Genomic DNA, 72,089 nt, shown 5'->3' with positions numbered 1-72,089 from the left:
CCATCAGTATACTGAGGTGACCAAGAAGGCCAACAGCATTCTGGCTTGTATGAGAAATAGCGTAGCCAAGTAGGACCAGAGAGGTGATAATCTCTCTATTTTGCACTGGTGCAGCCACTTCTCAAATACTGTTCGGCTTTGGGCTCATCACTTTAAGACACTGAGGACTTGGATTATGTCCAAAAAAGGGCAACTAAGTGGGTGAGGGATCTGGAGCAGATTTAGGAGAGCGACTGAAGGAATGGGGATTGTTTAGTCTGGAGGAGTCTCAGGGGAGGCCTTGTCACTCTCTACAACTACTTGAAAGGAGGTTGTAGAGAGGTGGAGTCAGCCTAGTGATAGGATAAGAGGTAATGGTCATTTTGAATATTGTATGAATTTGGTTTTGGTATGTGCCATTAGTCATTTGAAATACATAATCAAATGCAATCATATGTGATTAGCCATATAGCTTTTGATGGAGATCTAGAAAAACATAAACTCTGACATCTCTGGCAACAGATGTACAGTAATTTCCACAAAATATTTTCTACTATTTTGTGGGCTAGCTCATGAGTTGGAATCCATTTTATGAAAGATGTGCTTTCCAAAATATTTTTGGAGCCATTCTCATAGGTAAAAATATTTCCTTGAAAATTATTGTCAAAGAATTCTATCCAGAAAATAAGAAAAAAAATTAAACATAATGTTAAAATAAACATAATTAAACAAATAAATATAATTTCTTTCTTTTTAGTGTTTTGTTGTTGTTGTTGTTATTGTTGTTTTCCTTAATGTTGTGTTTGTGACTTGCAATACTTTGATTCTTTTGCATGCAGATATGAAAATGCTAAGTGTTTTTTTTACACTGGGAAACTGTTATTCAAAATATGCAAAATTAGGAAAATTCCAGCTATACTGAACTATACTTGATATGTACTTTATGTAAATTATGCATCGACTCTGACAAAAGTTTGCACATAAATTCATTACAAATGTGTAGCATTGAGTAAAAAGAAATAGAGATAATAGGTTTTAAAAACACTTAAGCATCCATAGAAAAAAATTTAGAACAATTTTTAGGAAAAAAAAATCAAGTTTGCTTACCTTTGAAAACCACATTCTGAATTAAAGCTTGAAAAAAAAGTTTTTGAAATCTATTTCATAAAATTCAGTGCTCTATTTTATATCATTAAAAAATCATATGAGAAAGTAATATGATAATCATTTTAAATTTTTAAATATTTTTAAAGGAGCACTGCAAGATGCAGTAAAAAATATGGAAGATAAAAACACATAAACACAAGTAAAAAGAGTAAAAAAGGAAAAAAGTAAAATGTCAGATTACCTCTGAAAAAAAAATCCATTATGAAACTATGCTTTTTTGAAAGAAATATTTACTAATACGCATAAAAAAGATACCAATGTGAACAATAAATGGCACACATTTAATCCAGAGCAAGCATCAGCAAAAAAAATCTGGAAGAAAAAAAAAAAAAAAGCTAGTGATGTTAATATAATTTATAGATGGCTGTAAATGCATCTTTTGTGATTCCATCTACACACAAAAAGATTTATCAAAAGGCTAAGTTCTAAAATATGCAAATGAATATTAGGTGAAGAGAGCTGTTCTATTTCCTTTTAATTTTCCATTTCATACTTCTGAGAAGCTTATTCCAGTCAAGAGACTAAAGTGAGACTAAATGCCACCCCTCTTAGTATTTGAGACATATATAACACATTTTCTGTTTAGAAAGAAAACATACAGTCAATTTCAATGAGACACAGATTCCATAAGGGAGAGGAACAGATACTTATTAAGATAGCTGCCAAAATAAAATATTAGAGGGCTAGAAGCAAAAGAAGGCATTCACAGCGCATGCAATATGTACTATTTTCCCTATGCACAGAATCATTCTTACAGTGTACAGTGACAGCACAGCCCTAACTTGTAAGTTAGAGGGAAAAGCAAAGTTACAAATCTAGGCAAATTTGTCAGTTGCATCTAATGGCTATGAATTATTGAAATGAATTATTAAAATACTTATGATTGTCTGTCTTTTGTGCTTTTCAGGGTAGATATGATTTTTTTTTTTTTTTTAATTATATGTTATAGTAGTAATAAATCAGTCTTCCCAAGCCTGGACTATAACCTACTTTTAAACATATGTAAAACAGCAGAGTAGCTGGATATCCATATTTGGACTTGTCATTTGCTTACAAAAATATAGTTCCACAGAAAATATAGCTTAATCTGTTTGCACTGTTAAAGATTTGCATAAACATGATTTCTATAAACATGTTCCTTTACTTCAGCAATGCTTTATACTGACTATTATCCCGTTTTAACCCTGCATCTTCACCTATGGAGTTTATGCCATTATAGTTTTATGACAAAAGTGCCCTATTGCTATTCAGAATAAAGCGTCTTATCTTTTTACTAAGGGATTTAATTGGGTACTTATATTGGCAGTTTCAGACAGGTTAGAATACATTGCAGAATAATCTACAACAGCAGGTGCCTAGGTTTTTGTGTTGCTGATAGCCTGTTTTGGCTACAAGCCAAGAAAAAGTCCTGCCCTTTTAATTTTCTGACTGATGGACCATAGTTAAATATTCAGTCCTGCACTAACAGAGATCAATGTAATAACTACCAGTAATTTCAGAGGCCAGTGAATCAGGGCCTAAATTCTCTCTTGCTCCCTTGGGACAAAGTGCCATATGGCAAGCTAGCTGCCCTTGCTTAAAGTCCTACCTCAGAGAAAGGAAAAAATCTCTGTGATCAAACACGAGTACTCTGCACCTGCTCTTTTCTTTTTCAGCATCACTTCAGAATGGACGCTACTTTCACAGTTGCTGAATATAGAATGGAATAGAGAGAAAGGGAAATAAGAACTAGCAGTATCTCTGTAGTGTCATCTCAATAATATGCATTTTATTCAGAGACACAGAAGGAAAAATGTATGCACAACATAATTTCCTGAAAATGCTAGTTCGTTTTTTCTTACTGTTGTACCTGAAATTATTATATTTTTAATGTTTTTCTATTGGTTTAACAGAATAGTTGTTAATTTATATTCATTCTAATGTTCATTTATTAGGCACTTTAATCCTGCAGTTAACAAAGCTGTCTTGCTTTGAAAAGCAAAGTATTTAATGACCTTGATAGTACAGCTAATTTAACTGGTTCAATAAAAAATATTTCATTCTTAGTTACACCTGATGCCTCATTTTCTTCTTTGTTTACAAGGAGAAAATATTGATTTGTCTTAGTTTAATGAAAAGAGCATTGATATAATATTTAAATGAAATCCATCTCTTCAAGATATATTGTGTGTAAAACAATCCAAATAAGTCTTATATTATTGTTTTATGAAGTGCTTTATTGAGACACCACACGTTAAACATTGTAAGTTTTGTTTTTGTATTATTCAGTTCATTGTGATTTTTTTGTTTGTTTTTTGCAAACTTTAATACTAAAAATTCTGTAAGCTGTAAATACATAAGTCACTCTGAGCATAATTCTTCCATTCAATGCATTCCTAGTATTTATTTCCATGGAAACATACAAAGAGCACAATAACACTATTTTATAGAGAAAATTTTCAGCTATAGAACAATATTTTTCAACACAGTCATTACCATTACCTACGATTTTTCACCAGTGATGAACAAGAGCCCAAATGGCATGCTACTAAAAATCTACACCAGAGGTGACCTGCTGTCACTGCCACCACTGTTGAAACACACTATCCACCACCTCAGTGCTAATATCCACAGTATAGTATCCACAAGATGGTCAGCAAACATTAATTAATGTCAATGAGTACAATTTTTTCCACAAAGAGTAATTCAGTTATACACATTCGCTTCATATGCACTTCTGTGTAAGATACCATTTTGTCAGAATGCCCCTTTGCTGCAATATGCTGCAAGGCAACAAAATTTAGTAGAATATCAGCAGGTAATTTCATCCTCTACTGCCAGATCAACAACAACAACGTCTGATGTTGTGGGCCATCATAATAAAACAGTAGGTATTTCTTCAGAAGCAGCCATCGTGATATGTGTGAAGCAAACATACAGTAAGCTAATCATAGAATCCTGTATTTTAGCTTTTTTTTTTTTTCCTCATTCTGAAAACTATTATTCTTCCTAAGTAAAAAAGCTAGAGCCAAAGCAATTTCAGCTTGCAAATTAAAAACAGCAAATACCACATAGACACAAAGAAAACAAAAGCACAGAAGTATAACAAAAAGCGTAATCTTGAAGGTGTTCATAATCATAAATTTAAGAAAGTGAAACAGAACTCCAAAGGCAATAAAATTCTGTGAAAATACTAAAGGCTAAACTGTTCTATTTAAGTATAGCCTGAGTTATGGGAGATACAGAACCTGCCTGCGACAGCTTTCAGGAAGGATTATCCTTCAAGCAAGTACAATCCTCCTTTTAACTTTGAGCTGAGAATAGGAACATGCCACTTTTTTACCATCTCGTTCCTGCCTTCATCTCAGTTCTTCTTCAGAGATCTTCCTACTTCAAAGCACTTTAGTACCTTATCTTTACTGTCCATCTGAGATATAAAATTCCTTGAACTTTGTCTAAGACAGTATATGAAGTTATCTCCCATATCTCTCAACTAAAAATTTTGAAAAAAGGAAAAAAAGTCAGTAGTAAGAGAGCAAAATGTTTACTGACTAATCTACCATAGCTCTGAATAACAGTGATATTAATCTGAAGAATTATTTAAAAGTGAATATTTTATAATAATCTAAGTTAAATTTAATAGACATAGAAATCAAAATAAAATTATTTTCTAATGCACAGCACCTTACTAATCTTCTAATCATCTAATCTACTAATCATTATTTTTGAGCAACCACATCCAAATATCAACATCTCAGAAGTCTCAGAGATGCCGAGTGTTTCAAGCCAAATAAATTTGCAGTGGGTATGGATTTCTGCAGTAAGTTATCATTTCAAAATTCAAACAAAAAATAATTATGTTTTCTAGTAATTTGTTTGTTTTTCTTTTTCTGTCAAAAATTGGAAAAAATAAATATTTTAAGAAATTGTTATTAGTAGGCTATTCAAAATTCAAGTTAGCTTTTGAAGCACCTTGTGTGTCTTTTGTCCAATTTACATATCAATGTGACTCTAGCATATCTTTCCTTTCTCTATCAGAGTATCTGTAGTGAAATTTAGGTCAGCTGTAACAAAAAGTTTCTGCTTTCCTGAGCCATAGGATCTGTTCCTTTTACTGTGAATAGTGTAATGCTCCAACACATTGCAGGAAAAAAAAATCTACACTTTCCTTCCTTCCTTCCTTCCTTCCTTCCTTCCTTCCTTCCTGCCTGCCTGCCTGCCTGCCTGCCTGCCTGCCTGCCTTCCTGCCTTCCTGCCTTCCTGCCTTCCTGCCTGCCTCCCTGCCTCCCTGCCTGCCTCCCTGCCTCCCTGCCTCCGTTTCCCTTCCTTCCTCCTTCCCTCCCTCCTTCCCCCTCTCCCTTCCTCCCTCCGTCTCTTCATCCCTCCCTTCTCTCCTCCCTTCCTCCCTTTCTCCCTTCCTTCTTTATTGTTTTCTAGAAGGCTTCCCCCCCTCCCACCCCCCACCCCCATGCTTTGTTCTGTATGATTGTATTTTTGGGGGCAAATTCTTCAACTTGTGCTCTGAAATATGAGTCAGAATCAGATGCACAGCTTGCATTCCTAATGCTACTTACAAGATGAATTTGAAGAATTTTGGGCTCTTGATCTACAACAAACTGAACATGAGCCAACAACCAGAAAGACAAGACATATCCTGGAGTGCATCAAACACAGCATTTCTAGCTTGCCAAGGGAAGTGATTGTCCTGCTCTATATTGGTAGTGCTCTATACTGCACTGGTATGGCTTCACCTTGAGTACTGTGTGCAGTTTTGAGCACCACAGTACTTAAAGGACATAAAACTATTAGAGAGTGTCCAAATGAGTGCTACAAAGATGGTGAGGATTATATGAGCAACAATGGAGGTCATGTTGTTTGTTCAGCCTAGAGAAGAGGAGACTGAGAAGAGACTTAATTGTAACCTATAGCTTCCTCTCAGTGGGAAACAGAGGAGAAGGTACTGATTTATTCTCTCTGATGACTAGCAATAGAACATTTGGGAGTTTCATGAAGCTGTGACAGGGGAAATTCAGTTTGAATATCTGGAAAAGTTCTTCACCGAGAATGTGCTCAGGTACTGGAACAAGTTCTTCATTGAACTGCTCACAGCACCAAGCTTGCAAGAGTTCAAGAAGCATCTGGACAATGCTTTCAGACAATGGTCTGATTTTTGGATGGTCCTGTGTAGAGCCAGGAGCTGGACTTGATGATTCTTATGAGCTCCTTCAAATTTGGGCTATTCTATGATTATATGATTCTATTATAATGAAAATTACACTTCTCACCCAATCCATCTATTACTATAATTATTTTTAATGAAATAGTAATTACTGGAATAGTACCTCAGTTATGTTAGTATACACATATAGATACACACATACAAAATGGATCTGGGTAAATAAATTATCCAGTAAATATTGATTTACTTTTCTAGAGTAGTAACACATATATGATGTGTTAATGCTAACACACATGTCAGGAGATCAGAATTTATGAACTATAATAAAAGGCTTAGTTGGAACTTGAGGCCAGAAAGAAAAGTGAAAATACGCACACACACACAAAAAAGAAAAGGAAAGGAAAGGAAAGGAAAGGAAAGGAAAGGAAAGGAAAGGAAAGGAAAGGAAAGGAAAGGAAAGGAAAGGAAAGGAAAGGAAAGGAAAGGAAAGGAAAGGAAAGGAAAGGAAAGGAAAGGAAAGGAAAGGAAAGGAAAGGAAAGGAAAGGAAAGGAAAGGAAAGGAAAGGAAAGGAAAGGAAAAAAAGCACATGGATGCAGTTACAGCTTAAAATTAGTAAGATACTTCATTTATTATTTTTGTTTTTGATTTACATCATCAGAATGAATTATTATAAATGAATTTTTGAATGCATTCATGAGATGAGTAAGTAAATACAATCTCTTTTTAGGGAAACTTGGTTTTTAAAGGATCCAACCTTCCAGTTAATTATGTTGATAAAAAAATTATGTTGATTTAAACCAAAGTCTTATGCAAATTTATGATATTAAGGCACAAAATAAAGTCTACCATTGTTTCCTCATTCTACATAAATTTTATTTTCTCTATAAAACCACATATATGTGCAACAGTTAGGCAGCTCAGTGAATATATGAAGTAAAAAAATATATAATTTTTAAAGGCCTTAGGATATAAATAAAATGAAAGTATTTTATAATTTCCAAATTTTATGTTCAAAAAAAATTTGCTTTAGAGCTGTTTCCAAAAAATCTATTTATTTGATGAGCATGATTCATTTTATTGTCACACCAATGCATTATCTCCATTATTAAAAATCCCTCCTTGTCATTACTTAAAATAATTTATAGTAGGTACAAAGCACCACACATTTATTTACTCTAAAAAAAAAAATTATATAGTGCTTCCAAGTCAAATAATCAAAGATCTCTACTTGATTTGTTTGACTTTTCAAGAACTCTATACAATGAAAGAAATGGCCTTCCTTCTTCCGAGTTAATTCTGCACACCAAATAGAACTGGTAGAACAATTAATTTTTATGAATCATGGAATTGGTGATTTATGCTGGAAATTTCTTCTAGAAGTCATATGGTTCAGTCCCCCTGCTCAACAAGGGTCACCTACAACCAGTTACTAAAGATCATATCCAGACAGTTTCTAAAGATTTCTGAGAATCTGGAAACTCCTTGGGCAACCTATGTCCCTCACACAGTAAAATATGTTTCCTAATAGTAAAAGGAAACCTCTTGTGTTCTAATTTGTTTCCTCTACATCTTGTCCTGACTCTAGGCCCCACAGAAAAGAGCCTAGCTACATTCTTTCTGCATCTTCTATTCCTATATTTATAGATCCCTTCTGAGCTTTCCCTGCAGCTTCACCAGTGCTGAGTAGAGGGAAAAGATCACCTCCTTCAACTTCCTTACATTTTGCCTAATACAGCCCCGGATACAATTAGCCTTCTTTGCAACAAGGATAAACTGCTGGGTCATGTTTAGTTTGGTGTAAAAAGGGCACCCCAAATATTTTTCTGAAAAATTTCTTTCCAACTGCATGTACACGTGCATGGTGTTTTCTTCCCTAGTTGCAGGTCTTTACACTTCTTGTTGAACATCAAGCCTGCATTAGAAATGGTGTGGCCAGCAGGAGCAGGGAGGTGATCATCCCCCTCTACTTAGCACTGGTGAGGCTGCACCTCGAGTACTGTGTTCAGTTTTGGGCCCTTCACTACAGGAAAGATGTTGAGGCCCCGGAACGTGTTCAGGGAAGGGCAACAAAATTGGTGAGGAGTCTGGAGCACAAGTCTTATGAGGAGCGGCTGAGGAAGCTGGGATTGTTCAGTCTGGAGAAGAGGAGGCTCAGAGTAGACCTCACTCTACACTTCCTGAAGGGAGGTTGTGGTGAAGAGGGATTTGGCCTCTTCTCCCAGGCAACGAACCCAGGACCTGGGGAAATGGCCGCAAGTTGTACCAGAAGAGGTTTAGGTTAGACATGAGGAAAAACTTTTTCTCTCAGAGAGTGGTCAGGCACTGGAATGGCTGCCCAGAGAGGTGGTGGAGTCACCGTCCCTGGCAGTGTTCAAGAGGCGTCTGGATGAGGAGCTGTGAGATATGGTTTAGTGCTTGTGGTAGCAGTGGTAATGAGAAGACGGTAGGACTAGATGAACTTGCAGGTTGTTTCCAACCTTGTGATTCTACAATTCTATGATAAGATTCTATCCTTCAATCTCCTCAGCCTGTCAAGGCCTATTTGTATGACAACAAAATTCCCTGGTATATATGCCTCTACTTCCAGTTTGATGTAATTAGCTCTAGTTTATAATCAAAAATTACTAACCTTGTTTGAGGAAAAGAAAAGAAAAAAAAAAAAAGACACTGAAATGGATATTCAACAATAAATTCAGTGATTCCGTTCAGATATTTGTGAGACTTTTCTTCTTACCTTTGACTTCATATCGTTATTAAGTATTTGCGAGGCTGGGATACTTTTTACAATTCATTATATTTGTATTTTTGAGAAGTGGCATGTTCCTATGAGATATTTTTGTAATTAAGCAATTGAATCTCCTATTTATCTCTGTTTGCATACTGAGTGTCTGTGCTTTGTTCAATGTTTGATAGATTTTTGTTTGTTTAAAAAAGATTTGAAAAGCTCTTAATAGTGGTATTTCTCACTTTCTAAATCAGTCAGTTGACTCACATGTTTGAGATACATAACTGCTGATTGTTTGTTTGTTTGTTTGTTTACCGAAGGAAAAAAATGGAAACAAAGATTTGAAGGAATGAGATTCTATACAGAGTTGATGCATAACACCATGCATTCCAAAATCAAGCAGAACATGTTATTTTCAGTTAGACTAAAACCTTGATGTTAAATCTTGGCACTTCGGTTCTTCATAAAAAATAGAGTGACATTATTTTTCTTATAACAATTTATTAGCTAGTTAATGCTTCCAGATTATATAGTAGTATGTAATATTGGTGTGTTGGTTCATAATTCTGTTTTCACATCAGTGTTCACATAATATACAGTGAATGAATTATGAGATTTTAAGTTGAACAATGAGGAAAACAGAAATCCATAGTAAACAGTGGTCATTAAATCACTATCTGATATTTATACTTAACTAGATAGAACCATAGAAGTATAAACATGTGTCATGGTTTTGTGCTTTTTATTGTCAGTATTTCACATCATAACGTCATGTAAAGTACTGGGAGTTAAAGAATTAAAGCTCCAGTTCTGTGGACTGCCAGTTTCTGGGTGCCTGGTTCTTGGAGGCAGGGGGGAGGACATGCATTCCCCAGAAGACTGTGTGCTCAGAGAGAAAAGCTGGAGCTCCTCGCAGATCATGAGACCCTCTCTTTGTTCGCTGCCCAGATGTCCATGCTGCCCTTTTTTTTTTTTCACCTGCAGTTTTAGAGTAAGGCCTTCAAACACTCTCTCATTTTGCTTGATTTGTTGGCCTCAATTTCAGTTGTATTGTGTTGTGTTATCTTGCACTGCAATATTGTATTTAGTACAATTCCTCCTCAGATCATTGTCACTGTTCTGTTTTTAGACCCATCTACTATCTCCCTACCTTTCTACATTTTCCCCTTTCCTGGGGTGCAGGTCCACAGGTCCCCTGCCCCATTAGTCATGGAACCAGGCCAAATCAGCCCATGAACTGCTGATGGCCTTTTTTTTTTTTTTCCTCTCTCTCTCTTTCCTTCATTTCTGGGCCAATGGGCCTGTGGGTCTGCTGTCTCCCTGTCACGGATACAGACAGATCTCGAGATAATTCCCTGACAACAAGTCAAAAAAGTCTATGTGCACAAACAAGTCTGTCAGCACTATGGCTTCTAAATGACTGAAAATCTGTAACATTATACTAGACTAGTATCACATGGGTGGAGACTGACTTTGTGAAAGGAATTCAAACTATGTTTGGAATTCAGCTCATGTTTAGACAACTAAACATGACATTCCTGGACTTCTGAAAAGCCTTTGACATGGTCCCTCACCACATCCTTGTCTCTAAATTGGAGAAGTATGGATTTGAAGGACGAACTGTTTGGTGAATTTAGAATTGGTCCGCTGGGTGCAGCCAAAGGGTTGTGATTAATGGTTCTGTGTCAGGGTGGAGGCTGGTTACAAGTGGTTTCTCCCAAGGGCTGGTCTTGGGATCAATGCTCTTCAACATCTTAATCAATGACATAGATTATGGCATTCAGTGCACTGTCAGCCAGCTTGCAGACTACACCAAGCTGAGTGGTGTGGTCAATACAACAGGGGCAAGGGAAGCCATCTAGGGGGAATATAGGTAGGCTGGAGAAGTGGGGCCATGTGAAACTACTGAGGTTCAACAAGGTCAATTGCAAGGTGCTGCACTTGGGCCGGGACAAACCCAGGTGTTTATACAGACTGTGGGAAGATCTCCTTGAGAGCAGCCCTGCAGAGAAGTACTTTGGGACGAGAAGCTGGACATGAGGCAGCGGTGTGTGCATGGAGTCCAGAAGACCAATTATATCTTGGGCTGCATTAAAAGAGGAGTGGCCAGCAGGGAGTGGGAAGGGATTGTCCCCTTCTACTCAGCTCTTGTGAGGCCCCATCTGGAGTACTGCACCCAGACCTGAGGCCCCCAGTACAGGAAGGATGTGGAGCTCTTGGAGTGAGTTCAGAGGAGGACCATTAAGATGATCAGAGGGCTGGAGCACCTCTCCTATGAAGAAAGCTTGAAAGAACTGGGATTGTTTAGCTTGCAGAAAAGAAGGCTCCAGGGAGACCTCATTGTGGCCTTCCAATACTTGGAGGGAGTGTATAAACAGGAGGAGGAAACACTGTTTACGAAGGTGGATAGTGATAGGACAAGGGGGAATGGTCTTAAACTGAGACAGGGGAGGTTTAAGTTAGAAATTAGGAGGAGGTTTTTCACATAGAGGGTGGTGACACACTGGAACAGATTGCCCAGAGAGATTGTGGATGATCCATCCCTGGAGGCACTGAAGGCCAGGCTGGATGTGGCTCTGTGCAGCCTGGTCTAGTGGTTGGTGAGCCTGCACATAGCAGGGGGATTGAAATTACATGATCATTGTGGTCCTTTTCAACCCAGACCATTCAATGATTCCACGATTCTATGATCTAAGTGTGCCTACATGCAAATGTATATGAGAGTTAGATATTTGAATTCTCAGTATAGTCAATAAAGATCAGAAGCTTACTTCATCTACCTAAGCATGGAGGTAGTTGAGACTCTGACAGATATGACTACAATTCTGATGGAGACTGTTGGAGAAATCATTGGTGTGGCAGCAGGATGAGATGGCCGGTATGCCCTAAGGCATCCTAGATGGTAGGAAAGAGCTGTGAGTGGGCTAGCTGTATCACAGTGGGCAGTGATTGCATCAGACATATTTTGTACAGTTACTGAAGGTTATTCCAGCTTCCCAATTAATCTAAATTAAAAAATAAAACTTGTTCAGCTGGGCTTGAGTATAGTAAGCAATAAATCTGTTTACACATTGCATATCCTTTTTATAGTCTTGGCCTGAGAGTTGGTATAAATAAAGACATCCTATTTTGGGAAATAAAGATAAGTAAATGTATTGACATGATACTCTAGGCTATTTTATTTACTGATACATAATCTTACCTGTTCTGTTCAGTTTCTTTGTGGTTCTTCAGTGAGGATAATTTGTGAGGAACTGATGAATATTTTTGAATCATTAATTGTTTCTATGAGCAATAGAAATTAAAAAAAAAAAAAAACCCGAACGTGGACGTTAGATTCCATTCTCTACTTTCAAACTTAAGTTCCTCCTAGTTACTCTGTCACAGTTGAAAAGATGTAAATAAGCAAGTACAGTCTCATTAGAAGTATGTTTGTACTGGTCTTGCCAGGTGAGTTGAGATTAATGCTATTCATATTCCCCTGGCAAATATTTACCTAAGAAAAAATTATTTGAATTCCTCCATGACTAATAACTAACAAACCAGGTGCATTGTAAAACAAATCCAAAAAACAAACAAACAAAAAAAAAAAAAACCACCATCTGTAATAATAAGAGAGGAGAAAGTCTATTGACTCACATCACAATTTCTTCTAGCTTTTGGCTGAACATAGTATAATGATTTAAATTCTCAGAGCATGAGAATTTACACATCAGATCACAGTCACATACACAATCACATCAGAGCTTCTGCATGAGGAAACTGCAAGTGCTTAAAAATGTAATTCTTGTGAGAGATTTGTATGCTTATGTATGAAGCTGCTTGAAACTTGTTACATTTCTAGCATTTCTATCTCACAGTACATAGTGTTGGTGTTAGGATAAGTAAAGGGAATAGTATTTGTTGTTTGTTTGTTTTGTCTGCATATACCTGTGTATGTCAATTTCATGGGAAAAAATCCCACTATTTAGCTGACAAGCTCGTGCCTAGCCAGGGTGTGTTGGAAGTCAGAATTTGAGCTCTGTCAAATGATCTATGTGGAATTTTGTAAAGTTTACCATTGCAATTTCATGTCCTAGAGGAGAGGAACAGTATGTAGCTATCATGAGGAAAATTAATGTGTGTACACCACAAGTGATCCACATTGCCCAACAGCTTTGAACAATTATGATTTAACACTGGCAGGCAACTAAGCACCACACAGTTGCTTACTAATTCCCCCTATACCTAATGGGAAAGAGAAATGGAAAGATAAAAGTGAGGTAACTCATGAGTTGAGATAAAGACAGTTTATTAGGTAAAGAAAAAGGTGTAAGTACAAGTAAAACAAGTTAAGAAATGTATCCACTACTTCCAATCAACAGACAGATATTTAACCATTTTCATTAAATCAAAGCTTCATAACCTATTATGGGTACTTGGGAAAACAAACATCATAACACAGAATGTCCCCTCTCTTCACTGTTTTCCACAGCTTTCATTGCTGAGCAGGATGTCATATGGTACAAAATATCCCTCTGGTTAGTTTTGTTCATCTGCTCTGGCTGTATCCCCTCCCAGCTTCTTGTGCACTTGTTGGTAGGTCACTGTGAGAAACAGATGAGGTCGTGACCCTGTGTAACCATTTTTCTTTTCTGATAGATGAACTGGACACTGAGACAATAAGACATATTTTCTTTCCTCTCTTGTTTTCTTTTTCTAAGACAATAAAGGAGAATCATCTGGAGGGGAAAAACTTTAGAAATTGAAGATGTTTCTTTGTAGCACTCACAGAACTGAGGTAAGAAAGCTAGCAACCAGAGATCAGCAGTTAATTCCTAAGGCTTAGTAGGTGTGTTACACTGAATTTCCCAGGAGAGTATGACACTACTGGGGCGTGCTTCTTGCCCATGGTTCCACTTTTCTTCACTTCACAGAGCTTTATTCAGCTTTCAAGTTTAGATTTATCTAATGACAAGTAACCAAGTAATTGAATTGGCCATGAGTTTATAGACCTGGGACCTTTTATCAAGACATACTTTCAAGCTTTATGCTGTCATACAATCTCAAGTCTGCACTGCTCTTGTTTTTTTTTTTTTTTATTTTTTATATATTTTTTTATTCTAAGTTTATGGTAAGTTCATTTTACACAGAATAAATGTTTGTGTGCTGCTTCTATACTATATATACACTGTTAGTATATATTGGATAGCTACCTATTAAAAAAATGTAGCAATTAGAAAATCATCACACACAAGAAGCTATACTAAAATACTTCGGTTTTACTTAATTACTAATTACCTAATTACTTGGTCATTAGACAATGGCTGTTGCAGCCGAACAAGCTAGAATTAGTAATATTGCATTCAATGATCTACATAGACACAGCTCCGTCTGTTCATTCTTGTTATCCTAGCCCTTTCTCATTTAGTAGCACCAAATAGCAGAAGGTGCTTTTAGGTGCTCACTACAATTTGATTGCTTCTACTCACCTTGTTATTTTTTAGTAACTTGACTGCAGATTGTTCTTTAGATTTCTTTATTACATCCTTGTTAATGTGAGTATAAAATCACTTGGTTTCCTACTGAGAAAGGTAAGGCAGGCTGAGGGTCTTTGAAGCGCTCTTCCCATCTATTTTAACACATTTCTATTTCTTTTTATTTTATTTTTACAAATGTCCACAAGGATCTTTCATAACATATTAATATGAGAATATAACAGTTAGCTTTGATGTGTTAATAATGATTCTTCTTTTATTTTTCATTTTTTTTTTTTTTTTTTTTTTTTTTATGATGCTTAACCATTTGTTTTGCTTTTTTCTTCTTGATTTGATTTCCTACAATCTTACTGGACTTAGAATTTAGGAATTGTCCTTTCATTGTTTGCTGTTGTTGCTGTTTTTCTCTCTAATTGCTTAATTTCTTGGCTTCTCCGGTTCCTAATCCATATCAGTATCCAACTGTGAAAAATCCAGGTTGACTTATACTACCAGTTAGCGACTCATGTTTCAACGTGTTATCCAAACTTTATCACATCTTCTCCTATTTCCAACAGAGACTAAAATCTGATCCTGTTTAAACTGTGATTTTTCACCTTATCATTGTTTTCATTTATTTTTGTGTTGCTTCTTTACTGCTTTCGGCCTTATGTTCTGTCTGTTATGGCTTTAGTCTCAGTATGTCAGTACCAAAACCTTGCAACTGCTGATACATGCTGCTGAGCATACCTTAGCAATTTGGGTAAATGATGTGATTTTCAAACTGGTGCAGATATAAATAGCATGTGCTGCATTTTTTTTTAAATTCTGTTGTTGTCTTTTTATTTTATTTAGCCATCTGGAAGTTTAATTGTATAATGGGAAAGATTCTTGAAAACCAGGTTAAAATAATCAAGAACAGTCCTCTGAATTAGTGTGCATTGTTTTAAATATTGATACCTCTCAGAGTTTAGATTGGTTAAACTTTGGAACTAAGAGTTATCAAACTGGCATTTACATACTTCTTTTGCCCCTGATGGAATATACTGCTGTATAATTGCCATTTTCACAGATATTGTCCATATGAATTACTAATAAGAACTGACAAAAGTTTAGACAAAATTCAGTCCAGGTAAACCTCTGGCTGCAAATGACTTAGAGTAGAACAGAGTGAATCCAGAGCAATACAATAGAGGAATATTTTTCCAGTATCAAGCACTTTGAAAAACAGTAATCTCCTAAATGAGAAATCATCTTTGTGCCTATCCTACTGGGGCTACCTTGCAAATAATAAAGGATATTATCAAGATAAAATTAATATAATTTTGGTTATTCTCGTCTTTTGGAATATCTTATTAAGTTTGCAGATGTAATGATTCTCTCAGTATATTTCTCTGCTTTTCAGATGATTTAGAATTCCTATGATTTAAGGTTCCTCTTCTCTATCCCAGGTACCTTGACATCTAATTTATGTATCCTAATAACAGACAAATGGTTTGTATAAACATTAAAATTAACATGCATAATAGTGCTTATGTTTATAATAAAAGTGACTGTAGAAGTCCAGAATAAAATAGATTTACTTTACTGAGTAAACAGTCTTCTAAGTATTCTTGTTTTTGTGATTAAAAAGAAAAAAAAGAAAAAAAGAAAAAAAAAAGCCAACGTAATTTATAATAGACAAATATAAATCTCCCTTTACAAATGTAATCAAGAAAAGACATGATAAATACAACATTAGCACTACTGTTGTAGAAAAGAATGAATTAAATATTACTTCTAGAAAAATAGAAAAATATATATTTCATAAATAAAATCAGACTTTCACTTTATCTTGAATATTGATATCCACAGTGCTCTGCTGAATAGTATATCTCTTCACAATACCTTCTATTCATAATCAAGTCATTTGAGTGACTTACTATTCCATTTGTATGTACAACTCTCACCAGAAATCAATACATTTTCTTGTAGAATATGAAATTGTTTTTTATGTTTGCATTTTTTTCATATTGGGCTTACCACTTTAGGCATGAAACTTCTGGTATATGCTACATCATCTTACTTTAGTGCCCCATTACTATAATCAAACAAATGAAAGGAGGCAACAACAACCAAAACCACAGTAGCTTCATCATAGTTATTATTTAGAGAAACTGAAAAATAATTTTATCAAAAGTTAGCATTAGTTTTGTATTTTATTAAACAAGATTATGTGAATAAAAATAAAAGATAATTTGTTCATCTTAACCTGCAATGTGTTTACATGAGTCCAAAAATTAAGAGTTTCAAAATAAAGAATTCAAAATAAAAAAGTGAGAAGACAGAAATGCATTGACAGCAGAGACCTATCAATCATAGCTCTGCTTGTATTCAAGGTTTGGTATCTCTATGTTGTAGCAGTAGAGAGCAGTTAACTATTTCTGCAGTTTCTAACACATTTTATTTACCTATCAGTTACCTGCTCAAGGTCTCTAATATTCAAGCCTTTGGGAACAAGAAATATTTTACATTTTGCTGCCCTGATCACATACAGGGCATATACTTATCCTACCCCTATAAACTGTATGATACATTAAGGATGATTGCAGAAGGTAAAAGCCCTTGGTAGCAGGTATTTTTATGATCAAAACTGTTGTAAGGACGTCTGGTTTCATAAAGGAAGCTGTTGAACATGTATGCAATTCAGCAAAACAATTCAAGTGGCAAAAGTGCATTTTAAAGCAAGAAATTTAATCTACCATAACAAGTCAAGTATTAGCTATTATTTATTTCTGAAATCGCCAATGTTGTCACAAAAAGAAGCCATACACCCACGTTTTCAGATTAATATTTCATCTGATGGTGGCAGGATTGATGGTTGTGCATCTGAAGCCCCTTTGCTGCTGTCACAAAAGGATTTTTGGGTTTTGATGAGTACACTAAGGCAGAAAAAAAAATAATTAGGAGAACTCATAACTGCCTCAGACAGCAACAAACATTATGAATGGAAAACATTGTGTGTTTGTTCTACCTTGAAGAATAGGCATTAAAACATCAGTAGCAACTTCTTTGTAGGATCTCATCTGCTCTTGTTGTCATGCTGTAGAAACAACTGGACCTTAGCTACCCAATCAAAAAGATAAGTGACTACAGCTGACAGATCACAAGAAGCATATCTGAGACCTATCCAGGGGAACCTGGGGCCTATATGCAAAAAACTCTGCAGGCATATCCTAAATGCTCTTAGGACCTTTCAGTAAATTATGCTGTATATAGAGGTGTATATATACCTCACATAGACACCTGATAGACTAGGAGAACAAATCCTTGAGAGTAACCCTGCCAAGAAGGACTTACAGGTCTTTGGTAGATAAAAGACTTGCCATGAGACAGTAGTGTGCACTTGCAGCCCAGAAGGCCAACTATACCCTGGGCTGCATCAAACTCATCAGCAGGGACAGTGAGGTGATTGTCATTCTCTACTGTTCCCTCATGAGGCCCGGTCTGTTTCCAGGCCTGGGACCCTCAGCATAGGACAGATGTAAAGCTTTTGGAGAAGGTCCAAAGAAAGACCACCAAGATGATGAGAGGATTGGAACACCTTTCCTATGAAGACAGACAGAGAGAGTTTGGCTTGTTCTGTTTGGAGATGAGAAGGACCTCAGGAGACCTCATTACTTACTTCCTGTATTTAAAGATAGATTATAAGCAGGAAGGTAATCAATGTTTTAAATGGGTGAATAGCGATAGGAAAAGTGGGAAGGGCTTTAAACTAAGGGAAGGTAAATTTAGATTAGATTAGATTAGGGGGAAGTTTTTCACAGGTAAGGTGATGAGATGAGGCATGGGAACTGGCTGCCCAAAGAGGCCGTAGATGCCCAGTCTCGGGGGGAGTTCAAGGCCAGGTTGAATGGGACCATGGGCAAGCTGTTGTAGTAGTGCTTGACCTAGCAGTTTGCAACCTTGCTTGCCATGTCACAGGGGTCAGAGCTAGGTAATCCTTGAAGTTCCTTCCAACCTAAGTCATTCTGTAATTCTATTCTTCAATTAGAAGTACATGAAGAAAATGTACTTTTGAAGATTTTGTGATAATTTTAACCTAGAAATCCCTGAGTATATCAATGTCTTAGACTAATGTGGGGGAAGATGTAACTGTGAGTGAGTCACCAAAATGCTTACCAGACTTCTTGATAGACCTTATCACTGTGAAACTTTGGGAGACTGGAATGTAAGACAAAGAGCAAAGGGAATCTAAAGATAAACAGGAGATCTTTCTGTATGCACTGTTAATCTTGTCACAAGTGAGAAACCTTTATCACTGCTTGGGAGTAGCTAGGGCCAATTAACTTATTAGAAGAACTGCTGGAGGAACAGGAACTTCTTGTAAGTGAATGATATATAAAATGTATGTTGAACACAATAAAGAAGAACTATTCTGATGCTGTAAGAAACTAAGAAAGCTCTGTAACTCGACTGAGCGTGGACAGACTAGAACAAAGAAAATTGCGCCATGGAAGGTGGTAGATATAGGGAAAAATTTATTCCCTAAAATTGTGGTTAAGCATCAGAACAGGCTGCCAATAGATATGATGAAGTCACTGCTTTACTATAAGATAAAAGCATAATGAATAGTCTTTACTCGCTTTCAAATAAATTAAGAACTGTGTGAAATGAAAGGCTAAATACGTCTCCTGATACAACAAAACTTTTACTATCTGTTTTCAACTTGATGAACTTATCACTGAAACAGTAAAGGTCCAGACAATTTTTTTTTCTTTTTTTTTTTTTAGCAATCACATCCCTGTTCTTCATTTTATCCTAACCTAAATCTTCTAATTGTAATCCTAGAATTGAAAGGAGCAAAGGTGAGAGTGCTCTAACATGCTGGGATTTTGAGCTTCTGTGTTTCCTTGTACTGCTTTCAGCTGTAAACCAGAAATTCTGTTACTCTAGTGTGTCTTGTGAACATTGCAGCACCCGTCTAAAATATCTAAATTTGCTACCTCTCTGCAACATCTAATGTACAACTGCCTTTTGTACATATTAGGCTAACAGGGCTGCCTTACTATTGACAAATTCTTTGATATTTATATATATATATATATATATATATAAATTTCTGGTTATTTTTTTGTCTAGTCACTCTGGAGTATCAGAGGCAAAATTCAGTTGTTTCATTATATAGCAGCAGGCCTACACAGATTTAGACGTAGACACTTTAGTAGTGGTATCTCAAATGCAGGTATTTATGGGTCATCTAAGTCTCTACAATTCTAATTTAAAGAGTTGTAGTGCTTGGTTCAAATTTTCAATCCCATGCATTTACATGCAGCCATACACAGCTCTGTTAAAAATAAATTTGTCATATAACAAACTTTTAATTCATCTGCAGTAGGAATTGGAAGTACCCAAAATTTTTAACATAGCTAGTAGGCGCTCAGGTTTGGGACTGTTGTTTCCAATCAGCTGTTAAATTGCATTTATTTTAGATTGAGCTGAAAGCCTCTCTAGATTATGCATTTAATTAAATTGTCTAGATATATGTATTTTGTGCCATTTAAGATGCTAACTATTGTTATTTGCAATAATCAATAAGCTACTAAAAACAGTAACTCAAACCAGGAGCTGGCAGGTGTGACACAGATCTGTAATCTGTCAGAATCAGTAGATAGGATGTCTGAGGGAATTTAAAATTTTACTAGACATTCATTTTTGGACAATTGAGTCTTACCCTGGCTAGATGATGAATGTAGAGTTTGGTTCTGTTATTTGTGTGTATTGCATTTGATATTAACTTACATGCCTTCACTTGATGTTCTGTAAGGTCATAAAGATCCACCATAGGTCAGCTTTGTGTATGGCTCAGAAATAGTGTGAATAGAGCGAATTTTTTTTTCCTAACAACTATTCTGAATACCTCTTATTTTAGCTTAAAACCATTCCCCTTGTTTTATGACTATCAGATCACGTAACAAGTTGTTTTCCCTCCTGTTTATAAACTCCCTTCAAGTACTGTAAGGCTGAAATTAGGTCCTCGGGAGCCCTCTCTTCTCCAGCCTGAACAAGCCCTGCTCCCTCAGCCTTTCTTTGTAGGAGAGGTGCACTGTCCCTCTGATCATCTTTAGCTTTCCCCTGGACAATCTCCAATAACTTCACATCTTTCTTGTGCTGGGGCTCTTTACTGTTAAAGGTCCATGAAACATGAGTTCCTAAAGGAAGCTTCATGCAAGAGGTTTGATTAGTATTCAGTCATGCATAAATCAACATTTTACAAACCTTCAAGAAAACAATAGATACAAAAATGTTGAATCTGCCAAAAAATTGGAATCTTTACTTAGAATAGCCTGGCAAAGAATAATGAAAGAAGTCTTAATTTTCTTAGAAGTCCTTTCTGTTAGAAAGCTATTTTGGGCTGTTCTCTTTTTCCCTTGAATATCCAATCATGGAAAATCAAGCACAAAGTTAGGTACATAGAATGTACATGGCTCTGTGGTTAGTTTGCTTCAAGGAATACTAATTGAAGGTAACAAAAGACCCCCAGGCAGTTTCAGTCTTACTTATCTTCAGTCATAACCAGTGTTGTCCCTCAAGACCCCTTTAAGTGGATATTTAATATACTATTGTATAGTATGCATTTTGTGATTAATTATACATTCTGGATATGGCTATTCAGGTATAGCATCCATTATAATGATTACAATGTTTTTCTGTATTTTCATATGAAGCTATGCTCTTAGAAACTGTTTAGTTGTGAATGAATTACAGGATATCTCATGATGATGTATTCTAGACTTTCAACAGGCAAGGTCTTTCCCTATTATTTGAGGTAGCCATTAGGTTAAAAGGTTCTGTTCACATAAGAGGATACTACGCCTCAGAGAAAAGTCTAGCCGGTTTCAAATCATAGTTATCTAAGCTAAAGTAAGTTATCCACACTAAACTGTATAAAGCCAAATGACACATATTATGGATATGACACAAGATCTCTAGTATATTCAAGTTTTCACAGAGATCATGTAGAATGCCTCAAGCTATATCTAACATCATCAGATTTTGTCTTGTGAGCATCTGGGTTGTCTTTAGTTTAGAACAAATTTATCATAGTAGAAAAGTAAAAACAAAAATGCCACATGAATAGATAACACTGAAATAATGGATTAAAATTATTAGATTGAGATTATTTAACCTCAGATAACACACAAACAAAATCTTAAACACTAACAACAGCAAAAACAACATAAATATATAGATTGACAAATTCCTTCATATCAATTAAGTTGGTAGTGAAGCTGTTTGGTATAGTTTAAGAAGTCAACAAAGACATTCAGCTCACTTTTAACACACCTAGTGCTCAGCTCACTAGTCTGACTATAACTATTTGGTACATTTTAGATCCCTGAGTAGAACAAAAAGTAGATTCACAAGTGTTCTCATGAAGAAGCTGCTGAGGATGTTACAGAATACCCAAGAGCATCACCAATTTTGACAGATGCCTGCCTCTGTTTGGAGAACTGAATTCAGCCTGAGTACTTGTCTATTTTTAATACCATACACTCTACCTCTGAGAACAAATGAACTTACGAAGAAAGAAAAAGACAAATATGATTCTGATCTTTCTGTTTACCAACAAACTGTGCACTTTAGGAATTTGAAAAATATTTCTCTCCAAGCAGAAGCCTGCAGGATACTGTTTCAGGCCAGTGATGTTCTACAACACTTTTTCCTTCTGGATGATATAATTAGCATTCATTAATTTTCAGATTTTTTTCTGTAAACTAAGTGCTGTTTGTTAGCTACATTCATTGCTGATTTCTTCTGTAGTTCATGGTGCTACATTTCCATCAGTTCTCAGCTTTCTTCTTGCAATTAATGCTACAAAAGAAATATGTTTAATGTTGTGTTAAATGCATTGAAACATACATTTAAACTTTCTCATATTTATAACGCCTGACATTGAGGATATATTATCTTCTTTTTAGTAACGAGATGTGACTAGTTTCAAAAGAGTAGTCATTTATTGTATGTATTTATTTATTGTAACATTTAACATGACATGTTTCATAAGTGTTATGAATTCTTCATCCAAAACTAAGCAAAAAACTACTTTTTATTTAGGAGATCATACTTTTATTTCCTGCTTTATTCTCACCTTGTTCTTTACAGTGAGTGGAGCTTCATACAGCTGTTTGATACTACTGTAGTTCAGTTTATCAGTCAAAAAGGGAAGACTCAAACCTGAGCCTCCTATAAGATAACAGAATTGCTACCAAGACACATAGACAATCAATGCTTTCTTTCCAATGTTTTGTTACTGTAAACCATTATGGATGACCTACTTTCTTTATCCTTTCCAGTAATGTAGGAGAGTATCAGATCCACTCAGGCTGCTAATGTGGTCTGTAATTTCCAGTTTAGAAAGTAGTTGTATCCCAAAGGAAAAATGGTAGATTGGATTACAATCTCTAGTTGCATTATGCTAGATAACTAAGGTTGAACCACTATAAAAAGTTGAAACCTAAAAGCTAACTTCCAGCCTTAGATTGCTTTATTTTTTCAAGTTTTAAATGATTCCTTTGTTTTAAAAAAAATGAAATGTGAGTTTGGATGGACCTTCAAAACTGTAGATTGCAGTAGTTCCTCTGTGAAAAAAGAAAAACAAAAAACGTAAACATTTCAGTGAAATTAATTAGTTTATCATTTTTCAGCTAAAAAAACTTTAATACCTCCCCCATGTTCTTTAAAATAAAAATTCTGTCTTTTAATTCCAATTTGATGTTTTAATTGATGTGTCATTGAAACACAGTGTTTCTTCTTTCATTTACACTGAAATTGCGGGTGATCTATGATTTGGATGAATGCTAACACAGAACACAGGCCCAAGTATTCTTAGATAACACTCAGAGCTGCACAGGGAATACTAACAGGTTCCATAGTACATGAAAACTAAATTTTGTGTTAGCTGAATGACTGTAGAAAATAATCAAGTTGCCAAAAAGTCAGAGAAGCAACTATTATACTTGGGTATGTTCTGTAGGGTGCTCTCCTTACAGCAGAGAATTCATACCTTCACTTAAACTCCTCTGAAATTCATGGACATTTGATAGTATGGATTCCTAAAAAATTTCAGCAATTGCTCCTGTTCAGTCTAGACTTTGAGTCTGAAATTCTGACAAACAGCATTAGAAAAAAATGCCTATTTATTCAAAGCATTCACAAAAGTCATTGTGAAGTGTTTCCTACTCCTATTTCACCATTATTTGCACTTTATTTTGATTGTTAAAAGTCAAAAAGTTGCTGAATATTTTTAACTAATGCCCAAATTAATTAATATACAGAATTTTAGTAAGAAAAAGTACGGATAGCTCTGATACACCAGGCTGCAAGTTTGTAAAGTTATTTATTGAATAAAGAGGAAGGAAATATATAGATTCCTGTGGCTGAGTGTTATTTTAGGGTTGTAGATGATAAAAAAAATTCCAAATCAGTCCACTTTTCCATTACTGAGAGCATCAGTTCATTTCTAAGCATATTTTAATATTCACTATACATTCAGAAGCCTAACACTTCACGGCAGCACTCAGAAATCCTACAGATTTATCTGTATGAATACTAAGAATAAATTAATTTATAGCAATTTTTTAATAGTGTATCCCTCTCTGTTCCTTTCCTGATCTCCAATGATGAACTGAAAAGTTCAGTTGACGAATAGATGAATAGAAAGTTCTTGCACCATCAACTGCTGCTTTAAATATACTATATAAAAGTAGTAATTAAAGAATTAAAACAGGCTTGTTAATTTTTAAACCTGATGTTTTTATATCAAAGCCAGATATCCATAAGTTATGTAATTAGTAAGAAAAAGAAGTATGAATTCTGTCATTATCTGCACTTCTATACTTGTTTATATCTGTTATTATTTCTTCAAAATTTTTTATTGTCATCTAAAATTGGCTACAGAAACACATGAAAATTTTTCCAAATACAAAAATAAAATTAAAAAAAAAGAAAAAAAAAAACTTCAGCAGAAATAATATAATACAAGGTGGAGCCTTATCTTCATGGTGACAATTTTCATCACATTATGTATATTGGTGTCAGAAAGGTCACTGTTTCTTATTGTCTCCAAAACAAATCCCATAGCAATGGCACTGAAGAAATAATTCCTTGAAAGTGATGCTGAATTAAATCATAAATACAGACTGCTATATAGTCTATTCTTCTTTTTCCTGGAAGTTTAATTTGGTTCATGTAAGGGTTCTACACTTTACAAATAAAGATGGAAAGAGGGAGACATCATTTTCCGAAGTTTTATTTTAACAAAAGTAGAGTTCTTTTGTTAACAAATGTTTTTAAAAGTGTATGTCCTCAAGTTATTTCAATTAACTATTCTAAATTTCTAAACTTTTTTTCCAGGTTTGTACAGTAATTGCACTACTCCTCATCTACATAATTTCAAAATACATTCTTTGGTTGTTGCATTCAAGATCATAGAATCATAGAATGGTCTGGGTTGGAAGGGACCTTTAAGATCATCTAGTTCCAACCCCTCTGCTATTCACAGGGACACATCCTTCTAGATCAGGTTGCCCAGAGCCCCATCCAGCCTGGTCTTCAATGCTTCCATCTACAGCTTTTATGGGCAACCTTTTTCAGTGTCTCATCACCTTCACAGTAAAAAATTTCTTCCTAATATGTGGTAAATCTACTCTCTTCTGGTTCAAAACAATTTTTCCTTGTCCCGTCATTAACTGCCCTTATAAAAAGTTCCTCCCCAGCTTTTCTGTAGGTCCCCTTCATGTTCTGGAAGGCCACTATAAACTCCCCCTGAAGGCTTCTTTTCTCCAGGCTGAAAAGCTTAGGCTCTCTCAGCCTGTCCTTGTAAGGGAGGTGCTCCAGGCCTCTGATCATCTCTGTGATCCTCCTCTGGACCAGCTCCAACAGCTCGATGTCCTTATTCTGTTGAGGGTCTCAGCACTGGACGCAGTACTCCAGGTGGGGTCTCATGAGAGCAGAATAGATGGGCAGAATCTTATCCCTCAACCTTCTAATCACGCTTCTCTTGAATCTTGTCCCTCAACCTTCTAATCACGCTTCTCTTGATGCAACCCAGGATAAGACAGGCTTTCTTGACTGCAAGCACACGTTGCCAGCTTATGTTGAGTCTTTCATCAACCAACACTCCCAAATCTTTCACATCAGAGCTTCTCTCAAGCCACTGTCCACTCAACTTGTGCTTCGGATTGCCCCAGCCAAGATTCAGGACCTTGCATTTGATCTTGTTGAACTTCATGACATTGGTGTGGGCCTACCTCTCAAAACTGTCCAGGTCCCTCTGCATGGCACCACACACAGATCATGTTGTTTATTACATTAGTGCAAAGGAAAAATTTCAATTATCTAAAGGCCAGAAAAATCTGATAAATCTTCTCAGAATCAAGTTATACACAAATTAGTCTTATATGTTGAATGATCTTCTGAAATCAATTTTAAATATTTATTAGTATATTCTTAAAGTGCTGATGGGGAAAATTAGAACTTACACTCTATCAGGAAATGTAATTTATTTGCAATGTGCTAGCGTGGTTTTATGATTTTTGGTTATCAGTATTCCACATCATAACATCATGTGCACTGATAGTTCGAGTTAATGCTCCAGTTCAGGTTCCTGTCCCAGAAGAGAAGAAGAACTAAATCTCCCAGAGGACTGTTTGCTGTTCTGTTACTGTTTCCACTCAGAGAGAAAGTATGGCAAGCAAGGCAGGACTCCATTGTTGGTGCAGAACAAAGGCATTTCTTGTAGGTGCTCATAACCTTTTATATCCCCATAACAACCCCTTGGTCACATGCACCAATCAGGCACCTCATGCATGTTTACGTCTGGTGCAAGTAGCTACTGAGCTTGTTTACTCATTTGCAAGGTCTTTTCTTGATAATGCCTTTTTCCCATAGAAAAGATAAAAAACGTTGGCAGATCACTTTCCCTCCTACTTTCAAACATCTCTGTTGCAGGTGCTGTATCAGCCCAGCTTACTTAGATTAAGGCCTTCAGTTTTTTGAACTTATAAATAAAACAAATAAAGTCTTTCACTTTATTTGATTTATTAGCTTCAATTCTAATTATATTAAATTACATTGTATTATAGTGTGCTATCATGCATTCCAATATCTTATTTAGTAATTCAGTTTGTTTCTCCTCAGATCGTTGCTGCTATTTCGTTTTTAGGCCCATCTTCCTACCCTTTTCCCCTTATTCCCCTTTTGCCTTTCCCGGGGTGTAGGTCTGTGTGTCTCCCTACCCCACTAGTCACAGAACGAAGCCGAACCAACTTGTAAACCATTGCCATGTGATTACACTGAATCTTCTTCTATTCAGTCATACACAGTACATATGCTGATGATGTGTTGTGTTTTCATCAGGAATGTTTTGGTTTTAGAAGAAATATAATGTTGATAACACACCAGTGTTTCTAGTTGCTACTGGGTATTGCTGTACAGAGCCAAGGACATTTTAGTTTTTAAGTTTCTAATACTGTCCTGACAGTGAGGGAGGCTGAAGGTAACACAAGGATTTGAGAGGGGACAGAATCTGGACAGCTGACTTAAACTAACTGAAAGAATATTCCTTACCATTTGACATTATGTGGAAAAAAAAAAAAAGCATCAAAATAGGAGAACTAGTCAGGCGGACTGCCACTGCTTGGGGACTAGCTGAGTGCTGGTTAGCAGGTGATGAGCAATTGCTTGTATATAACTTGTTTTGAATATGAATATATATATATATAATTATCATAACCATTATCCTTTTTTCTCCTTCTTCCTTTTCTCCATCTTAATAAATAGTTTTTGTATCAACCCATGAGGTCTACCTTTTTTTTATTTTTATTACCAGAATCTCTCCCCCATCCCACTGGGAAATAAAGGAGTCAGTGAACAACTGTATGACGCTTAGCTACCTGCTAGGTTAAACCACAAAATGATGTAGAAGTGCACTCACCACAAACAGTTGTACAGGAAATGTAACTTTTATGCATTTGTTTTGGCATTTAAGAACCTCCAGAATTTTAATAGAATCACAGAATGGCTTGGATTGGAAGAGACCTTATATAGATTATTAGGGCTTACCATAAGCCTTGAAATAATAGATGTAATTGACATTCACAGGATATATTACTATAGAAATAGAAATCATCCTGCTTGAAGGTTTAGTATAAAGATATTTGTGTCTGAACTAGACACTCTAGTATCATTTTACAGATACGGGGGGAAAAATGAGCATATTTAGTAGGCAATCAATTTGAGAAAATGCAGAATTGCACTTAAGGGTGATTATGATTTCTATACTGAAAATGATTTCTCTTCATTGTCTTTAAATCGTAATTTAAAAAAATTAAAAGCTGCTCAGTGACAACTACAAGTCTCACTCTCGGTTCACTTAAGAAAACTTAATAAATACAAACTGAATTATATAGAAGTTGGCAAGATATATTTTTTTTCCTTTCTCTCTGCTATCGAAACATGGAACAATTAAAAGAAACAAACAAACAAACAAGCAAAAAAAACAAAGAAAATTTGTTAATGATTGTAAATAGTTTTTCTCAGTTTCTTATCTCAGAAAAGTTAATTGAGACCAAAATACTAATTCTCAATTTTATTTTTTTTTTATTTTACCAAACTTTTATTATTTATTTATTTGTTTGTTTGTTTGTTTGTTTGTTTGTTTGTTTCCCCAATTCCATAGCTATATGACTTCACCACTTGTTTAGGAATTTCTCTAAAAACCTGAGATATTATTATATCCCAAAAAGATTAAGAATACCTATTATCTTTGTACTTCTTTGCATTGTACTTATTCTTTAAGTCAGTCAGACACTTTGGAAAACATGTTTCTGTACATAAAGAGAAACTAGAACTCTTTAATCTTCAGGTAACTAGTTTCTGAGATACAATTAGTTCAATATTTCCCTTCCCTTCTGTTAAAAACAAGCAAACAAAGAAACAACAACAAAAAAAAAAGAACCAACATAACAGGTCACTAAAACTTTAAGATTAAAAATCTACGTTTGAACATTACCATGGCTTGCAAGAATTCTGAACCATTGTCTTTAAACTTACACTCACTAAAAATTTACAGAGAGTGTTATGAATTATTCACAGCACTACTTTCTTACTAAAATGCCATTGTGATTTGGGAAGGAAAAAAGTTGAATGAATGTGTTAAATTTCCTTCTGTTCGAGGCATAACTTGCTCATGTCATAGAAAATATTGGAACTCTATCTCAGCATCAATAATAAATATATCCCTGAGAGATATAGCTATGCAGCTGTGGTTCCTGAGATCTTACCTAATATGTGGTTAATTAAGTGATAGTATGAAGAGAGGAAATAACACAGTCCATTTTTTCATAGACCTGTAAAAATAATTTGGCATCCTTAAGTTTTGTCATTTTTTTCAATTTTATCAGTCAAATAAAATGACCTCTCTGTATGACACTCATTTCATTACAGGTTGAGCACCACAAGGTTTTTTGCTACTTTGACCTTATTAGATAATGTTTGAAATAATAACCTATCATACCTTTTGATATCTGATGCAGAGATTGTTAATTAATCAGATAGGTTTTCAATTTTTTTTTATTTATCATATTGAAAATATTCACAGAAAGATCAGTTCTGAATAGGAGTTTCTGTTTGTTTGTTTTTACTTTTTTGTTCTGCTTGTTTCTAGTATGTCTATCTACATTTAACCTTAATCTACACCAATGTCTAGCTCCTTCTGATCTTATGTCACACTTGTACAAGTGATCCGCATTTCATAACCAGCAAGTTTTAAAGGTTTTCAAAATCAGGAAAATAATCCGGTGTAATTTCCTATTGGCTGTGATTGACTGGGTCAGTCTATGCGGGCAAATGTTCTATCTCAGACACTGACAGTGGGAGACACTGTTTGGGAAACATGCCAATGCAGTTGCTTTGTCCATCCTTTTTGTATTTCTCCAGTATCCAGAATTTTTATTCTGGGGACATTACACAGAATACCCCTTTGCAGTTGTCTTAGAAGCTGTTTTTAGAGTTTTCCTCTAAAAAGATTTCTAATTCAAATTTTGATATATGAACACTACTCTGAAAGTAATGCATCATATTTTATTATATTGGTCCACAACAAAAGACACAGATATTGGTGGTATGACAGTAGAGGCTCAACTTTCCCAACAATACTCCATTACATTTTATTGCTGTGTGACAGATGGCAGATGATGGGCAGTCTGTAACACATAATCTGACATGGAACAGTGTACTAAGCAAACGTGTGTGGCAGCCACTGACTTTAATCAATGCTTGTTGAACATTTACAGAGACCAAACAGTAGATTTTAGATCAATGAGGTGGTGAGTAGTGAGTTTTAGCAGTTGTGATAGCAGCACTGAGTCACCTCTACCAGTGAAAATTTTTGCAAGTGAGGCATGCAAATTCTTGTTCGTTGCAGATGAAAATGCATAGCTAATGGTGGTGACCATGTTGAAAAATAGACTTCTCTATATGGGAACTTACCCAATCAAATACTGTTATTGGGCTTTTTGTATCTGTTGTCATTTCCATAGTAATAAATAGGAGGCATTAGGTTCAGGGGGCCCTATGTCTCTCTGGTAATTGCTATAAATTGCACCAAGGGAGGCTCAGGTTACACATGAAGAAATACTTGTTTCTCAGAAAGAGCAGTGAGAAATTGGAACAGACTGCCAAGAGAGGTGGTAAAGTCACTGTCCCTGGAAGTTTTCAAGACATGTAGGTGTGGAACTGAAAGACAAGGTTTAGTGGGCATGGTGTTGGTGAGTTTACATTGCACCGGATGATCTCAAAGGTTTTTTCCAACCTTCATCACGTATTCACAGAATGACCAGAGTTGGAAGGGACGTCTAAGATCATGAAACAGCAATCCCCTTACCGCCCAGTGAGGGCCACCAACCTCCCAGTTAATACTAGACCAGGCTGCCCAGGATCCCATCCAGTCTGGCCTTAAACATCACCAGGGACAGGGCATCCACAGCCTCTCTGGGCAGCCTGTTCCAGCACCTCACCACTCTCTCTGTAAAGAACTTCTCCCTGACATCCAACCTAAATCTGCGCTCCCTCAATTTAAAACCATTTCCCCTTATCCTGAGTTATCAACCCTTTCAAAGAGTTGATTCCCCTCCTGCTTGTAGGCTCACTTTAGGTACTGAAAATCTGCAATGAGGTCACCCCACAGCTTTCTTTTCTCCAGGCTGAACAAGCCCAGCTCCCTCAGCCTGTCCTCATAGGAGAGGCGCTGCAGTCCCCTGATCATTTTTCTGGCCCTCCTCTAGATCCTCTCCAACAGCTCCCTGTCTTTCTTATACTGGGGGCTCCAGACCTGAACTCAGTACTCCACATGGGGCCTCACAAGAGCAGAGGAGAGGGGGAAAATCACCTCCCTGTCCCTGCTGGCCACCCCACTTCTGATGAAGGCCAGGATACCATTTGCCTTCCGAGATGCAAGAGCACACTGCTGGCTCATGTTAAGCTTTTCATCCATCAAGACCCCCAGGTCCTTCCCCAGGGCTTCTCTCTAGGACCGCTTCTTCCAGTCTGTATAAATGCCTGGGATTCCTCTGGCCCTTCCTCCAGTCACCAGGACCTCTCCTGACAGCCACAACTTTTCAAATATGACAGAGAGTGGCTCAGCAAGCACCTCAGCCAGCTCCTTCAGAACCCTGGGATGCACGCCATCCGATCCCATAGACTTGTACACATGCAGTCTCATGAGGCAGTCTCGGACCTACTCTGTCCTCACAGTGGGGGGGATTTACTGCCCTGGTCCCCACCTTGAGGCTTAGGGATGCAGGGCTCAGGGCTGTGAGAAGTACTGGAATCCTGGCTGCTAGTAAAGCCTGAGGCAAAGAACTCATTTAGTACCTCAGCCTTCTCTTCCTCCATTGAAACCAGTTGTTTTCTTACATTTACCAAAGGATGTAAGGATGTAACTCTCGCTTTGGCCTTTCTCTTCTGGCCAGTGTTGCTGTAGAAAGTCTCCCTATTGTTTTTCACATCCCTCGCCAAGTTCAGTTCTGCCAGCACCTTGGTTTTCCTGATCCCATGTCTGCAAGTCTGGACGGCATCCCTGTGTTTTTCAGAGGTGACACGCCCTTGTTTCCAGAGCTTGTATTCACCTTTCTTTGCTCTCAGAATGCCCAGCAGGTCCTTGCCAAGCCATGCTGGCTTCCCACTTCCACTGCCTGCTTTCCTATTCAGAGGGACCGAGCTCACAGGAAGGCATCCTTGAAGGGTAGCAAGCTCTCCTCAACATCTTTGTTTTTAAAGACATCATCCTAGGGGGTCTTGGCCAACAGTCCATTGAACAGCTTAAAGTTCGCTCTTCCAAAGTTCAGGGTTCTGACGCCACTCTTTGCCAGGCCCACATCCCTCAAGACCACAAACTCAACCAGGATGTGGTCACTGCAGCCCAGGCTGCCTCCAACCATAATGCCTTTAATGATTACCTCCTCATTGGTGAGCAGCAGGTCCAGCAATGCTTCACCTCTGGTCAGTCTGTCCAATACCTGGACCAGAAAGTTATCATCAGTGCATTCCAGGAGCCTCCTGGACCTCTTGCAGCTTGCTGTGTGGTCCTTCCAACAGATATCTGGAGTTTGTGAATGCTGCATGCCTGGAGGTGTTCAAGGCCAGATTGGATGGGGCCCTGGGCAGCCTGGTCTAGTATTAAATGTTGAGGTTGGTGTCCCTGCCTGTGGCAGGGGGGTTGGAGATTCATGATCCTTCCATGGTCCCTTCCAACCCTGGCCATTCTGTGATTCTGTGGGACCTCAAGTCTGGGACTCCACATTCTTTTTGGCTGCAGTCTTCCTTCTGCATGAGCATGCGACTTCCATCTGGGTCTCCACAATTTTTGTGGCAGCCTTCTGCCGGGCTGCAGCCACTGCAAACCGGCAGGCACACTAACACCACTAAATAACCTTAATGGGGTGTTACTGATCAGCCCTGCCCTGCTGCTGGTAGTGCCGGCTCTGCCCCTGCCCCGTTGCCGGGTCGTTAACAAGAGCCCCTACACTTATCATTCACTTGACAGTGATAACAACCTTCCTTGCTGTGTAGTCCCGTGTATGGGTGGCTTACAGTTTCTCCTCGTTAAAACAGCCCAGGTGATTCTCACACACCGACTCCTCCTCTCCCTCCAAGAGGCTTTTTCTAGGCAATGGTGGTGGATACAGAGCCGCTGCCCTGGCAACGCCTCCGCCGCATCAGCCGCTCTTTTAGAACTGTCCTGCCGCAAGCTGCCTGGCGGTTCTGTTGTCTCAGGGATCCCTGAATGAGGGAACCTTCCAAACCCCCCTGTACCTCGCAATCAGTTGCTGCGGTTCTGGCTGGAAAAGCTCCAAAGCAGCAAATCTCAGCGATCAAGCGTGCATTTATGATTCTATGTATGTGTTTAGTAGGCCTTTTAAATCTCCTTTTAAATCTCTGGCAACATATCTCTAATGTCCCCTAAATGCTGTGTAAAAATACTATCCCATTTTTGTGTATTTGAAACTGATATCCTTCTGGTTTCACTCAGTGCCACTTGGTGAATAACTGTTTCTATTCAGTTAATATAATGCATTCATGATTTTGTAAACCTTGGTCATATTCTTTCTCATCCTACTTCTACAAGAGTTTCAGTTTTCTTTAGCTCTCCTCTTAACTCAGCTACATCATTCTGATTAGCACTGTATCTGTCTGTTTCACTACTCTCCACTTTCACTACAAAGGAGGAGAGAAGAAGTGAACACAGTTCATAGGATGCTGGTATTTTATCTTTCCGCGTAGTTATCAGCAAAAAACTGCCCTGAAGTTCTATCTTACTGAAGAAAAGAATATATAATATAAAGGAATAAATGCATGTATTAAAAAAAGCATCGTATGTATACGGATACATATAGTTAGGTGAAATAGGCATGATCGAATTACCTATGTAGTAAAAACAATTACATAAAATGTAAGACTTTCTCTGTTTGCATTGACCTTTTCATGATCTTATTTGAATAAGAGAGTTTATGTCGGGGAGCACTATTTTTCAATGAAAAAAAAAAAAGAATATTCATTTAGTGCTTTCCAGCCATTCATAGACAAATTTCTCTTCTCATCCTCCATAGAAGATAGGCAATACACTGCTTATAAGGTAGAATATGATTACAAATATGCTTACCTTCCCTATTATAACTGCGGGTAAATATTACTGGAAAAGAAAACAAAACAACCTGAAAAAACAACAAAAAGGAAGATAGCAATTTTGCTAATTCTAAAACCTGTCTTCTAGCTTAAGACCAAAGCTGGGGTCAGAAGGAAAAATAAATCAAGGAAAAATATTTCTAAAATATCAAGATGTCAAACAAATGTCTTTAATAGGTATTCTGAGTCTCTATGTTTATAAAAAAGCAGGATGAAAAAGTAACACAGAACTGTGTTTAAAAGTACATGGAACTTTTGTTCACATGTAGACTGTCAAACTGCTATGGAAAATTGCTATAATGATAAATTTTACTTTAGTATAAAGATGGCGGAAAGAAAAGATTAAGGTTATTCAGTTCTTATTTTAAAAAGTCTGCACTTTTATGTCCAAATGTGGACATCTACAGTGACAAACCAATCTCTCTGAAAATACAAAGTAACATTTGCTTCAAAGTTTAAAACAACATAGACATGGAAATAGCAGTAAAGAAAGGTATTTCATAAACAGGAGAAGGCAAATCCTGCAAATAAAAAATTAAACTGTTTATACAAATTCTTGAAAACATTTAGTCTCTCTGCCTCCCTGCTCTACTCCCTCCCTCCAGTGTCCATCATCCAAATGAAGATAATGGCAATTCATTGTCTACTGATAATTCTTATGTTCTTAAGTACAGAATCAAACTATCAAGATTTTATTTCATTTCTTCCTGGTAAATACTGGGATGGATTGCTTAGGGAAATACTGGAGACTCCATCTCCAGAGGTATTTAAGAGGTATGGCACTAGGGCACATGGTTTTGTTATGGACTTCAGGTTGTCAGGTTGTAAGTCAGGTTGATTGCTGGAATTGATCTTGAAGGTCTTTTCCAATCTAACTGATTCTCAGATTCTATTTTTGTATCATTTTATGTTCATTGTATGATCACACTCAAAGCAATTATAACACTTTCAGTATATATAATCCTTAGGCAAGTCAGAACACTACAAAAAAGAGAAAGTGGATCTAGTTTTCCTATGTTAATTTATGATTATATGCATTAAATCTATCCCTATACATTCTTAAATGCTTTCACAATTAAAAAAATGCTATCACTATTTAATACTCAATAAGTGTAGGACAATGGTATATATTGCCGGGATAGATTCAGGGCAAACAAAAAAAATTATTTAATTCCCACTGATACATGTGTTTACAAAATAACGCTAGAGAACAAAGGATTTTTTTGAAGTTTTTAGTTTATTTGGGTTTTAATAAGAGTTGAAACTACAAATCAGTTAAGGTATACTGGTTCTATTTTTTTTTCCTCACTGAGAATAAAAAAATCACAGAATCACAGAACGGCCAGAGATGGAAGACACCTCAAGGATCATGAATCTCCAACCCCCCTGCCACAGGCAGAGACACCAACCTCCACATTTTATACTAGACCAGGCTGCCCAGGGCCCCATCCAATCTGGCCTTGAGCACCTCCAGGCATGAGGCATCCACAACCTCTCTGGGCAGCCTGTTCCAGCACCTCACCACTCTCCCTGTAAAGAACTTCCCCCTGACACACAACCTAAATCTGTCCTCCCTCAACTTAAAGCCATTTCCCCTTGTCCTGCAGTTATCAACCCTTCCAAAGAGTTGATTCCCCTCCTGCTTGTAGGCTCCCTTTACATACTGAAAGGCTGCAATGAGGTTACCCCACAGCTTTCTTTTCTCCAGGCTGAACAAGCCCAGCTCCCTCAGCCTATCTTTGTAGGGGAGGTGCTCCAGTCCCCTGATCATCTTTCTGGCCCTCCTCTGGATCCTCTCCAACAGCTCCCTGTCTTTCGTGCACAGGGTGCTCCAGACCTGGACGCAGTACTCCACATGGGACCTCACAAGAGCAGATGAGAGGGGGAAAATCACCTCCCTGTCCCTGCTGGCCACCCCTCTTCTGACACCATTTGCCTTCCGAGCTGCAAGAGCACACTGCTGGCTCATGTTAAGCTTTTCATCCGTCAAGACCCCCAGGTCCTTTTCCGCAGGGCTGCTCTCAAGGACCGCTCCTTCCACTCTGTATAAATGCCTGGGATTCCTCTGGCCCAAGTGCAAAACCATGCACTTTGATGTGTTGAACCTCATTAGGTTCACCTGGGCCCACCTTTCAAGCCTCTCCGGGTCCCTCTGAATGGCATCTGTTCTTTTAACCATGTCAACCGCACCACTCAGCTTGGTGTTATCAGCAAACATGCTGAGGGTGCACTCGATTCGGTTATTGATGTCATTGATAAAGATATTAAAGAGCACTGGTCGCAAGACAGGCCCCCGGGGGACACCACTCGTTATTGGCCTCCACCTGGACATAGAGCCATTGATGACCACCATCTGTCTGTGGCCTTTCAACCAGTTTCTTATCCATCAAGTGGTCCACTCATCAAATCAACATCCCTCCAATCTGGAGATAAGGATGTGGTGGGGGACCATGTCAAAGGCCTTGCTCAAGTCCAGGTAAATCACATTGGTTGCCTTTCCCTTGTCCACCAATGCCGTCACTCCATCATAGAAGGCCACTAGATTGGTCAAGCATGTCTTTCCTCTGGTGAAGCCATGCTGGCTGTCTCGCATCACACACCCATTCTTCATGTGATCAAGCATGTTATCCAGAATGCTCTGTTCCATGATCTTCCCAGGCACAGAGGTGAGACTCACCTGGCCTGTAGCTCCCCAGGTCCTCCTTGCTCCCTTTCTTGTAAATGGGAGTGATGTGACCCTTCCTCCAGTCATCCAGGACCTCACCTGACAGCCGTGACTTTTCAAATATGATGGAGAGTGGCTTGACAATCACCTCAGCCTGCTCCCTCAGAACCTTGGGATGCACGCCATCTGAATCCATAGACTTGTACACATTCAGTCTTATGAGGCAATCTCAGCTCTACTCTGTTCTCACAGTGGGAGGGGATTTACCGCCCTGGTTCCCTCCTAGACGTTTAGGGATGTGGGGCTCAGAGACATGAGAAATACTGGAATCCTGGCTGCCAGTGAAGACCAAGGCAAAGAACTCATTCAGTACCTCAGCCTTCTCCTCATCCATTGAAGCCAGTTCTTCTTTTACATTTACCAAATGAGGTAAACTCACTTTGACCTGTCTCTTCTGGCCAATGTACCTGTAGAAAGTCCTCCTATTGTTTTTCACATCCCTCGCCAAGTTCAGTTTCCGCCTGCGCTTTGTACAATTCAACAATATATTATGGAAACTACAACAATACAGAAAATATATAGTAATAATGCAATTCAATTCAATACAATACAATAATATGGAAAATACAACAATATACTATGGAAACACTGTAAGAAATAGTGTATCATGGCTTCTCAGAGTGGAAAAACAAAAGGGTCCCTCTGTAATATCACTGGCAAAGGCTGTAATTACAAATTTTTTTTCAAGCAGTCAAAACTGGAAGTATTGACAGCTAGATGTCTTTCAGCTGTTCAGATGCAAGAATTTATTTATTTATTTATTTATTTATTTTCTTTTAAAGCAAGAGTTTTCTGTTTGATTTAAGTACTTGGACATCACTGAACGCATTCAATTTTATATAAGGTATATATATTTTTTTTCTTTAAGGATAATTAAGAATTAAATTAAATAATCATTAAACAAGATGTTTTATCAATCTGATAACACCTGAATTTCAAGCAGTTTTTCTAGTTATCACTGACATGGTTATATAAAATGATAGGCAGCACTTTATCTTCTTTATGACAGAAGTCTTGTTCAACACTTTACTAACTGCACCTACATAATATTTGTATGTACTTTAGGGAGGTCATAAGCATAGCATGCTCTGAATTGTTCTGATTTACCATCTGAACCATTTTCTGTGATTCATAGTATGTTGAAACATAAACAGTGTTGTATATTCTGAAGGGCATACGTACTCCAGCCATATTTGAAGCTGTGTTTCAGGTTTGCTGCATGAAAGGTTGGCTTAATCCTACTTAAAAATTTGTTAATATATTGTTTAGAATGTGTAACTCAGTTACATCATGTATTAAAAAAAAAAAAAAAAAAAGAAAAAAAAAGATAAAGGGAAGAAAGAAAGAAAGAAACTAGCAGCAACAAAGCAACAACAACAAGATAAATCTATGCAATGCTTAACACAAAGTTGAAACTAGTTGAGAAGGGGACGCACTTAGGGAAAACAGCAGTAAATAATCCTAGTGCTAAGAGGGGCAGCAAGCCCCATGAACAGACCCATATAGTCTAAGAATGACTAAAAATGACTAAAAATGGTAGATTTGTTCATCTGTTAAGGATCAACATGACCTGTGGTAATTTTCCCATTAGTGATTTTTGGCCTTATTTTTCTCATATCTAAAAATTAAACAATGTGCTAGAAAAGCAACAAACAAACAAACAAACAAAAAACAAAAAACAAAAAAACCCAAAAACTTCTCAAAGTTGCACAACTTATAAACATTTGTTTTCTCAGAAATTGCAGTCTCCATGGCTGTTTTCATTTTCTACAGTTTTCACATTAAATGCTCATTTCTATTTGTTATTTTTATTTCTACTTCAAAGCCCGTTATGAGTGATAAATTAGCTAAAATATATATATATATATGACCTTTTTTGGCAGCCTTCAGTCCATCTGACAGTTATCAAAATTTACAAAAAAAAAAAAAGAAAAAAATGATTAAAAAAAAAGAGAGCACAGATCTTCAACAAGAAAAGAAATAAGAGTAAAAATATTCACTAGTCTTAGGAGAACATCTCCAAATATCATCAAGTTCTGAACAAGATATACAGATCACTAATCTGCGTTTTGTTTTCCCCCAGTAAGTTCATTTCAGTCACAACACAAAGGGATTAATTGAAATGTAATAAACAAAGTCCACCATCATTTCATTCAAATAAAATGAATTTCTTTGATACTCTGCAGGAAAATTACATAAGAAAATTCAAGATGTCAACTCATCAGTTTGAAACCAGTATAATTGCTTAGCTCCGTTTGTGCACAGAATTTTTACTATTTTTACTATTTTTAATCTTATTCTTTATTTTGAAAAAAAAATAGTTTTAAGAAAAGTTTAATAAGATATTTCAGATTATGAAAATAGAATTCTGAGAAATTGCAGTTCAACAGAGAATTTTTTTTTTTTTTTTTTTTTTGAGACAGACATTTTGAGCAATTCTTCAGTTCATAGTTATTGTTTGATTCACGTCTTAATGACAGGACAATAATGAAGAAATTAAAATTAAGGTTATCTGAAGAATAGAGTGGTAGTTTCTTGGTGACCATAATCTCTGTAATCTCTATAGTATATGTAAAATCTCTAAATTTCTGATTCTGTTCTATGGAGGGACTTTATTCAAAGAGCATTATCTGTGTAGAAGGAAAGTCAATTGAATTTAAGTTTTATTTTTAGAATGACAAAAGTATGTTCATGTGTTGAGAATATATTATCTATATTTTATATATATATAATATACGTAGTATATATATGTAGTATAAATATGAGTGAACTTCTCAGTGTTACATCATTACGAGTTTAAAGTAGTTTCTGGACTGCTTCTTTTGTAATAGTTTATCTTTCAGCTTATTATTTAACAATGAAGTGAAACATGATGTGTTTCACTGGTTTACTCACATATACTCCTTCAATTACAGCTTTTCTTCTCTTTCTCTTTTAGAAATCTAAAATGGTTGTTTTATATTTCAGATAATCTTTCACAGAGATTTCATTAAATTTATTTTACCTACCTTTATAGGATGAGCTCACTTGCTCATCAGATAATCAGATCAGGGGCCATGATCCAGGTCTATAAATATTTGAAGTGTGGGGGGCAGAATGGCGAGGACAGATTCTTTTCAGTGGTGAGTGGAGACAGGACAAGGGGAAACGGCTGGAAACTGGAGCATAGGAAGTTCCGCACAAATGTGCGCAAGAACTTCTCTATAGTGAGGCTGACAGAGCACTGGAACAGGCTGCCCAGGGAGGTGGTGGAGTCTCCTTCTCTGGAGATGTTCAAGACCTGCCTGGATGCCTACTTGTGCGACCTGCTGTAGGGAACCTGCTTTGGCAGGGGGGTTGGACTCCATGACCTCTGGAGGTCCCTTCCAACCCCTACAATTCTGTGATTCTGTGATTAACTCAAAAATTGAACTGTAATTTAAATAATTCTACGGCAATGATCTCTTCAGCTTTCCCTCAACCAGCAACTAAGATGTCTTATTATTTATGGATTTCAACTTATCGATTTCAGGCAGAAAGAATCAGACAGCCTTTTACTTAATTTTTTCACTTACTTCTAAAGGTGAATGATAACCTATGATGCTTGAAGATTCTTGAAAATATTCCAAAACTTATTTTGAAAGTTAAAAGTCAGTTCAAACCTCTTTTATAAAAAGGTGTTTTTTGTTTTTTTAATCAGAATCTATTATTGAATAAAAACATTTTTTCCGCAAGATTTTCGCTAGAAAACAAAGTAACTAGAAATAAGTAGAATCCGTATTTTATCCTTTTACAATTTTAAAAGGGATGGCTTTCATTTTAAAATTGACCTCAAAAGCATTTAAAAATATAAATTAAGTATATGTATATTACTAAGTAATTTCTACAGATCTAAGTAACAATCTTGTCTGAAGCAAACTAAATCTTATATATCTTTTAACCCCAATTTTAGTTAGTTGATTTCCTCAAAACACCTGGTTTATAAGGCATTTGTTTTCCTTGCCATTCACTGTATCTATTGTACATGAGTTACATTTACATAGTTTATATTTATGTCCATTATTATTATTATTATTATTATTATTATTATTATTATTATTTCATGTTCTTATGTGTTCTTATGTGTTTATGTACAGAAGACACATAATATCAGAGAAGAGATTGGCAATAAAAAGGTAATTTTTAATACAGAGTTTTTTTCTGAAAAAAGAGAATTGTTAAAAGATAAAATTGCAAGACAATGAGGCAGACAGAAATTAAAATGTTCCAACACTAGACTGAATTACAGAGTGAACTTAGGAAAAATACAATAGCAAGATATTTTTAAACAAGCTTTTACACAGAAAAACAAAACAGAACAGAAGTACATAATTGCAAGAACATTCTAATTAAAGAAGACTTTTTCCTAATTATAGTTGAAGCTCTTAATCTGTGTTTTGCAGTCAACTGTTACTCACCTCTGCTTACACGTTTACGTTTTACTGCATGAAATGAATCATTGGTATGTTTTAATAATTGTTCTTGCACAAACGGTAAATTATATTTCCCTTAAGCTGATTTCTATCCTTTTGACTAGATTTCTCTTGGGGTGAACCAGTTGAGAATCTGAAATCAAAAAGGCACGATATATGTTTTGCTGATCAGTAATGAGGCTTTGCTGAGTAGAGAGAAAAAAATCTCTCACAAGTAGTACATGTAAACGCTAATGGGAAAAAATGTTTTTTTTTTCTGTTATATTTATTATTATTTTTACATTTTTATTGAAACAATAGCCACTAATAAGAACAGGTTTGTGGAATCCTCCACCCCCCCCCCAGAAAAAAAAAAAAATCATACTCATAGCACAGCATTCATTTGACACCTAGGAGATATTGAGATGAGCTCTGACATTTAAGTGTGACCTTTCTATTCACAACCAGTGATTCCATTCCAGCACAACCAGTTGGATTTGTAAGATTGATAAGGTTTCTTCAAATTTTTTGTCTTTGATGATTTTCACAAAATTATGAGATTGAGAAAAAGAAATTAGTTCAAAATAATATAAATTATTTTAAAAATATATAAAATATAAAATATTTTAATTTGAACTTTGTTATACACAATGTATGTTTAAAATAAGGTCATTAAAGTTTGTTTCAAAAACATTATCTTTCATGAAAAACTGATATACAACAAACAAGCAATGATAGTATGTGATGAAGTTATGTCCATCAACATTGATCTGTCATACAGAACTATACACCCACAACACCATTTCCTCTTACCTTTTTTTTCTATTTGTGTTAAACAAGCAAACAAATAAATAAATTGTTGTGGATTTGCTATGAGCTCTTTTGTCAGCATCAGTCTTCTTACGCACATTCGTGTGGACCTTCCTATGCTGCAGCTTATGTCTGTTTCCCCTTGTCCTGTCTCCATGTACCACTGAAAAGAGACTGGCCTTACCACTATGGCCCCCACACTTCAGATATTTATAAACCTGGATCAGGTCCCCTCTTAGTCATCTTTTCTCAAGGCTAAATAGACCCAGCTCACTTAGCCTTTCTTCATAGGAGAGATGCTCCAGGCCCTTCACCATCTTTGTGGCCCTCCGCTGGACTCTTTCCAAGAGATCCCTGTCTTTTTTGTACTGGGGAGCCCAGAACTGCACGCAGTACTCCAGATGAGGCCTTACCAGGGCAGAGTAGAGGGGGAGGATCACCTCCCTCGACCTGCTGGCCACGTTCTTTTTAAGGAATCCCAGAATGCCACTGGCCTTTTTGGCCACGAGGGCACACTGCTGGCTCATGGCCAACCTGTCGTCCACCAGGATGCCCAGGTCCCTCTCTGCAGAGCTCCTCTCCAGCAGGTCATCCCCCTCTTACAGGTGTTGCCCCTTCAGTTCCACTGCTACTAAAGCTCTACCATGAAAACTGCATAAAATTATTTTAGGATATTAGATACAGAATTAACACATATATCCAAATGTTTAACAAAAAAAACCCACAAAAGTGTAATTCACAAAATTTTCAGATTTCACAATCAAAGGTCGCCAGAAATTGTTCTTAGAAGACATGGGAATAAATTCTGTCTAGTTCAGACATAGTCAGCTTGTAGAAGTTTCAATTAACTTAGTGCAACTTCAAGGCAACTCTGTGTAAGTAGGTATATAGATACATCATAATTCAGTATCATGAAATTTCTATATACTTTTGTCAATGGTTTATGGGCTAATTTGGCCCAGTTTTGTGACTAATGGGGCAAAGGAACACACAGACCTATTCCCAGGGAAAGGAAAAAAGGAAAAAGGGGAAAAGGTTAAGAAGATAGGCCTAAAAACAAAATAGTGGCAATGATCTGGGAATAAACAAACTAGTTTACTAAATAAGATATTGGAATGCAAGATAACACGCTATAATACAATATACTACAATATAATTAGAATTGAAGGTAATAAATCAAATATAATGAGAGCGTCCGAAAAATTGAAGGCCTAACTCTAATGCTGAGGTGAGTTGTGCAGTCAAGGTGAGCAGAAGGGAGGAAAGCTCACATGCTGCTGAGACCAAAAAGAGGTGTCAGGTGTCCTACAGGGCTTTTTATTTGTTCTTCCTGAGCAGAAATGATGACAGAACAGTGAACAATCCTCTTGGGTATATAGTAGTTCTGGGACAATATCCTGATCTGGAACATTAATTTTTTTCACTCCCAGTACACTACATAATGTTATGATGTGGAATACAGATAACAAAACAAAACAAAACAAAACAAAACAAAAAAAAAAAACACCAACAAAAAACCACCATGACAACTTTCAATAGAATCTGAGATTATGGAGCCAAGATCATAATCATTTCCTTTTATTTTCATGCTATGCTATTCCCATTCTGTGTGCCTGTCCAATAGTCACAGTCAGTATTTTTGCTGTTAGTATTCTAAAACTCTAAATATTCTGAAACCCTAAATCTAATTATTATGATATACAGACTCCACTTAGTTCATTGTATGTTTTTGCTAGTTTTCATATTTCCAACTTGGAATACTAAAATATAAAAATGAATAGTTAATGAAAATAAACAAGCACATTAAATGTACATGTCTCTCATAAATATAAAATAATAATAATAATAATAAAAACTGTGTTGTTGTTGTTTTTGTTTTTGTTTTTTTTTTTTTCCCCAGGACTTTTCTTACTTATTTCAAACTGTGAATCTAATCAGCATCTTTTATATGACTGAACAATACTCACTGAAAGACGTATTTACTTAAAGATTACTTTAGCAACCAAAACCCGAAACACAAACATAAACAGAAAGCACCATCTATGACTCATTCCTCTGTTTCCATTATAATAAATGACAATATTTTTTCCAAAATCTTTCCTTATAACAAAAACAACTGGTGTAGCATGCAGCCTTCGGGGAAGACATCCAGGAGACCTGTTTGGATGAATCTTCTTCAAGAACTTAACCTTGGCATCCAGAGCAAATGAGATACTTGGCTTAAAAGGAAGTGGCCACTCACAGATATACTGCCTCTGGGAATCCACCAGAGAAAGGGGCACAGCAAAGTCAGGCTTTCCTTTTATCCATTTCCCACGTGTCATCAGAAAGACAAGAATGTATATCCTAGCTCAGATGGAATGTCAACAGCCACAAGCTAAATTCCTCATCTGCCTTGTTTGAAAGACAACACATTGTGCATTTTGTTACCTTCTGTGTACAATAATAAATAAATAAAATAATAAGAGACTAAGCGTGTAAAAAAATGCACAAAGAATCAGGTGTGAAGATTTTATACTGCATATTTGATTTTTGTCTTTTGGAATAGATACTTTGGTTGGATTTATATACTGTTAATGACAATAAATAAACAAATAAATAAAAATAAAGTTTTGCATTTTAAAATTCCTTTAATGATTATCCAAAAGATATTATTGAAGCCTTAGTATGAGAGAATTTATTTGTATGTATGGCATTTAAGCCTACACTATATGAAAGACTTTCAAAGTGTAAAATTATGAATGGACACTACTGTTGAGGTTACAATGATCTGTAAAAGCCAGTGGAGTGCCAGAAGCTGCCAGCTGGAAAGAAGACAGGAGAATATCAACAGACTGCATTCAGAAGGAATCCTGATGCATTGATGTAACAGCTACATAATTAAATGATTTGCCTGCCTTGAAATTCCATTTACAAAGAAGTCATTTGGCCTTTGAAGTGGAAGACTTTAGAGATCATATAAACATATTCGAGGTTGAAAACAGACTCTTTAACTGTATTAGATTTGCCTTTGTAAACATTAATTCTAATACTTCAATAGCTAAGGTTGTTACATTTAATAAACATATAGAAATGTATTTGATATCTTGCTAGCTATGAAGTTAAAAAAAAAAAATCAGTTCTCCTTTTTCAGTAAACACTGGAAAAAAATTAGATTTATCTGTCTAGACAAGGGCAAGTGCATTGTCCTCACATGAATAGAGTAACAGAATAACTGGAAAGTTTTGAGACACAATGTAGGAAAAAGGAGTACAGTTTTCAAACTGACCTGTCTCACAAATTGGACTTGTATCTAAAATCCACTTAACTAAAAAATTATTATTTCAAAATATTTATATCAGGTCATAAAAGTTCAAGTTTCAGATAATAGTGGTGAGAAGAAAGGTATATTTATCTTTACAGTTGTCATAATTTAATAGAGCAATAAAGAGAGTTTTATTTGCATGGCCGAAACCATGATTTCCACTATCTCATAAAATTCGGCAAAGCTTTTCAATATTGTTCTTTTACTTGTAAATAAGACTAGACTCATCTCAGACATGTAGAATATTATATGATGCATAGCACATATATTTCATTACTTCATGCTGTTAAACAATTACATTTTTTATTTATGTTTTGGAATCTCTAGTTCATAAATGTCCAAACTTTTGGCTTGCCCGGGCCACACTGAGTGAAGAGGAGTTGTCTTAGTATACATACAAAATATAATATAGTTAACATGTACAAGTAATAAAAATTTAAAATATCTTCTTATTAAATCGCGTTTTAAAAAAGAGCAACGAAAACCATAAGGATAGGGGGTTATTTGACCATGTTTTTGTAAAACTTAAGCATCAGTCTGGTTTGATAGAATTCATTACATTTCTTGGTAAGTTCTCAAGATGTTCATCAGTAATTTCTGTTGAAATTTTATTCTTACAGTCATATAATCACTAATGATGGAAAAGACCTCTGAGATCATCCAGTCCAACCATCCACCTATCAACATTTCCCACTAAACCTTGCCTCTTAGTACCACGTCTAAATGTTTCTTGAACATATCCGGAGACAGTGACTCAACTATCTCCCTGGGCTGTCTGTTCTAGAACCTCACTAATCTTTTGTAGAATAAATTTTTCCTAACAAGAAGCCTACTCCTACCTCATCACAACCATCTTTCAGGTAGTTGTAGAAAGGGATAAGATCTCCCCTGAGCCTCCTCTTCTCCAAAGGAAAAAATCCCAGATCCTTCAGCCACTCCTCTTAAGACCTGTGCTCAGATCTCTCACCAGCTTTGTTTCTCTTCTTTGGACACACTCCAGGGCTCGATGCCTTTCGTGCAGTGCAGGGTTTTCCAGTATTCTCCTGGGGGAAAAGGGGGAAGCTGGCAGCCTGTTCCCTGTCTACTTCAACAAAAATCAGAATATTCCAAATAGACAGCAGTCAACTTTTACTTTGAATAACACCTTACTCAAATTAAATAATTAATTAATTAAATAAATAAATCAGATAAATGATTAGATAAAAAGGATTATGTATCCCTACAGGGATGAAACGACACCAAACAAACAAAAACAAACAAACAAACCACCCAACCAACCAGACAGACAAATAAAAAACAAAGGGAGAGAAAAGAAAAAAATCCATTGCTATTTCTAAACTAAATCAAAGAAAAAAATCTCAAAATAAAATAATTATTCCCAGAGAGGTTTTATACATGTAACTTTCTATTTTGGGAGGAATAAAAAAGAAAACTAATCTGGGAGAGGATGATTTCATTTCAACTGCAACAGAACTAGTTCAGAAGCTCTGAAAAAGTACAAGAAAGATAACAAAAAAAAAAAACAAAAAACAGAACCACACCAGTTGGAGATAGATATTTATTTATTAAATAGTATGTACATAGCAGACAGACAGCAGTTTAATTTCTAAGGTTTGATTCTACAGTTCACACAAGGTCTGGGATTCTATACTGGACACATGCAATAATGAATAGGTTGCCCAGCTGCAAGGAGCACTGTACACATGACCTACCCCTGGCTGGTAGCCTGGCTATTCCAAATCTTATAATTGCCCTTTGTCATGTTGTTAAACATACCGTCTCCATGTGTTTCCCCCACTCAACAGGCTATTGTTTTCACTATTGCCTTCCAGTTAAAATTGTTGCTCTAAATTGATAATAGTTTCCTTATTCATGGGTCTGAGGGTTGATTTCTCTCTCTCTAAAAAGAAAGAACGTTATTTACCTGAGTTACTATCACAGCTGTCCTCTGCTCCAAGTGCATTAAAAGAATGTAGAATTGTTAAAGTTTATCTGTGTTTTATTTCTTTCCCATATATGATTTCCTTGCGAGCAGGGCAGATGAGTTCAGGTTTAACTTAGCAATGTATACGGGAAACACCACAATGATAGCTATATCTTATTTATCCATTTATTAATTTTTTCAGCACAAATTAAAATTATCTTATTAGTTAGAGCTGGATATGTGTAGCACCTGAGTAGGTAGGTTTCAAAGAAAGGCCAGGGCTGGAAGGGACCTCAAGGATCATGAAACTCCAACCCCCCTGCCACAGGCAGGGACACCAACCTCCACTTTTAATACTAAACCAGGCTGCCTAGGGACCCATCCAATCTGGCCTTGAACACCTCCAGGCATGGGGCATCCACAACCTCTCTGGGCAGCCTGTTCCAGTACCTCACCACTCTCTCTGTAAAAAAATTCCCCCTGACACACAACCTAAATCTGCCCTCCCTCAACTTAAAGCCATTTCCCCTTGTCCTGCAGTTATCAACCCTTCCAAAGAGTTGATTCCCGTCCTGTTTGTAGGCTCACTTTACGTACTGAATGGCTGCAATGAGGTCACCCTGCAGCTTTCTTTTCTCCAGGCTGAACAAGCCCAGCTCCCTCAGCCTGTCCTCATAGGGGAGGTGCTTCAGTCCCCTGATCATCTTTCTGGCCCTCCTCTGGATCCTCTCCAACAGCTCGCTGTCTTTCGTGCACAGGGTGCTCCAGACCTGGACGCAGTACTCCACATGGGGCCTCACAAGAGCAGATGAGAGGGGGAAAATCACCTCCCTGTCCCTGCTGGCCACCCCTCTTCTGACACCATTTGCCTTCCGAACTGCTGGCTCATGTTAAGCTTTTCATCCGTCAAGACCCCCAGGTCCTTTTCCGCAGGGCTGCTCTCAAGGACCTCTCCTTCCAGTCTGTATAAATGCCTGGGATTCCTCTGGCCCAAGTGCAAAACCATGCACTTTGACGTGTTGAATCTCATCAGGTTCACCCAGGCCCACATTTCAAGCCTCTCCAAGTCCCTCTGAATGGCATCCGTTCTTTTAACCATGTCAACCGCACCACTCAGCTTGGTGTTATCAGCAAACATGCTGAGGGTGCACTCGATTCCATTATCGATGTCATTGATAAAGATGTTAAAGAACACTGGTCCCAAGACAGGCCCCCGGGGGACACTACTTGTTACCAGCCTCCACCTGGACATAGAGCCATTGATGACCACCATCTGTCTGTGGCCTTTCAACCAGTTTCTTATCCATCGAGTGGTCCACTCATCAAATCAAAATCCCTCCAATCTGGAGATAAGGATGTGGTGGGGGACCATGTCAAAGGCCTTGCTCAAGTCTAGGTAAATCACATTGGTCGCCTTTCCCTTGTCCACCGATGCCGTCACTCCACCATATAAGGCCACCAAATTGGTCAAGCATGTCCTTCCTCTGGTGAAGCTGTGCTGGCTGTCTCGTATCACACACCCATTCCTCATGTGATCAAGCATATTATCTAGAATGATCTGTTCCATGATCTTCCCAGGCACAGAGGTGAGTCTCACCGGCCTGTAGTTCCCGGGGTCCTCCTTGCTCCCTTTCTTGTAAATGGGTGTGACTTGACCCTTCCTCCAGTCATCCAGGACCTCACCTGACAGCTGTGACTTTTCAAATATGATGGAGAGTGGCTCAGCAACCACCTCAGCCTGCTCCTTCAGAAGCCTGGGATGCACGCTATCTGACCCCATAGACTTGGGGACCCCACATTCAGTCTCATGAGGCGATTCTGTAGGAGAGATAAAAGATTCACTCTTAATAGTACTTGTAATAGTTTTATAAGTGACAACAAGCATACATATTTGAAAGAAGAAGAGCTGTTGTTATCAAATGTGTGCAGAATATGATACTACATTGAGAAAATATATTACTTGCACAGAAATATGTACATCATAAGTGTAAATATACAAATGTAGCTATATACATATGCATTTGCATATATATATATAATCTGTTTATCTTCTTATCCATTCAGTGATGTATATGTGAATACACTTATGTATATAAGCATACATACAATCACCGAAAGCCTTACAACACTGGTTACTGCTCCAGAAATCAGGCTATAGAGTTGTGTGGGTTTTTGTTTGTTTGTTTGCTTGTTTGTTTGTTTGTTTGTTTTGTTTTGTTTTGTTTTGATAAATATTAATGCTAGAAGGAAATAGGACAAGGAGAAATGGTTTCAAACCTGATAGGATGAGAAGGAAAAGTTTTAAACCAAAATAAGGTAGATTTATTTTGGATATAAGGAAAAAGATTTTACAGTAATGATGGTCAGGCTGGAACAGGTTGCCCAGAGAGTCCATGGATGTCCTGTCCTTGGAGACATTCATGGTCAGGTTGGACTAAGCTCAAAGCAGCCTGATCTAGATGTTGATGTTCCTGCTCATTGCAGGTACCCTTTAAAGGTCCATTCCAGCTCAAATAATTCTATGATTCTGTGGAATCCTTTTGGCAATCTGCTGCCTTTACAATACTGAGAAACCAAAACAGATGCATAAAACAAAATGTCATATTAAGAATATATAACTCTGAGCTTAATCCTGAATTAGAAATCTCCAGATATCCTTTTTAACTTAAATTATTCTGCTTCTCTGTGATTGTTATGTCAATTTTTTCTTAATTTTTAATTCCTCACTGTATACCTTTGAGCTCCCTAGGGTGATGATGCAAACAGCTCCGCTCAACATTCAGTCATTTGAAAATAGAAAAAAGGATTTAGGCCTTCTGATGAATATGAATTTCACTCTGAAATCAATGCCTCCTAATTTATTATGCTGGCTCTCAGTCTCAGAGACAGATATTGTTGATACGGGAGTAGAGGTTGAACCTTCCTGACAGTACTCTGCTAAATTTTGTTGCCAAGCAGCAAATGTCAGGGTTTTTTGTTTGTTTATTTTTAAATGAAATATGTACTATTATTTTTTTAGTTGAGAAGTCTTTTTCTGGTTTTCTTTCAGACATTCACTTTAAAGAGATGGTCCAGGGAGGCCTACATCAAAACTCTAATCATCTTATGTCTTGCATTAATTCTGAATGCTGTAGAAAAAAAAAAAACAACAAAAAAAACAAAGGCCAAAAGTATTCCAAAGCTATTCAAATGGAATAGATAAACTACAATATCAGGTATGATTATTAATTTTAAACTGAATGTATGACTCTGAATGCATGACTTTGATCAGGTATCATGACAAATGCACCGATTTGTTAAAAACATTTTCCTTTCCATTATAAAGTATTCAGTTGAAAGCTGCTTTTCCATACTTTTTCCCCAAATAGATTGCCTCAAACTCATAGCAGCCTAGAGACTAAACCAATTGCAATTAGGCAAATAGATCACAAGAACATCTAAAATATGCGTAAACACAGGAAATAAAACAGGGCTAAATATATCAACTAATCTTTATCTGCTACAATCATTCATTCCAAAAATATAAGTACAAGGTTTCATGTAGGCCTGTCTATAGGTCTGAATTTTATTAAGTACATTTAAAACTTCCTAATTTACCCTTATGGATATTTCCAAGTTTCTGCTATTATATCAGCTATTCACTAAACAAATATACACTTTTTACCTGAAAAAATTGAAAGGAATATGCCATAAAATTCCTTTCATATTATGAATTTAAGTAATGTGTTAATCTGATCTAAAACTGTTACTATTATTTTACCTGAAGATTAAAAAAAAAAAAAAAAAAGTTGAAATGACACATATTGTTTATAAATTCTTATCACTTAATTATATAATATGAAATAACAGTTACATTGGATTGTGACAGTACCATATGTTTTCTTTTAAGATTTACAAAGTAAAAATAGAAAGTACATCCTTTTTTTTTTTAACAGTGAGTCCACTGAAAGGAAATGTCGTACTTTCAAATTAAGCTGATAATTCTTCTGTTTTGCAGTTTAAATCTGTCTCCTTCTCAGAAGGGAGCAAATACACAATCTAACTTCAGTCCAGCTATAAAAACTACACAAAATATAACACTTAATCACACCATTACAGACTTCAACATAAGTTATTCAGATGAATGAAAATTCAAGACTCCCAAGTAAATGTAAACAACATTAAATACACACTCAGTTTCTTCTTTTACAATAATTCATGTTTACTTTTCGCAGTAGTTCATGCTGTTTAATATAGAACAATACAAAGCATATTTTTGTTGCCTCATCATCGAAGTTTAAAATTCAAATTCTTCTTGGAATTCCAAACACAAAACAAAGAAAAATATCTAAACTATATTCTTCTCTGGTGGGAAAATTTCTGTCTTGCTTTTTTTATTACATTTTTTCTTTCTTTTATTACATGTTTTGTTACACACACTCTATTCTGCTTCTGGAGTCCTATTCTGTTCTGTTGTTTCACACAGATCAGAGATGTGTATGAATACTATTGGCAAATCTCAAGTCACTTTATGAGAAGAAGGCAAGTTACTTTTGAAATATGGTTCTTCACACACAGATTTTTGATTTACATTACAGTATTTTTTTCAGCTATGACATTATTTATACTACGTAATAACATGTCTTCCCATGGTAAATATTTACAGTATTAGAGTAAATATTTGAAGTGAGTTTGCCAAATTAAGTAGCTCTACAAATTCAGAAATTATTGTAACACTTTTCAGCTTACAATGCACATTTCTCTGTGTGTCTGTGTATTTTAACTTCTTTTTTTTCTACATATTGGATGTCAACTCTATCCATTAAGCTACAGTAAAAGCATTCTGTCACAGTCAATGTTGGTTCACCTCTTCTTCATAACAGTACTTATTCTCTGGAAGTCCTCTGAATTTTATCTCAATTACTTTTTATTTTTTTCTTCCAAAGGAGAAAAAAATGCATAAAGAGACATATTCTTCCTTTAATCTGACTGATATTCATAAATAGCTTCCAGATGACTGAAACTGCATTATACAGCAAGTTTGCTATAAGAGAAAAAGAAAAAGAAAGAAAAAGAAAAAGAAAAAGAAAAAAAAAAAAAAGAAAAAGAAAAAGAAAAAGAAAAAGAAAAAGAAAAAGAAAAAGAAGAAAAAAGAAGAAGAAAAAGGAAAAGAAAAAGGAAAAGCGAGATAACTGGTACTTTCAACAAATTTTAGCAATCTATTTGCAATCTAGCTCAGAATATGTAAGCGTAAGGGAGAAATGTAATTACAATTAAACAGGAAATCATTCTTTAGGAACTTTTCAACTATGGTGTTTACAAATTTACAACAGTAATAAAGTTATTGCACTAGAAAATTTTTCTTTTCTATGTATCTTTCCATGTGAATGAACATAAACTACATAAGTCTAGAAAATAGTACAAATTAACCCTTCTCCCCTTACTTGTTCTCCCTTCTCCAGCTCTTCTGTGTCTTCTACCCAAAATCATCAACCAAGCAAAACTACAGGGTGAATAAAATTTATATCTGATGGGATATTATTTATCAATCAATAAGTAAACTAATTTAATAAAACAAAGATACTACAGAAGCTATGAGGAACAATATTTGGAATGCTAGATAACCCTTAACAGTTTAATAGGGAGTGTTTTCCATTGACCTGTGTTCTTCCTGTGTGAAAAAAAAAAAGGCTAACACTTTGATTTGTTTTACTATGCTGACTGCTTCAGATGGTGCTTCTATTATTCTCATTTTTTTCCTTCAGCCCACTTACTTGTCTATTCATCTGTATCATGGGAATTAAGTACTTCTGAGATAATCACCAGAATACTTAGCTTCATAATCCTAATGCATCTAGACATCTAGAATCCCTTGGATCTATTTTATTTTATTTTATTTTATTTTATTTTATTTACCTTGTCTATAATGGAAATATTGTGCAAATAGCTCAAGTATTGATATATCTACTGTAGTCTTGGTCTGTTTTAATTCCATAGTTCGCACCTCTACATTGTTAATTCTTTCCTGCCCAGCTCCCAAGATGTCTTTTGTCCCAGACTTTTTCCAGACTAACCTACTTAACAAAACTTTTATTCAATTTCATAAATGTCCTCCTTTATTTATCTTCATCTCCTCTATTATACAGGCTCCTTGGATGCCTGGAAAATCACTCTGCAATTTAATTAATTGATTTTAATTGTGTAGTTATTGATTAAACATACTTCATTACATGACATTTAGTTAGTAAATGCATTAAAAAATGATTATTTGATCCAGAATATCTAGAACTGACTAATAATTTACCATTCACTAGATCTCTTGGGATCAAGTTCTAAATCCAATATAAAGCCTTGACAAATACTGATTTTGGTAACAAACAAGATATCTGTAAACTCAGTAACTCATATCAGAAGCTTGTAAAATTTCCCCTGTTCACTTAAGTAGCACTGCAGTTCACCATAGTTTATCACATTCTGATTTAGCATTCACTCACTCATCACTGTTGATAGTATGAGCAATGTTTTGGTGGGAAGGTTAAGCCAATTCAATTGCATTCATCTATACAGTAATACTGATGACAGAAAGAGAAAAGCTGTTCTTTTATTATTGATCTATAACGGAGAGAACATGCTTTCACCATAAAATTCTTGAAGATGATCCAAGATCTAATCCAACTCTACTAAAATTGAACATATTTCAGAGTGCTCAGTATATAAATGCTTATGAGGCACTGCAACAATTTATTATCTTTAAAATCCTTCACTCAGTTTTATATAGTTTTACAACTTTGCAAAACAATATTTTTTCTGTGATTAAACAGAGTACTATTGCTGCAAGAAGATTTTGTAAATATAGCAGTCTGCAGATGTGTAAAGCACAGCTAGATATAAATAATACAGAAAAACAAATTTAATCCCTGTGAAGTTATTGATTTTTAAAAACTTGGACAGTGTTTGAAATTTAACTACTGTTTTTTTTTTTTTTTTTTTTTTTTTTTTTTTCCCTATTCCAAATGCATATACTGCCATATTTTCAGTATCATTAGAAATGAAAGTTGATTTAAACAAAACAGAATTCATTCATAAGCCAGAGGTTATTGGCAACACAGTGTGAGGATAAAAGAGCTACTTTCATATCTGAAATTCTTAAAGAGCCATTTTGTTATCTCCACCTCTGAGTACAAAAGACACATCAAAATCTGTGCAATATTCAGTTTCTCAAGGGATAATTATTTTACAAGACATCTAAAAACAATCTTTAATTTCTTACAACATAGCAGTGTTTACTGAGGATGCATCATGAAAGTTAAACAACTTTCATGAATTGGTGCCATGCTTCCATGAAATACCACAGAGATTTCTGTCATTCTGTTTTTCAGTAAGCAGAGTGATTCACATATTGTTTAAAAAATTCAGAGCCATCCTCTACTCCTAATAGCAAGATAGTAATTGATTCCATTCACTGTAGCCAAGATCAGAATAATTTGTTATTTGTGGTATTCTGAAGTTATTCTGGAAGATTTGGATAGGTTTTTGTTTGTTTGTTTTGTTTTGTTTGTTGTGTTTGTTTGTTTCCTCAAAAAACTAAATAATTTCAAAAGAAAAGAAAGTGCTGTGTAAAAATATGTAGCCAAAGATCTTAGTCAAAAGGACTCACTTGTTAACTCCAAAAAAATTAAATTATTTTTTGATACCCAAGACCAGCATATGGTTAACTTGCTCTCTTTAGAACACTGAATCAAAGGCATTGTTGAGAAACAGAGAAGCATAGGTAGGGTAATAAGTTTTGCTGCTCAACACACTGACACTAAAGACACTAAAGACCTCAGTACCTGAGGGTAGCATGGCAAGCTATCAAGCACAAAGTAAATCTCTGTTTAAATGTCCTACATTTGCCATATTTTTTAAGGAAAGAACATGAGTTCCTGTGTTCCCCAGCAGCACCAGGAGTGTTCTCAACATTTTCTGAAGTTGAACATCACTCTTATTGTCTCTAGATGAAGCCTTGGTAAATACACTGGTATTTACTTATAAACTAGCTAACCTACTCTCCATCCCTTCATTAATCTTCTATATGATCTGTTGTTTCATATAATAAGTGTCCAAAATAATTAGAGGAAATGAAACCTGCCAAATCCCATCTCTGAAAGACTGGACTAGTTGTTAATGTAACTTAAGTTTTCTACTGTAAAGATAATGAAGTTAGGTAAGACTTATCTTGCATACTCAAAAGACTTTGATATGATACAAATATAATTTATTCAGATGAAGAAATCTTTGATGACTTGATAACCTTTCATCCCACTAAGGAGTAACGTAATTTTAATCATATCCAATATAGGAGAAAACAAATTACGCTTCTTGGGGCATTGTGAATACAGTGTTATTCAGAATTACAATAATAACTTTTTTAATTTTTCAACATGTTACAAATCAGAAATTTGCTTTGAATATATGGCATTTCCAGTCAGGGAAAAAGAAAAAAAAAAGGAAAAAAAAAAGAAGTTGAGAGAAGTTGATTAATATATCAGTGGCACATCGTAACTAAATCCTTAGAGCACAAAACCTGATAGAAGGTGTCAATGGGCTCCTGCTAAAAGGGAGACTGAAGATACAGAATATCAAATTGAACAAAGAAAATAACAGAACTGTGGTTAGTAATGACCCACGGAAAATACAAACCAGTATTCTGATGGCAGTGGTTAGTTTTCAATCTCTTTTCCTCTTCGCCAGGGCTCTCATAATTGTTGACTATGAAAATTTGAGGGTTGGATGTAAAACAGATATGTATGACCTAAAATACAGTTAGAAGGGATTGAGAAACAGAAATGAAGATAGGTTTATACTTATGATTAAAGAGTGATATTTTATTGCACTTGTTGTCTTCATCACTTGCAATGTAGTTGAAACTTCAGTACCTTTGGGAAAATATGTATCTAACCCTTTTATCCATTTTCTTTCTTTTCTGCTGTACTGTGTTCTTCCTTGTCATGAAGAGCACTCATCGAGAACTCTGGTCAGAAGGAGTTTTGCTACATTATCAAGATCATTTCTAAGTCTATAAAAATAAATATCCTGTTTTGCAGGTGCTCTTAAAAAAAAAAAAAAAAAAGTTAAACAAATGATAACTGATTACACTGGAAATGTTTCTGTGAGCCAGAGCATGACACTTACATTAATGCTGAGCAATACATAACTATAAACAGTTTCAGTGAAGTTACATTTTTTAACTTGCAGCATCTAATGCATGGACTCAGACATGAATGATCCAAATCATTTATTACAAATTCTCACATCTCTTATGTACTTTGACATCTTCTTTTTCTAGCTTTTCCATCCATCCCTACAACTTTCCCATTCACCTTTACATGTCAACAGAGCATTCTACAAAACACTCTTCAACTGTTCATGCAGGCACTTATCCAACCAGAGCCATGAGATATTCTTTCTTCTTCTAGAGGAGTCCTTGATTCTCATGTTGTTTATCTTGCTCCACAGCTGCTGCTCTGAACAATTTTTCCTGTATTCCCACACCAACTAGCACTGTAAGAAGCTACAAGTAGACAGAGGTCATCAGAGACCAGTTGGTCTCTGATATCATCTATAATTCCACTACACTACAATTGAGTATAATGGGATTACTCATGAGGAAAACTTTTCTCAGTTTGAACAGCGATAACATGCAACCAAAATTACAAACTTCATAAAGATATGAAAACAAAATATGAAATGAATAGAAATGCAAGACTGAATGCAGAGAACATCGTAATGAACTGAGAGCAGCACATTAGCTCTCTTCAATGTGAAACAGACTGCATGCCACATCATTTTATATGGAAATGAGGCAAACAGCCTTTTCCACAATGCTATTTTTCGTTCCACAGTAGAAGTTATTAATGCCTACAGAACTCCTATTTTCAAAAGTAATTAATAACAGAGCAGTCTGTCCCCCTCCAGCACCGCTCTCAAATATTTCAAAGAATTGTAGTTTCCACTCTACTGTGCCTAATGAATGTAACTGTTTTCTTCAAGCTCAAATGAAGCATTCAAATACATCATATAACGTTTCCATGCCAATGCAGTTGATGCTAAGAATGGCATCTGTCCAGAGAAAAAAGAAGAAAATGAATTTTCAGCAACACCTCACACTTGTGAAGGAGACATTATTGAAAAAATATATATATATACTTTTCTAACTAGCCATAATTTTATCCTAATTTGACCTGTGATGTTTAATTTTATTTTATCATCTCCAAAAGAAATGCAATTAGAAAAGACTAACAAGATGAAGATCCATTTCCTCTCCCTTTGGTGAGCACATTACCTTCAACTCTGAGCTCTCCTTGATTATGCCTACTTTAGCAAGTAAATTGGACAAAGGAGAAGATTTATACAATGAACATTACATTTCATTGAATGAAATGAATGAATGAATGAATGAAATGAACAATTACTATTGAAGACATGGAATCTTTTATTTGATCACTTCAGAGATCTTAGATAGCTCTAAGCTGGCATATACAATATACCAATATATTGATATTCAGTATGTACAGAAAAGAGAGAGAAAGAAAAGAGATAGAGAGAAAACAACAAACAACCACAGAGAGGTTTCAGCAGTCCTCAGATCCAGTGTTATCTTGGGCCAGGGTCCTTATCAGTGGATGGCAGGTCAACGCAGGTAAAAGTGCACACTCAATTTTATATATAATCATTGGGCCAAGACTGCCCTTGGGGCAGAAACTCCATTAGATCTGTGTAATTAAGTTTCCTAGAAGATTCAGGAGTATTCAGAGAGAGTCTCTGGTGACTGTGGAGGATTTCTGGTAGTCAATATTTTTTCATGTTCAAACTAACACTAAATCTAGTAGTTTCATCCATAAGAGGAAATGTTGTCCATAAGAGGAAATAGAGAAAAGCAGTTTGCCATTCTGCTTCCACCTTCCTTCTTGCAGCATTTCTTGCTCTAGTCGACTGTGTCAGCACAGCAGAAATTCCTTATCAGTTTCAAATGAACACGCTCCAATTTTAACCTGAATTGCCATGCTGAGCTTTTATTTCTTTGCATTTCTATAGAAAAATCTGTGACTCATTTGATTTCTCTTAAAATGAACACAAATTTGTTAGCTATAATTTCAGTTCCTTTTGTCTGTGACTGCATAGGCATTCATGAGTTTTCCAGAGAATAATAAGATATCTGTTGTGTCCCTCACACTGGAAATGGTGAATAAAACACGAGAACTTCAATAGTAAAGATGCAATTTCACCTGCAAACTTTGAAGTCAGTAGTTCAATGGTTATTTTTTCCAGGATTTGAACAAGAGGGAGCTGTCAAATAAACCACACAGCTATCTCACAGAATCACAGAATGGCCAGGGTTGGAAGGGACCTCAAGGATCATGAATCACCAATCCCCCTGCCACAGGCAGGGATACCAACCTCCACTTTTAATACTAGACCAGGCTGCCCAGGGCCCCATCCAACCTGGCCTTGAACACCTCCAGGAACGGGGCATCCACAACCTCTCTGGGCAGCCTGTTCCAGTACCTCACCACTCTCTCTGTAAAAAACTTCCCCCTGACATCCAATCTAAATCTGATTTCCCTCCTGCTCAGGGAGGTGGTGGAATCACCGACCCTGGGGGTGTTCAAGGAAAGACTGGATGTTGAGTTGAGGGACATGGTTTAGTAGGAGCTTGGGAATAGGTGAACGGTTGGACTGGGTGATCTTTTAGGTCTTTTCCAACCTTAGTGATTCTATGATTCTATGATTCTATCCCTCGAGACCACAAACTCGACCAGGGTGTGGTCACTGCATTGGTATAAAGGCATTTCAGCTGGGCTTTTTATTATAGAGGATCTAGGACCCCCTACAACAGCAGCACCCCAGCATCCCCCTGTCGCAGTCCATCCCTTTGTATTCCACCATCTTCACCCATCTAGCTTGGAATGAGCCCTTGAATGACCCACTCAACCCCACCAGCCCTCGTTTTGTCCCCTTCCTCCTTCATACCTAGTTTAAAGACCTTTCAATGAGTCCTGCCAGTTCCTCAACTAAGATCCTGCTACCCCTTGGAGACGGGCTACTTCCATCTGCAGCCATCATGCCAGCTGCCAAGTAAATTGCCCCGTGGTCAAACCACCCACCCTCCCACCTCCCGGGCGCCCCCCCCAAAAAAAAAAAAAAAAAAAAAGTCTTGTGTTTACACCAACTTCTATGCCATTTACTTATGAGGTCGGGGTTTTTTTATCCTCTCAATATCCTTCCCTGCCTCTGAAGGGATAGAAGAAAACACCACCTGCATGCCCGCTCCGTCAACTACCCGCCCCAGTCCCCTGAAGTCTTTCCTGATAGTCCTGAGGCTTTTCTCAGCAACCTTGTCACTGCCAGCCTGAACTATCAATAAGGGGTAATAATCAGAAGGGCGAATCAGTCCAGGAAGTTTCCTGGAAATGTCCCTGACCCATGCCCCAGGGAGGCAGCACACCTCCCTATGGGTAGGGTCAGGCCAACATATAGGGCTTTCTGTTCGTCTCAGCATGGAGTTGCCCATGACAGCCACCCTTCTGTCCTTCTGGATGGAGGCAGTCTTGAGGAGTGGGGTTGACTGCTTCACCTGAGACAATCTCATGGGTGGACCTTCCTCCACACCCTCACTCACCTCTCCCTTGAGTTCCAGGGCCTCAAACTTATTGCACACTGGCACCTGGGGAGCTGAGGATGGTTGGGATGGGGGATGCCCACTTCACTGAGCTAGTATCCATTTCCACTCCTCCACTGTTGCTAGGGGGATGACAGGGGGCTCACTGCAGCACCATCGGCCTGCCAGTTCCCCTCTCCCACCTGTTTGCAAGGCAGCAGGGGGTGACACACTCCATGTAGAACTTCAGCTGTGTTCCAAGATCTCGGGACTGATAGGGACTGGCACCACCAGTCACCCTCTCACACTTCTTTATGGTCCTCAGCCTCTCCACCTCCTTCTTTCAGGTCGACCACAAGGCTGATTAAGTCATTCAGCTGGCCACATTTTATACAGGTGCCACCTCCATCACCCGGCACTGCAAAGGCTAGCCTCTGGCAGACATGACAGCCAGTGACTTGCATACTAGCATCTTGCGTTGGGGCCTCAGTCTGAGTCTCCACACTTGTCTTATCATCAGCTATCTTTTCATGCATACACAGGACCTCAGTCTGGGACTCCACATTCTTTTTGGCTACAGTCTTTTTTCTGTGTGAGCATGGCACTTCCATCTGGGTCTCCACAATTTTTGTGGCAGTAGCCTTCTGCCGGGCTGCAGCCACTGCAAACCGGCAGGTACACTAATACCACTAAATAGCCTTAATGGGGTGTGACTGATCAGCCCTCCCCTGCTGCCTGTAGTGCTGGCTCTGCCCCTGCCCCGTTGCCGGGTCGTTAACAAGAGCCCCTACACTTAACACTCACTTGACAGTGATAACAACCCTCCTTGCTGTGGAGTCCCGTGTATGGGTGGCTTACAGTTTCTCCTCGTTAAAACAGCCCAGGTGATTCTCACACACCGACTCCTCCTCTCTCTCCATGAGGCTTTTTCTAGGTGATGGGGATGGATGCAGAGCCTTTGCCCTGCATCTCGTTCTCGCAAGAACTGCCCTGCCGCAAGCTGCCCGGCCGTTCTTGTTGCGTCAGGGATCCTTGAATGAGGGAACCTTCCGAACCCCGCTGTACCTCGCAGTCAGTCGCTGCGGTTCTGGCTGGAACAGCTCCGAATCAGCTAACTTCGGTGATCAAGGGCTTCTTCCTCGTTTGCACCGCTTTAAATCTCCTGCCGTTGCCCTGGCAACGCTCCCGCACGTCAGCCACTCCGGCGAGAACTGCCCGGCCCAGAGCTGCCCGGCTGCTCTGTTGTCCCAGGGATCCCTGAATGAGGGAACCGACTGAAACCCCCCTGTACCTCACAATACATCTTTTCTCTCCTGTTCCCTGGAACAAAATGCAGTATCTACAGCAGAGGGGTATAAATTCAGATGCTGGAATAAAAGAGAAAATCAAATATGTAGTCATTCTGCACATTCAAATCTCAGCTCACCTCACACAGCAGATACAAGGAGTCAGGAGACATTAAACAGTTACATGGATGAAAATAATAATTGTGATAATAATAATTCAAGTTTCTCAATAAAAAGGAAGAAGAACAACAAAAATACAGTTCAAGAAAGACCTGAGAGATGGAATCATTCACCCTATTTCCTTTAGCCTGAATCATCTGCTGCTGAATACTCACAGATGCAAGGCTTTATATGCTGCCTTTTTACCAAAACTAATGCTTAAAAAAAAACCAGAACCCTCTGACTTAGCTCTGTTCACATTGTAACTGTACCAGAAAAAAAAAAAAAAGAAAAAAAAAAAGTAATAAATAAATAAATAAATAGTGTGGTATGAGTTCAGTTATAAAATTTATACTGAATGTATAAATTAAAATTGTGAAATAGTCAAAAGTGATACTACAAGGTAGAATGGGAAGTACTCAACTGAACAAAAATGCTGTTTCACATCAGATGTTTAAATGTGAAATATAAGGTAGGAATGTTTCTCTCCATGTTTATATCTTACACAGAAGTCATAAATTTCTTCTAGTAAGACAGGGCTTAATATGTGTAAAATACATGAAAGATAATTAAAATATATAGGTGTTGATAAGTGGCAGTCTTAGGGGAGAGACATTTGTAAGGGCAGGTAGTGACAGGACAATGGGAAATGGTTTTATACTGGAGGATGGATTTACACTTGTTATTAGGAAGAAATTTTTGTAGGTATAGAATGCAATTTAGTTGACTATGAACTATACAACTAAAGAACTACTAGAAGAATAACAAGAAATATAATCTATATATATATTAACCAATGTGAAGAGCATGAACACATTTCTTTCATTATTCACAGTAGAAGTGAATTGTCTTTGCTAATTTGTTTTATGTGGTGTTTTGAAAGGACAAGAAATACCTTATAATATTCACATACCTTTTTTCTGTACACGTAGGAAAAAAAGTATTTGTGTAACTCTGTAGCAGAATATTAATGTTAAGCTTTTTTATTAAAGTTAATTTTATTTTTTATTAAGGTTAATACACATGAACTCTAATTCTCTGCCTAGGAAACAACTTGTATTTGATTAGATTTTTATCAGGCAATCCTTTTTGCATAGAAGAAGTAGATTTTTTTGTTCTTGGATATTTGATCTCTGAATGTGCAATGTATAATGTAAACTTTCAAAATACCTCTATATATCTTAGAATTATTATTATTATTATTATTACTATTACTATTATTACTACTATTAATATTATTATCCAGAAATATCTTCATATTCTTCAGCATCTTCACTCATTCTCAGCATATATACATATTTAAAAATAAATAAATAAATAAGGGAAGTTAAAAGCAAATACAATCCATGTGCAAATTAACTCAAAATATGTTCTGGATACTGTTGTTCCTGCTCTCTATATTAAAGTGAGGTTACATTTATCTGAGAATTTAACTGATGCTGGATATTCCAGTGCTACTTCTAAATTTTACTCACTGTAGAAAGCTTTAACACTTTGTTAAAATAACTGTTGATTCTTCATTTTTCTTTGTTGTTTAATTCTTCATCTGTTCTATTAGAATTTGGGACCCCCAAAAAAGATATTCATAAGAAAACAATGATGGAAAATACTGCATTTATTTTGCTTTATTCTTGTGATATGCTAATTGATAAGATGTGGCTGTATAGTCAAGACATGAGTTAAGTCCGTCAGGTTAAGCAACATTTTGAAGTCAAAGAAAATGTGTTGTTTGAAGTAATAAATAAATAAATAAAACATCAAATGAGAAATTGAAAATATGTTATCATTTTTTATTTTTTCCTTTGTTGTAGATATATTATGGTTTTTTTGTTGTTGTAGGTGGTGTGTTTGTTTTGTTTTGTATTTATAATCAGAGATATGTCTGGACCATCAGAACAAACACTTCAAAAATGATTAAAGGACTACCTTTCTCTATCTGAAAGCCTGTCAAAGCCTCTCAAGCACTTGGTTTTTGATTAAATTCTAGTTTCTGAAGGTAAATAATTTAGGGATTTTTCTTCACCTATTTTGACTATAGTTGAAGTCTGACTGGATATCAGGAAGCAGAAAGAGGGAAATTGCTTTGAACAAAGAGCAATTGCTGAATTTGTGCCCAGGTAAATACTCATAGAAAGCTCTTGTTTGCATGACAAGTTCAAGCTTGCCGTATTGGTGAAGCATGGAGCTACTATGCTGGAATAAGACCTCTGCTTGAGGAAAACAAGTGGAAGACTTTTCTCTCTTGTTGCATTCTTTTAGGAGCCCGGAATCTAAGTTGGTCTCAAGAACAATGCTTGTTAGAGCAATGCTATTCCACAGGAAAAAGAGCATAGAGCAAGCTAAGCTTATGAATAGTACCCTTAAATAAACTATGCACCACAACCTTCCCCTTTATGTACATTGTATGTTTTGGTAGAATTTGCAGTCTCTGACGTAATTGTACAGCAGTATGAATATTAAATGTTTGCGAAGAAATTCCAAACAAGTAAAAACAGACTTATACTAAAACAAATCCCTCTGCTCATTTCTTCCTCGCTACCAAAGAATGCAATTTGTATGACAGATGTTAGTCAAACCTCTGGGATGTACTTACATTCTTCATTGTCAGTTATATTGAAAATATCTATATTAATCTACAGTATCCAGATAACTACACCAAACAAAGCAGCATAGAAAATAAGAGCTATCAGCCATCTTCTCCCCATCCTCTTTATTTAATCTACGATAGTCTGTTGTAAGGAAAATGTAATTATGAATAAATAAACATTTCCTGCCTTTCACTGGGCTTCAGTGTTATACACAAGATGCAAGCAGTACCATTGTTATAGCAATGCACTAATGACAGAAATGAGTTGAATGATAAAAAGGGAGGGAGGGCACTCATTACTGACAGTCTTATGATGGTAAAGTGCTTATACTGCTCTACCTGAATTCCCAGCATGATTGCTCCGGGGAATATATACCACCTCTGCATATATCTGTAGGGCTAAGTATTTCATATTTGGTCTGCAAGGAAAGCAGTAGTTAAAAATATAGAAAACTTTTTTACCAGTATGATGAGAAAGGGATAGATGAATTCAAAAATATCAGACTAATTGCTTATTGACAGATCTTATTGAAAATTGATTTTACTCTAGATTTTTAAAAATGTACGCATAAGGGAGAAAATATTTGCATTAAGAGAAGATGATTATCAAAATGCTATGATCAGAATAGCCACATATCATTTACAAACCTAACATACTAATGTCTAAAGGCATATGCTACAACAAAAAGGTGCTGCTGAATATTTCTATTAAGTATTTTGTCTAAGAACCCACAAAAAGTACAAAATATCTTCTATGTATAGATTTTACAAATACAAGGAACTGATACTGCCTAATTTTTTTTTTTCACATAAATCTTTTTGCTGAGATTTTCAACACAAAGAAATTTTGAAACCTTGATGTCTATTAAAACAACAAAAAACAAAACAAAAAAGCTTTCAAGAACATCCAAAAGCAATAATATCTCAGTTTTTCACTTCCAACAGCTAGTAAATAGCACTTACCTAAGTACATAAGACTCATCACACTATCCCACAGTTCAGTAAGTTTCGCAAATCCAAAGCAGAGATAGTATAATAGCATACTTCCGTTGAAGCTGTTATGCATAAAGAGGATCATCCACTTCAGAATCATTAGCATAGAATTATTTGAGATTGATTAAATGTCAGTCTGAAGAGTTTTGAGTAGAAAAAAACTGTAAATAACTCCTAGCTCCTCACTCTAAGGGGATATGTCTGTGCACATAAAAGGTCTGATCAACTTAGAATCTCTGGAAGCTCTGGATTTATTTGTCTGTGCATGTAGTTTTCACACAGGACCATGCAAGAAATAATTTTGCATTAACTTTCACAGACAGATTTTTTCAAATAATATTGGAAAGCCTGTTAGCCCCTTATATGGGTGTTTGATGATTTTCCATTCTGCTTCTTGGAATCTTGCAGATATTTCTAGAAAGCTAATCAATGTCAAGTTAATTTAGCATGATCTTATTCAGGAGAAAGTATCACAGCCTCTCCAATGTATACAGATTAATTTCAAGAGTTTTGATGCCTTATCAGGAATATAAGGTGTGTTCCATCAGTGGGAAATGGAATCTCATACTTTAGGTTGTAATTGCATTCATCCTATCATCCTGATATCTGGCATAACAAGGCTCACAACTTCACCTGGAAGGAGAAATAAAACTGTGTTGTCTCTCCTGAGGCCAGAACTAATGATAATACTTCACTAAATTGCTCAAGAATTATGCAAACTGCAAGAGACTGAAAAGGTCACCTTGCAGTGCCTCCTGTTTATGCCCAGTGAGCAGTAAACCTAAGGCTAAGTACAAAAAAAAAATTCATGTCCCCAATAAACTGGAAAGTTATCCTACCAAAGGATCCATGAGGCAATTTCGTTAGCTGCTTAGTCTTTTAATAATCTATTCATAAAGTTATTACTTTTGTCATTATTACTTGCAATTAGTATAGGCATTTTTTTTAAGTTCCTTGTTTCATGTATTGTTACCACTTCAAAACTGTTCTGCTCTTTAATTTTAATATGGTAAATTTAACTGGCAATATGTGATCCTTATGAATTTTAGCTTTTTGGGGACTATGTTAGTATTTTGAGGGTTGAAAACAAAGCCAAAATTACCAAAATTTTGCATGCCTAAGTATAGCTTTTGCTTATCTAATGTTAAAACATTTATGATGTTGGAAAGATTTTATTTTTTTTCCAAGGATTTTAAAATAAACCATTAATTTGCTATAAGAAGACCTAGGGAAATTTCACTACACTGTTGGAAATTCTACTTCTCTATATCTGCACTCTGAGAATGCAGGAAAACTTAAAAAAGAAAACTCCTGACTAATAAAATGGGCTCCCCAGTACAAAAAAGACAGGGATCTCTTGGAAAGAGTCCAGCGGAGGGCCACGAAGATGGTGAAGGGCCTGGAGCATCTCCCCTATGAGGAAAGGCTGAGTGAACTGGGTCTGTTCAGCCTTGAGAAAAGGAGACTGAGAGGGAACCTGATCCAGGTCTATAAATATCTAAGGTGTGGGGGGCAGAATGGCGAGGCCGGACTCTTTTCAGTGGTGAGTGGAGACAGGACAAGGGGAAATGGCCAGAAACTGGAGCATAGGAAGTTCCGCACAAACATGCGCAAGAACTTCTTTACAGTGAGGGTGACGGAGCACTGGAACAGGCTGCCCAGGGAGGTGGTGGAGTCTCCTTCTCTGGAGATGTTCAAGACCTGCCTGGATGCCTACCTGTGCGACCTGGTGTAGGGAACCTGCTTTGGCAGGGGGGTTGGACTCGATGATCTCAGGAGGTCCCTTCCAACCCCTACAATTCTGTGATTCTGTGATTCTGTGAATACTGTAAAGTCCGAAGCTGAAAAATATTGGGAGTGTATATGGAGAATTAGCCTGGCACACTATTGGAGTCCAGTAGTATCTGAGCAGGATTTTTTAGATATTTGACATGAGAAGGAGGAAGAGTCGTACCAAAAAAAAAAAAAAAAATCCATGGGACAAAGCACAGTAAGAAACTAGTCCCAAACAAATGGAAATGTAATTTTGCAAAATAATTAATTAAATTATTACTATTATTATTATTATTATTATTATTAAGATTACCCCAGGTGTTTTAGAATCACAGAATCATAGAATGTTTTAGGTTAGAATGGTCCTTTAAAATCATTTAATTCCACCCTTGGGGCAGGAGTACCTTCAACTAGACTACATTTCCCAAAGCCCCATCCAACCTGGCCTTGAGCACACTCAGGGATAGGCATCCACAACTTTTCTGGATAAATCATTCCTGTGCCTCAGCACCCTCATGGTAAATAATTGCTTCCTAATGTCTTACCTAAATCTCTCCTCTTTCAATTTAAAGTCATTAATCCTTGTCTTATTGCTATACTTCTTCATAAAAAGTGCCTCCCTATTCTTCCTGTAAGTCCATTTCAGATACTGGAAGGCCTCTATAAATTTTCCTGAGAGCCTTCCCTTCTCTAGGCTGTCACCCCAGTTTTCTCAACCTATCCCCAGTGTGTGCTGCTCCAGCTCTCCAGTCACCATCATGGCCTACCTCTGGCCTACCTCTGCACTTGATATAGTACGACCACACACTTCATATGCTGGGAGCATCAGAGATGGGTGCCATACACCAGATGAGGTCTCATGAGAGCAGAGTAGGGAGATAGAATCACCACCTTTGACCTTGCACAATGCTATCTCATACTGAATTTTTAATCAACTAACACCTCCAAGTCCTTTTTCTCAAGGTTGTTCTCAATTTGTTCCTCAGACAGCTTGTATCTTTGCTTTGGATTGCTCCAAGCCATGTACATGGCTTTGCTCTTGGCTTTCATGAACCTCATAAGGTTCACATAGGCCCACCTCTCCAGTTTGTCAAGATCCCTTTAGATGACATTTCTTTCCTTCAGGGTGAGGGCAACACAGCTTGGTATCTGCACACTTGCTGAGGGTGCACTCAGTCCCACTGTCCATGTAACCAAGAAAGTTGTTAAATGGTGCTGCTCCCAACACTGACTCCTGAAGAACATCACTCACTGGTTTCCACCTGGACACTGAAGCATCAACCACAGTTTTTTGAGTGTGACCATTCAGCCAATTTATTTTTAAGTAAAAAACCCAAACCACAACAACAACAAAAAACTGTAATGTAAAGATTCCTCCTTATCTTTATGCTTTTTTAAAATTTGTTCTTTAAAAACAACAACAATGTGCAAAAGGAAAATAAAATTAAGAAGAAATAAAGAATCAAAATCAAAAGCTCACCAAATTTATAATTTTGTAGTAGATTATTATAATAGTTTAAACATAGAAGAAAAATAGCCTCAGGCAATCAATGTCTTTACTGACAGGATAGAGTCCCTGACTGGGTTCCAAATTTTCAGCCAAATTGAGTTTACACTAAATTTGTCTGAGTGAATCAGTGAGAAAATGAGTTCCACATATATATTCCCCTTCTCAGGAAAACATGAGATGTCTCAGGGCTCTCTCTTGATCAGGATGCTGATTTAGTATTATCCTACTGTTATTGCCTACTGTGAAAATTTCCATCTGCTCAGTGAGATTGCATTTTGTCTCACAATGCAGAAAAAGCGTAAGAATTGGAGGCCAGAATGCTATATATTTATACTAATATTTTATTTGTAGACAGTGTTATTTACTGGATGTGTAGACAGTTATAAAAATAATGATGAAGTAGTCAAACTCATTTTAGTCCAGGCACACAGGCTTCCATGTAGGCTTAAGCATTCTCATTAAATTATTGTTGTATGGAGTTTGTGATACATGGTTATGATCCCTGCACAAAGCTTTTAAGACTACAATTATTGGTTCCTGTTCAAGGAAAAAGATAGATTTGCAGAGAATACCACTTTCTCTCATCTAGGGAAATATATTAATCTTTACAGGCAAGTTGCTCTTCCTGCTAAGAGCTCTTTCTGTTCTACAGAATCATAGAATTGTTTGAGTTGGAAGGTACCTGGAAAGGTCATCTAGTCCAACACCTCTGCAATGAACAGGAACATCTACAGCTTGATGAGGTTGCTCAGAACCTGGTCCAGCATGACCTTGAATGTCTTCAGAGATGGGCTTCCACTACCATTCTGATCAACCTGTTCCAGTACCTGGCTAATTTTTTTCATTATATCCAGTCTAAATCTCCCCTCTTTTAGTTCGAAACTATCTCCCCTTGTCCTATCAAAACAGAGTTTACTAAAGAATCTATCCACTTTTTTCTTACAGTTTCCTTTCAGATACTGAAAAACTGCTATCAGGTCTTCTTGGCTCTCTCAGTCTGTCCTCACTTGAGAGATCTTCCATTCCCTGGGTCATTTTTGTGGCCCTCCTCTGGATGTGCTGCAACAGGTCTATGTCTTTCTTGTACTGAGGGCTCCAGATCTGGATGCAGTACTATAAGTGAGGCCTTAGCAGCATAGAGTAGAGGGACAGGATCAACTCCCTTGACCTTCATCAAAGACATAGATTATGGCATCAAGTGCACTCTCAGCAAGTTTGCTGATAACACGAAGCTGAGTGGAGCAGTCGATACATTGGAAGGAAGAGAAGCCATCCAGAGGGACCTGGACAGGCTGTAGAACTGAGCCCATGAAAACCCAATGAGGTTCAATAAGGCCAAGTGCAAGGTGCTGTACTTGAATCAGGACAATACCAGATATTTATACAAATGGAGGGAAGATCTCCTTGAGAGCATCCCTGAGGAGAAGGACTTGGGGGTCCTGGTAGATGAGAAGCTGGGCATGAGCCAGCAGTGTGTGCTTGCAGCCTGGAAGGCCAACTGTGTTCTGGGCTGCATTAAAAAAGGAGTAGCCAGCAGGGAGAGGGAGGTGATTTTCTTCCTCAACTTGGGGGCCCCATCTGGAGTACTGCATCCAGGCCTGGATCCCCCTGGGTCCCCCAGTACAGGAAGGATGTGGAGCTCTTGGAGAGGTTCTAGAGGAGGGCCACTAAGGTGATGAGAGGGCTGGAGCACCTCTCCTGTGACGAAAGGTTGAGGGAACTGGGATTATTTAGCTTGGAGAAGAGAAGGCTCCAGGGAGACCTCATTGTAGCCTTCCAGGACTTGAAGGGAGCATATAAACAGGAGAGGGAATGGCTGTTTATGAGGGTGAATAGTGATAGGACAAGGGGGAATGGTTTTAAACTGAGACAGGGGAGATTTAAGTTAGAAATTAGGAGGAAGTTTTTCCACACAAAGAGCGATGATACACTGGAACATGTTGCCCAAGGAGGTAGTGGATGCCCCATCCCTGGAAGCATTAAAGTCCAGGCTGGATGTGGCTCTGGGCAGCCTGGTCTGGTGGTTGACGACCGTGCACATAGCAGGGGGGTTGAAACTAGATGATCATTGAGGTCTTTTTCAACCCAGGCCATTCTATGATTCTATGATTCTATGATTCTACGATTCTACGATTCTATGATTCTATGATTCTATGATTCTATGATACAAACTGCTGGTCACGCTTCTTTTGATTCAGCCTAGGATAAGGTTGACTTTCTGGTCTGCAGAGCACACTGCTGGCTCATGTCCAACTTGCCATCCACCAGTACCAACCAAGTTCTTTTTGCAGGGCTTTACTTTATTCTATTCCAGAAGTTAGGTTGCTGTGCTTAAGAGCAAGACCTTCTATTTAGCTTTGTTAAACATCACAAGGTTCTCCTGGGCACACTGTTCAAGCCTGTCTTGGTGTTTCTAGATGATAATCTGTCCCTCAGACGTTTGATCTGCACCACAAGCTTGGTGTCACCTGCAAACTTGCTGAGGGTGAGCTTGAGGGGAAGACCTTAGAGTGGCCTTTTAGAACTGCTGAACTACTGATTAAGCAATATAGTATCTTCAACATCTAATTATCACTTTAATTACTCATATGCATAACATATTTCTTCATAAAATGTCTTCACAATTACTCAAAAATATTGCAGAAATTGAATAGAAACCTTGAATGTTTTAATATTTTCAAGCAAAACTCAATCATATACTTGTGTTATTATACTGTGATTTTTCATACATGTCTTTCAGAAAAGCTCAGTTTGCATATAAGTAGGAGAACATTCTGGTGAAGGTCATGGCAGTCTTCTGAAGTTGCCACTGATTGGAAAAAGGGAAATATAAAACCCATTTTCAAGAACAGGAAAAAGAAATACCCAGGGAATGATAGGCCAGTCAATCTCATTTCTGTGCCTGACAAAATCATGGAGCAGATCCTCCTGAAGGCCTCACTAAGGCACATGGAAAATAAAGATGAGGAGATTAGTGGTAACCAACATTGCTTCACCGTGGGCAAGTCATGCCTGACAAACTTTCCTGCCTTTTATGATGGAGATACATTGTCAATGGATAAAGGAAGAGGAACTGATGTCATCCACCTGGACTTATACAAAGTGTTTGACACTGTCCCACATGATAGCCTGCTCACCAAATTAGAGAAAAAGGGATTTGATGGATAGACCACTCTCTGAACTAATAATTATCTGGATGGTTACATTCAGACAGCTGGGGTCAATGTCTCAATGTCCAAGTGGAGACCAGTGATGAGCAGTGTTCCTCAGGGATTGGTGCTGGAACTAGAGCTTTTTGATGCCTATATAGGCAACACAGACAGTGGGATAAAGTGCATCCTCAGCAAGTTTGATAATGACACCAAGCTGAGTGGTGAAGTTGACATGCTGAAGGGAAGGGATGCAATCCAGAGGGATCTGGACAGGCTTGAGAAGTGGGCCCATGCCATCCTCATGAAGGTCAGTAAGACCAAAAGCAAGATCCTGCACCTGAGTCAGGGCAATCCCAAGCATATACAGGTTGTGTGAAGAGTGGCTTGAGAGCAGTCATGAGGAGAAGGATTTGAAAGTGTCTGTTGATGGAAAACTGAATACAAGCCTTCAGTGCATGCTTGTAGTCCAGAAGGTCAACTGTATCCTGTATTGCATCAAGAGAAGTGTGACCAGCAGGTTGAGGGAGGTGATTCTGTCCCTCTACTCTGATTTCATGATACTCCACATCCAGCACAAGAAGAACATCAAGATGTTGGAGTGGGTCCAGAGGAGGACCACAGAGGTAATCAAGGGCTGGAGCACCTCTCCTGTTATAACAAGCTGAGAGAGTTGGGAATCTTCAGCCTGGAGAAGGCTCTGGGGAGACCTCATAGCAGCCTTCCAGTACCCGGAGGGGCCTACCGAAAAACTGGGGAGGGACATTTGTAAGGACAGGTAGTGACAGGACAAGGGAAAAAGTTTTTTACTGGAACAGGGTAGATTTAGACTTGATATTAGGAAGAAATTATTACTCAACAGTGAGGTTGTGAATGCCCTCTCCCTGGAAGCATTCAAGTCCAGGCTGTATGGGGCTCTGAGCAACCTGGTCGAGGGAAGTGTCCCTGTAAATAGCAGAGCGGTTGGAACTAGATGATCTTAAAGGTCTATTCCAACCCAAACTATAGCCACCCAGTGCCCTATAAGATATGGACAAACAGTTTGACTAACGTGTCATGTTTGAGCAATAGAACCACTGTTTAGAGGGTTTTTTGTTTGTTTGTTTTTGG

The sequence above is a fragment of the Lagopus leucura genome, unplaced genomic scaffold (genome assembly GCF_019238085.1).
Source record: "Lagopus leucura isolate 7727_CA_CO unplaced genomic scaffold, USGS_WTPT01 Super-Scaffold_100001, whole genome shotgun sequence".
NCBI classification, from domain to species: domain Eukaryota; kingdom Metazoa; phylum Chordata; class Aves; order Galliformes; family Phasianidae; genus Lagopus; species Lagopus leucura.
This window is presented reverse-complemented; position numbering follows the sequence as displayed.